Source organism: Nicotiana attenuata, chromosome 12 (genome assembly GCF_001879085.1).
Source record: "Nicotiana attenuata strain UT chromosome 12, NIATTr2, whole genome shotgun sequence".
NCBI lineage: Eukaryota > Viridiplantae > Streptophyta > Magnoliopsida > Solanales > Solanaceae > Nicotiana > Nicotiana attenuata.
Genome location: NC_032000.1, coordinates 35,720,891 through 35,792,979, shown reverse-complemented (window position 1 = coordinate 35,792,979; position 72,089 = coordinate 35,720,891). Strand labels below are relative to the sequence as shown.

The 72,089-nt window shown below is 40.6% G+C and overlaps 1 protein-coding gene across 1 annotated transcript; it reads right to left on the bottom strand.

Annotated features, from left to right (window-relative positions):
- LOC109235563 (V-type proton ATPase subunit E-like) lies at positions 47,364-51,049 on the bottom strand. The gene is made up of 6 exons (XM_019401725.1): positions 50,825-51,049; positions 50,629-50,729; positions 49,575-49,737; positions 48,691-48,884; positions 48,517-48,616; positions 47,364-47,750 (listed from the first exon to the last, which is right to left on the bottom strand). Exons 1-6 carry the CDS (start codon positions 50,924-50,926, stop codon positions 47,715-47,717), a joined length of 696 nt encoding a protein of 231 aa, XP_019257270.1. The 5' UTR covers positions 50,927-51,049; the 3' UTR covers positions 47,364-47,714.

Here is a 72,089-nt window from a genome sequence, read left to right as displayed (position 1 = left end):
ACAACTTAACCAAAGCACCACACAAAAGGCATCTTTGTATATGTGGAAGCGGAACATAAAGCAAATCTCAAAATATTACTGACGTCTCCTGATGACATCAATGAAATGACCATGAATAGCATAGAACCCTTTTTTTTGTTACTATTGGAAGGTTCCACATATCGGGTTGTTATTGCAATTCTACTCGTGACTTCTCGCCAACAACTTAGAAGTTGCGTATTCAAAAAATTGTCCAAAGATTTTATTATGTCATTCTGATTGTATTTCTGGAAACCATCTAAACATAGGGTTGAAGACTGCAGCAACAAAAGTCCCTAAATCCCACATGATCAATCTTATAGAGAGTGATTCACTCATGTAAAATAATGGCAGTGCATGTTTTTTACGTGAGACCATCTTGATCTAAAATAACCACCCCCGGTAATCGCCCGTCATTTCTTGTCATCTCTTGGTCCTATTAGGAACTTAAGTCACGTGATCTAACGATAGATTTTGTCCCACAATTCCTTACATTTTTTTATACCGGCGATCACAATAGTTACAAGCACCATATGGAACACCCTTACCTTCACGCTCGAAAATGATCCATGCTCAGGGAATATCTCCTTCCTTTTTCCAGTTCAACTTCATCAGAGTTGTGAAGGCCTTTGACTCCTCATCGTCTAAGGAAATCAAGCATTAGTAGATGAAGCTGGTAGAATTCATCTTCAATTTGAGATGCCATGATTATGCTAGTAAAACAAAGACAAGAAATATTCACTAAAAACTGATTATTTAGAAAACGCAAATTGTAGGGCAGAATTTAATTGTATATACAAGTTCAGGTTTTTTTTTCATACTTCAACTGTGCCTAATTTTCTTGGCATATTGGGTATTATCATCAGGATCTCAATGGACCAAAGTAAAAGAAGATGGCTATTAATCATCATTAAGAGAAACTTGATATATTTACACATATTTTACATCTCACTTGGATTAATTCAATCCTGTTGGATCCTCTTACTTACAGCTTGGTTAATTCGAATGAGCAAGGAAGGTAAACTCCTTCATGTAAAACATTGTTTGTTCATGAAATATGATTAGTTTTTAAAAAAAAATTGAAAAAAAAATTTTTAGGGTAGTTTTTGGGTGAACTTTTTTCTTCCGCTCATAAAACACAAAACTTCAACTTTTCTTCAAATAAAATGCATGTCAAAATACAACTTCAACTTCCAAAAAAATTTTCCAATATAACTTCAAAAACTCTATTTTCAAGTTTCAACTAAATATATATCCAACACTAGCTAAGTACATTTTCGTAAACACTTAAATATTTTGCATAGTACTTCATGTATCTAGGAGAAATAAAGAATGTATGCGTAATACACGTACATTACAAAACAACAAAAATAGGAAAACCTCATAATAATATTCCATATATAGCTAGCACAATAGTACTTCTGAATTTGTTACAATAGCCACAACGCAAAAAATGAAAACCTCGTAAAATCCACTTAATTTTATGAAAGATCCTAGTCTGGAGGTGAAAAAATCTGAATACAGATCTAGAAGAATTCACAATTGCACGTAACTAAGAATGAACATAGCTGAGAGAAGCAGATGAACGAAGGAGAAGGTCATTTTCTATTATAGAGCAACTGCCTCTGTTAATTCAGAGTGCTTGTCTTTATACAATCCACTCACACGAGTCAAGTGTGTAAGAATGGGTAAAAAGACTAAAATACCCCTCACTAACTAACATAACTACCAATAGGCTAATATATTCAATACCCTACTTTAATACCCCCTCTCAAGCTGGAGGTCGGAAGATATCCAACACTCCAAGCTTGGAAACAAGTGAGTGATGTTGAGCTGCTGACAAACCCTTTGTGAGCAAGTCTGCAAGTTGTAGAGCAGACGTGACATGGTGTGGTGTAAGGTGCCGAGATTTGATTTTCTGTCGTACAAAATGACAATCTATTTCAATGTATTTGGTGCGTTCATGAAATATGGAATTCTTAGCAATTTGAATAGTTGCCTTGTTGTCACAGAATAATTGGACAGGTTTGGAAATTGGTATCCCCAGTTCTTCAAGAAGGCCGGATAACCAAGTGACTTCTGTTGTTACAACTGCCATACTTCTATATTCTGCTTTTGCTGAGCTCCTGCTAACTGTTTGTTGCTTCTTAGATTTTCATGAAATTAGAGAGCTCCCTAATTTGACAACATATCATGTCACAGACCTCCTAGTATTAGGGCAGACTGCCCAGTCTGCATCACAATAGGCAGTCAATTAGTCAACTGGCTTTGCATGTAGAAATACTCCTATACCTGGTGCTTCTTTGATATACTTGACCACTCTTAAGACTGCATCCATATGAGATTGTTTTGGACTCTGCATGAACTGGCTCAGTGTCTCTACTGCAAAACTAGTGTCAGGTCGTGTGATTGTTAAGTACAAGAGCTTCCCAATCAGCTTCTGATATGCAGTAATGTCTCCTAAATATGGATCTCCCAGCTTTCCCACATGAGCATTATATTCTGCTGTGGTAAGCTTTTGATTCATATCTAGAAGTGTTGAAACTTGTCACGACCCAGTTTCTCCCTTCGTGAATTGTCGTGACGGCACCTAGTCTCTACCACTAGGTAAGCTAATATTGCGGAAATGAAATAAAAACACAAAGATAACAGCTAACAGATATAATTAACAAGCGTAAACGGTGCAACTCATCATATACAATAATCATCTTTCCCAAATCCCGGAATGTCGCAATGTCACAAGCTTCTAACAGTTTCTAACTGCTCTATACATTCATAACTGAAGAAAACAAGGAGGTAGAATGGGACTTCGAGGTCTGCAGATGCGGGTAGATGTACGTTGAAGTCTCCTGAGGCAGCAACCACACAACTAGACTCGAGGCTGATAGCTAGTACCTGGATCTCCACATGAAAAACATGTGCAAGAAAGGGCATGAGTACACCACAACAGCACCCGGTAAGTGCCAAGCCTAACTTTGGTCAAGTAGTGACGAGATCACGTCAGGGCCCTGCTAGTATATATATAATCAAAATAAGATAGAAGAAATATTACAGTAAAATAAATACGGAAATCCAACAGGAATAGAATTCAATGAAAATCAACAGCTCAGAACACAGTAATAGCAATAGGGGATCTTCCGAGATACCGTCCCGTAGTCCCAAACGTAAATGTGCAGGGGTATTTCTGTAGTCCCAACGTAAATATTAGTGCTGGGGGATCTCCCGGAATACCGTTTGGTAGTCCCAAAGTAAATATGTAGTACATGGGGATCTCCCGGAATACCGTTTCGTAGTCCCAAAGTAAATATGCAGTACATGGGGATCTCCCGGAATACCGTTCCGTAGTCCCAAAATAAATATGCAGCTCAACCAATATAAACAACAGTTACAGCAAGGAAACCTACAGTTTAGACTAAGTTCACATCAAAGAAAACAGGAAATTTCACTAAACATGCTGCACAGAGTTCAATTAGGTAGTTAAAAACACGTAGGCATGCTTTTCTAATCTAAACAAGGTAGTTACATATTCTAGTGTAGTTCAAACAAGGAGAAACATGTTATGACTTAGTGAAAAATGGAGTTTTACAACAAATAGCCGGATTACGTACTCATCACCTCATGTACACGACGCTCATATATCAAACAGTACCAAATCCTAAGGGGAGTTCCCCCACACAAGGTTAGGCAAGCCACTTACCTCGAATCAAGCTCAATCAATCAGTCACAATGCCTTTCCCACGAATATCCGGCTCCTAGTGGACCAAATCTAGCCAAAATTAATTACATAAACATAAATGTAATGGCATGGAACTAATCTAGCTAATGAAATCAAAGCTAAAGCAAAAAATTGAAAAATCGCCCTAAAAAGCCTCCCCGGGACCACGCCTAGGAATCAGGTAAAAGTCACAAAATACGAACACCAAATCATTCACGAGTCTAACCATACAAGAATTACTCGAATCCGACCTCAAATCGCCTTCTAAAACTCGAAATATTAGTCTATGAAGTTTCTACCATTTTCCCTAAATTTCCAACTCAAATCGTTAATTAAATGATGAAATTAACCATAGATTAGTGTAATATAACCATAAAGGAGTTAGGAATCATTACCCAATAGCTTCCTCTGAAAATTCTTCAAATTATCGCCTAAATCCGAGCTCTCCAAGTCAAATGGTGAAAGACATAAACCCTCGATTTGGCCTCTTTTTCTGCCAGTGATCTCGCACCTGCGAACCCTCAGTCGCACTTGCGATGCCGCATCTGCGTTGAATCCTCCGCTTCTGCGGAAATCACTTACTTAGCTTACCTCCGCTTCTGCGACCAGTCACCGCATCTACGCATGTCGCAGGTGCGGAAATTACATTGCACCTGCGGACCCAAATCACACCTGCGCCCAACTCTCTGCTTCTGCGACTACCGCAGGTGCGGAAAAATATTTGCACCTACGGACTCTGCTCCACTCCCTTCAAGTCGCTTCTGCAATCCAAGCCCCGCTTCTGCGGGCTCGCACCTGCGGTGACCACTCCGTAGGTGCGATTACACCAGCACCAGAAAATCTTCACCAACAATACAACTTCAACCTTTGATCCGTCAAATACCCGAAACACACCCGAGGCCCCTGGGACATAAAACAAACATACCACCAATCCTAAAACACCATACGAAGTTAGTCGAACCCTCAAATCACATCAAACAACGCTAAAAACACAAATCACCTTCCAATCAAAACCTAATGAACTTGAAGCTTCCAATTTCGACAACCGATGTCGAAACCAACCAAACAACGTTCGATTGACCCCAAATTTTGCACACAAGTCATAATCAACATTACAGAGCTACTACAACTTCCGAAATTGGATTCTGACCCCGATATCAAAAATTTCATTACCGGTCCAAAACTCCAAAAATTTTACTTTCGCCATTTCAAGCCTAAATAAGCTATGGACCCCCAAAACACAATCTGGATACGCCCCTAAGCCCAAAATCACCCAACGAAGCTAATGGAATTGACGGAACTCCATATCGGAGTTGTCTTCACATAGTTCCGACTACAGTCCAAATCCTAAGACTTAAGCTTCCGTTTAGGGACTAAGTGTCCCAAACACTCCAAAAACCAAAACGAAATCTCCCGGCAAGTCACACTAGCAGAAAAAGATACGGGGGAAGCAGTTAATGAGGGATCGGGGTTATAACTCTCAAAACGACCGGCCGGGTCATTACAAAACTGGTTTAGAGCCACTCAGATCAACACTTGAAATCAACTCAAGTGCATATTTTCTTTGGTTTAGTAAAATGCCCTTTTATGATCTGACGACCTTAATACCAAGAAAGTATCTTAGTTCACCCAAATCCTTCACTTTGAACTGGCTTTGCAATGTCTTCTTAGCCTCAATAACTAACTGAGGACTGCTTCCAGTGATCAGTAGATCATCTACATAAACAAGTATGATGACCAAATGTGAGCCTTGCTTTTTGCTGAACAATGAGTGATCAAAATTACTCTGCAGATAACCATGTGTAACCAATGTATCTGTCAAATTTATGTTCCATTGCTTTGATGCATGTTCCAACCCATAGAGTGACTTTAGTAATCTGCAAACTTTCCTTTCCCCCTGTCTATGAAAGCCTTGTGGTAATCCCATATACACCTCTTCATATAAGTCACCTTGTAAAAAGGCATTGTTTACATCCATTTGGTGCAAATTCCATCCTTTTGCTGCAGCAATGCTGATAATGGTCCTAACAGTTATTATTTTTGCCACTGGGGAGAAAGTGTCATGGTAGTCTAAGCCCTCCTTTTGGTTGCAACCTTTAGCCGCTAATCTGGCCTTAAACCTTTCTACTTCTCCATTTGCTTTATTTTTTATCTTATAAACCCATTTTGATCCAATGGCCTTCTTCCCTGGTGGTAGATCAACCAGCTCCCATGTGTTATTTTCCTCTAGTGTACTTATCTCCTGCTGCTTTCCCTCAGCCCATCTGCTATCTTGGGAAGCTTCTTTAAATGATCCAGGTTCAATGTGTGCAGAGAAGGCCTTCAAATAGGACTGATATCCTGCCGTGAGATTTGCATATGAGAGTCCTTGCGAAATTGGATATAGGTTGTTCCCTGTGAACTTCCCTGTTGTCACATAATCTTTTTGCCATATAGGTGGTCTAGAGGGTCTTGCTGACTTCCTAATATCATTCACTGCATCTCCTTCTGGTGAAATGCCCTCAGCTTCTTCAACTGCATCTGTAACTAAAGGTTCTGAATTCATGTTGGCATCTGCCTCTTCATGATTCTGTGATGGTAATTGATCATCATTGTCTGTAGGCAATTCTTCATGTAACTGACCTTCTTGTTCTATGTATGTGATGTTTGGAGATGTACCTTCAGCTGGTGTAGGGACACTATGAGAAGTAGGTTGAGAGGTGTTAGGATTAGAGGATATTTCAATAGGTGTTAGCTCAGGAAGATCTTATGGGAATATGTCATCTAGGTCTGAAGTCATTCCTTTGAAAGGGAATACCTGTTCTCTGAATGTAACATCTCTGCTCACTATAAAGGTCATGATTTCCAAATTATACAGACTGTAACCTTTTTGAGTTTCTGAATATCCTATTAGTACAACTCTCCTAGTTCTTGGAGCAAATTTGTCTCCTCTAGGCAGAATGCTTGCAAAACAGAGACATCCAAAAACTTTCAGATGCTCAAATCTTAGTTGGTTTCTTATAAAGAACTTCATAAGATGATTTCCCTGATAGAACAGAAGTTGGCCATTTGTTTATCAAGTAGACTGCTGTTTTAACACAGTCACCCCAGAATCTGTTTGGTAAGGAGCTTTGAAACTTTAATGCTCTAGCTACTTTCAGTATATGCCTGTGTTTTCTTTCCACCACCCCATTTTGTTGGGGTGTGTATGCTCTGATACCATGAGAAAATCTGAGTACAGATCTAGAAGAATTCACAATTGCGTGTAACTAAGAATGAGCATAGCTGAGAGAAGCAGATGAACGAATGAGAAGATCATTTTCTGTTCTAGAGCAACTGCCTCTGTTAATACAGAGTGCTTGTCTTTATACAACTCACTCACACGAGTCACGTGTGTAAGAATGGGTAAAAAGACTAAAATACCCCTCACTAACTAACATAACTACCAATAGGCTAATATATCTAATACCCTACTTTAATAGGAGGAATAAAGACCATGCTTAACCTACGTACCAACATAAAATATAATAATAAACTGAATCTTAAAAAATACAAAAAAAAATTCAAACACCAACAAAAGCCTTCAGAACATCAGGAACTCCTCGATTTTCTCTAATTGTAATATGATGAACATAAGCAAGAAAATCATAGGGCATGAATAGTATTGGGTGTTGTTCATCCACAAGTTCTTTTGGGGCCTCTATAGGGTAACCTATTTTTGGTACTGAAAATAATTGAAGGGAATGCCTTCCTCTGTTGCCGCCCATATTTAGTCTATGGTAAAGAGAACGCAGGCGGCCATACGTGCGTCACACGTGGATTTTGAGTTATTAATAAAAGTGCATAGAATATTATATAAAAACTATTTTTGAATATAACTTTGAACTCATAATAAGTAATTTTTTTCATCGTAATAAGAATTGAACATTTACGAAAATTTATTAGTTTATGCATCCACGTTACAATATACTGTAATTAGTTGACATGAGTTGGCTAATATACCCCATTATTCATTAGAGTTTGACCAATATTTAAGTACAGTTTATTTACAAATTTTCATATTAAAATCAAATTTAGATTCAAAAGAAATATTTGAACTACAATAAAGATTGAGCATATAATAAAATTTATTTCCTTATAGCACGGTATACGCAACTTTTTTTATAACTAGTTTATCTACAACAGTCTAAATTCAATAAATGAGATATAACTTTCAAATACGTAAATTATTTTCGTGCGCAAGGTAATTATATTAATTAGGAAATTTTTATATTATAAGTGAGGTAGAAAAATATTGCACCACATCTTAAAATTAATATTCCGTGAAATATTTATGATGACGAATGAGAAAATAGTACAAACGGGGGAAATCATTTTTCATGAGATAATAAAAATTATTTGCCTAAACAGATGAAATTATCAAAATCTAGCTACATGGAAGGACTTCTATTGTCAATTTCTTGTCACGACCCCAGTTCGCCCTCCGTGAACTGTCGTGACGGCACCTAGTCTTTACGACAAATGTGGAAAAAGAAACAATTGCAGAAGAAAGTAATTAAAAACCGAGATAACAAGGTTAAACAGTGTTTAAGATGCCGCCTGGCATATGACAGTACAAGAATCACAATCTAACACTCCCAAAATCCGGAACCCCATGAATCACAAGCTAAAAAATTACATAATAAGCTCTAACTCCAGAATGTCTACCAACAAGGGAAAATACAGAAAGGGCTATACTAGTCATGAGAATAGAAACGGACTCTTCGGTCTGCGAACGTGACAGATATACCTTGGAGTCTCTACAAAATGCCTCGCCTCAAGCGTGATAAGTCTGAGTGGGAGTACATGGATCCGCACATGAAAAACACGCGCGGGAAGGGCATGAGTACACCACTGCGGTACTCAGGAAGTGCTAAGCCTAACCTCGATCGGGTAGTGACGAGGAAGGTCAGGGCCCTACTGAGGTTAAAAGAAATACAAGATATAATAGTGTAGAATAAGACAGTATACTTAAGTGCAACAGTAAAAAGTAACACAGGATAGAAGAAAAACTGCAACTTCAACAGAAACAAAGTAATCAAGGAAATAAATACAGCTCAACGCAAAGATAACAACCGGGGGATCTCCCAGGGTACCGTCCTGTAGTCCCCAAATATAAATATCCAGTGGATCTCCTGGGTGCAGTCCCGTAGTCCAACTCAAAATGCGCGGGGATCTACCGAAATACCACATCTGTAGTCCCAAATATAAATACTCAATGCTGGGGGAATCTACCGGGTGCAGTCCNAAGTCAATACCACTGAACAAACTTATACAAATCCTCGAAACACCTCAAACAACATCAATCAACCAATTAGCATCGAATTCAAGCCTAAGAACTTCAAAACTCTCAAAATACACTTTTGATCAAAAAGTCTATCAAACCTCGTCCGAATAACCTGAAATTTTGCACACACATCACATTCGACACTACGGAGCTACTCCAACTTCCGGAATTCCATTCCTACTCCGATACTAAAATTTCACTATCGAACCGGGAACTTCAAAATTTCAACTTTCGGCATTTCAAGCCTAATTAGGCTACGGACCTCCAAAACACAATCTGAACATGCTCCGAACCCAAAATCACCCAACGGAGCTAACGGAACCAACAAAATTTTGTTTTGAGGCCATCTTCATAGTGCTCCGACTACGGTCCAAATTCTAAAACTTAAACTCTCATTTAGGGACTTAGTGTCCCAAAACTCTCCGAATTTCCAAATAAATCTTGCCGGCAACTCACAATAGCAGAAACAAACACGGGGAATGCAGTTAATAGGGAATTGGGGCATTAATTCTTAAAACGAATGGCCGGGTCGTTACATCCTCCCACACTTAAACATTCGTTCGTCCTCGAACGAGCATAGAGACATACCTGAAGTAGTGAAAAGATGAGGCTAACGGCTGCGCATATTCTGCTCGGTCTCCCAAGTTGCCTCCTCGAGTGGCTGACCCCGCCACTGAACCTTCATAGATGCAATGTTCTTTGACCTCAGCTTTCGAATCTGCCAGTCCAATATCGCCACTGGCTCCTCAACATAAGATTGATCCTTGTACAACTGCACTCAACTGAAATCCAACATGTGCGACGGATCATCGTGATACCTCCAGAATATCGAAACATGAAATACCGAATGAACTCCTGCCAAGCTGGGAGGTAAGGCAAGCTCATAAGCAACCTCCCCGACGCGCCTCAATTTCTCAAAAGGGCCAATAAATCTCAGACTGAACTTCCCTTTCTTCCCAAACCTCATAACGCCCTTCATAGGCGAAACCCGAAGAAGGACCCGCTCTCCAACCATATAGGAAACATCACGAACCTTCCGGTCCGCATTAATCTTCTGTCTGGACTTGGCTATACGGAGTCTATCCTGTATTACCTTGACTATCTCCAAAGCATCATGTACCAAATCTGTGCCCAATAATCTAGCCTCACCCGGCTCAAATCAACCCACCGAGGATCTACACCGCCTACCATATAAAGCCTCATACGGTGCCATCTGAATGCTGGACTGATAACTGTTGTTGTAGGCAAACTCCGCCAATGTCAAGAACTGATCCCAAGACCCTCCAAACTTAATAACACACACACGGAGCATATCCTCAAGAATCTGAATAGTGCACTCGGACTGTCCGTCCATCTGAGGGTGAAATGTTGTACTCAACTCCACCCGAGTACCCTACTCATGCTGAACGGCCCTCCAGAACCAAGATGTGAATTGAGTACCTCTATCTGAGATGATGGAAATTGGAATACCATGCAGACGAACAACCTCCCGGATATAAATCTCCGCCAACCGCTTCGAAGAATAGGTGGTACACAGGAATGAAATGAGCGGACTTGGTAAGCCGATCCACAATAACCCAAATGGCATCGAACTTCCTCAAAGTCCGTGGGAGCCCAATTACGAAGTCCATGGTGATACGCTCCCACTTCCACTCCGGAATCTCTATCTGCTGAAGCAATCCACCCGATCTCTGGTGCTCATACTTCACCTGCTGACAATTAAGGCACTGAGCTACAAACCCAACTATATCTCTCTTCATCCGCCTCTACCAATATAGCTGTCTCAAATCCTGGTACATCTTCGTGGCACCCGGATGAATGGAATACCGCGAACTATAGGCCTCCACTAGAATCAACTCTCGAAGCCCATCCACATTGGGTACACAAACTCGACCCTGCATCCTCAATACCCCGTCATCACCAATAGTCACATCTCTGGCATCGCCATGCAAAACCTTGTCCTTGAGGACAAGCAGATGAGGGTCATCAAATTGATGCTCCCGGATACGATCAAACAAGGAAGACCGAGAGACCACGCAAGCTAGAACCCCACTGGGATCCGAAAGATCCAATCTCACAAATTGGCTGGCTAAGGCCTAAACATCCATCGCCAAGGGCCTCTCTGCTGCTGGTAAATAAGCCAAACTTCCCAAACTCTCTGCCCGGCTGCTCAAAGCATCGGCCACCACATTGGCCTTGCCCAGGTGATACAAAATAGTGATATCATAGTCCTTCAGTAGCTCTAGCCATCTCCTCTTACGCTAATTAAGGTCCTTCTGCTTGAACAGATGCTGCAAACTCTGGTGATCAGTATAAATCTCACAAGGCACACCGTACAAATAATGACGCTAGATCTTCAGGGCGTGAACAATGGCAGCTAACTCGAGATCATGGATATGATAATTCTTCTCATGTACCTTCAATTGTCTGGACGCATAGGCAATCACCCTACCGTCCTACATCAATACCGCTCCAAGGCCAACCCTTGAGGCATCACAATAGACAGTATAAGACCCCGAACCGGTAGGCAATATCAAAACTAGGGCTGTAGTCAAAGCTGTCTTGAGCTTCTGGAAGCTCTCCTCACATTCTTCCGTCCACTGGAATGGAGCACCCTTCTGGGTCAGCTTGGTCATAGGTGCTGCAATAGATGAAAATCCCTGAACAAATCGACGGTAATAACCTGCCAAGCCAAGAAAACTGCGGATCTCTGTAGCTGAGGATGGTCTGGGCCAACTCTGCACTGCCTCCACTTTCTTCGGATCCACCTGAATACCCTCACTCGAAACCACGTGACCCACGAATGCCACGGAATCCAACCAAAACTCACATTTCGAGAACTTAGCGTATAATTTCTTCTCCCTCAAAGTCTGAAGCACTGTCCTCAGGTGCTGCTCATGATCTTCCCGACTCCAGGAATATACCAGAATGTCATCAATAAAGACAATGACGAATGAGTCAAGATATGGCCGGAATACACTGTGCATCAAATGCATGAAGGCTGCTGGGGCATTGGTCAGCCCAAATGACATAACGAGGAACTCGTAATGACCATACCGAGTCCTAAAGGTAGTCTTTAGGATATCTGGCTCTCGAATCTTCAACTGATGATAGCCTGAACGCAAGTCAATCTTAGAAAACACACAAGCACCCTGTAACTGGTCAAACAGGTCATCAATACGGGGCAAAGGATAACGGTTCTTCACTGTAACCTTGTTCAAACTGGTGATAATCAATACACATACGCATAGAACCAACCTTCTTCTTTACAAATAAGACAGGAGCACCCCAAGGTGATACACTGGGCCGAATGAAACCCTTATCAAGCAATTCCTGTAATTGCTCCTTCAACTCCTTCAACTTAGGAGGAGCCATACGGTATGGAGGAATAGAAATGGGCTGAGTGCCCGACAACAGATCAATGCCAAAATCAATATATCTCTAGCGGGTGGCATGCCCGGAAGGTCAGCTGGAAACACATCAGAGAAATCCAGTACTACTGGGACTGAATCAACATTAGGGGTATCAATACTGACATCTCTCACATAAGCTAGATACGCATCACACCCCTTCTCAACCATACGCTGAGCCTTAAGGAATGAAATAACTCTATTGGAAGTATGATCTAAGGTACCACTCCACTCTACTCGTGGTACACCTGGCATAGCCAGCATCACGGTTTTTGCGTGACAATCAAGAATAGCATAATGGTGCGACAACCAGTCCATGCCCAAAATAACATCAAAGTCTACCATGTTGAGCAATAACAAATCGGCTCTGGTCCCAAAACCACTAATAGCAATCAAACACGACTGATAAACGCGGTCCACAATAAGAGAATCTCCAATAGGAGTTGAAACATAAACAGGAGAACTCAAAGAATCCCGAGATACGCCCAAATACGGGGCAAAATAAGAGGACACATAAGAATAAGTGGAGCTTGGATCGAATAGAACCGACGCATCTCTGTGACAGACCAAGATAGTACCTGTGATGACAGAATCAGAGGCGACAACCTCAGTACGGGCAGGAAGGGCATAGTATCTGGCCTAGCCTCCCCCTCGAGGGCGACCTCTACCTCCTCGACCTCCACCTTTAGCTGGCTGGGCAGGTGGGGTAGCAACTGGTGCTGTGATCATAGTCTGAGAACTCTACGGGGCATGCTGTGGCTGAGAAGTCTGCGGAGGTGCACCCCTCCTAAGTCTAGGGCAATCCATCACCATATGGAATGTGTCACCACACTCAAAGAAAGCTCTAGGAGGACGTGGCGGCTGTGACTGGCTCGGGCCAGGTCTGTTGGACTGGCCACTGGAAGCACCCCGTGTAGGAGGCATACTAGATACTGGTGGCGCATAATAAGGCTCCTGATGTCTGGGAGGAGCTAGAATACCACTGGCTGCTGGAAGAGCTGAATGAACAGGGCGACTCATATAAGCCCTACCATGACGGCCTGCAGCTGGGGCACGGGCACCAGAATAATGGCCCGACTCTCGAGACCTCTTGGCCTCCCTCTCCTCTCTATCCCTAGCATGCATACCCTCAATCCTCCTAGCAATGTTCACCACCTGCTGATAAGAAATATCCATCTCCAACTCACGAGCCATGCTAGACCTGATGCTGGGAATAAGCCCCTCAATAAATCGGCAAACCTTCTCGCGAACAGTAGAAACCAAGGCTGGTGCATGTCTAGCCAAGTCGGTGAAACGGACAGCATACTTTGAGACAATCATAGTACCCTGGCGCAAACGCTCAAACTCTGCGCGCCAAGCGTCCCTGAGACTCTGGGTAACATACTCTCTCGTGAACATATCTGAAAACTGAGCCCAAGTCAGGGAAGCTGCCTCATCTGGACTGTCTAACTCATAAGCACGCCACCACTGATAGGCGGCACCTCGAAGCTGGAAGGTAGTGAAGGAAACCCCACTCGATCCTGATATACCTATGGTACGGAGGATACGGTAGCACTCCTCAAGCAATCCAAGAGCATCATCTGAGGCTAGCCTCCTGAATGTAGGAGGCTGATACTTCTTGAATCTCTCAAGCCTCTTCTGCTCCTCCTCTGAAGTTACTGCCCTCTCCTCAGGCTGAGCTGGGGCTACCGGCTGTACAGGAATAATCTCTGGAACCTGATGAACATGCACTCGCCGCTTAGGAGTGCGGGCGGCGGGAGTCTATGCTCCTCTCCCGGCCTGGGATGTAGCTGCAGCAAGGGGAAGCAGCCCTGCCTGAGCTAGAGTAGCGTACATACTCATAAACTGCGCCAGAGTCTTCTGGAGTGCTGGAGTAGTAGTAGTAGATGTATCAGGTGTTTGGACTCCGGCTGGAACTACTGGTGGCACCTCGACGGCAACTCGCGTGGGTTCTCTGGCTGTACCACGAGCGCGTCCTCGGCCTCTACCCCAGCCCCGGCCTTTGACGGCTCCAGTAGGGGGCGCGAGTGCCTGATCATCTCGGGTAGCACATGTCCTCACCATCTGTGAGAGAATAGAAGACAGAGGCTTAGAATTGTGATATCAAAAATCTCACACGAAAAGGAAATCAAATGAAGTGGAACTTTCCTAACTGTTACATAGCCTATCATAGATAAGTACAGACGTCTCCGTACCGATCCGCGAGACTCTAATAAACCGGCTTGTGATTCATGACTCCTATGAACCTAGAGCTCTGATACCAACTTGTCACGACCCTAGTTCGTCCTCCGTGAACTGTCGTGACGGCACCTATTCTCTACGACTAGGTAAGCCTAACAAAAGCGGAAAAAGAAACAATTGCAGAAGAAAGTTATTAAAAACCGAGATAACAAGGTTAAACAGTGTTTAAGATGCCGCCTGGCATATGACAATACAAGAATCTCAATCTAACACTCCCAAAATCCGGAACCCCATGAATCACAAGATAAAAGATTACATAACAAGCTCTAACTCCAGAATGTCTACCAACAAGGGAAAATACAGAAAGGGCTATACTAGTCATGAGAATAGAAACGGACTCTTCGGTCTGCGAACCCTCGGAGTCTTTACAAAATGCCTCGCCTCAAGCGTTATAAGTCTGAGTGGGAGTACCTGGATCTGCACATGAAAAACATGCGCAGGAAGGGCATGAGTACACCACAACGGTACTTAGTAAGTGCCAAGCCTAACCTCGGTCGGGTAGTGACGAGGAAGGTCAGGGCCCTACTGAGGTTAAAAGAAATACAAGATATAAAAGTGTATAATAAGACAGTATACATAAGTGCATTAGTAAAAAGTAACACAGTGTCGAAGAACAACAGCAACTTCAACAGAAACAAAGTAATCATGAAAATAAATACAGCTCAACGCAGAGATAACAACCGGGTGATCTCCCAGGATACCATCCTGTAGTCTCCAAATATAAGTATCTAGTGGATCTCCCGGGTGCAGTCCCGTAGTCCAACTCATAATGCGCGGGGATCTACCGGAATACCACATCCGTAGTCCCAAATATAAATACTCAATGCTGGGGGAATCTACCGGGTGCAGTCCCGTAGTTCCAATATAAAAGTGCAGGGGGATCTCCCGGAATACAATTCCGTAGTCCCAAAGTAAACATACATGGGGGAGGGGGGGATCTCCCGGGATATAGTCCCGTAGTCCCAAAGTAAACACACAATAGCAACACATAAGAATACTTAATTCAATTCCATTTTCATACCAAGTAAAATAGGAAATTCTAGCCTAGCATGCTGCACATAGTCCAACTGAGGCAATTAGAGCAAGTAAAGCAATTAAGTCAACTAACATGCTTTCCTACGCTAATAGCAAGCTTAAATTACACACGGTATGAACAGGAAAAAGGAGATCACATTTATAGTTATTTAAAGAAAACGGATTTTCAACAATTAGCACAAGTACACACTCGTCACCCCACGTACAAGGCATTTCAATTATCAACAAACCAAATCCTAAGGGGAGTTTCCCCCACACAAGGTTAGACAAGCCACTTACCTCGAACCGGCTCAAAATCAACCTGAAATCACGTTCTTGCCACGAGTATTCGACTCCAAATGGCCCAAATCTATTCAATTAAATTGCATAATGTAAATAACACTTCAAGTAACTGATTCTACAAATACATTCTAAGCTAATACGCGAAATTAGGTAAAAAGATCAAAACACCCTTCGGGCCCACGTCTCGGAATTGGGTAAAATTTATATTTTCAGAATCCTCATACTCTCATGAGTCTAACCATATCAAAGTTATCCAAATCCAATGTAAAATTCCCAATCAAAACTCGAAATTTAGGTCTAAGAACTTTCTCCAAATTTTCCCCCAATTTTCATCTCAAATCCGAAATTAAATGATAAAACTAACAATAGATTAATGGAATACAAATAGAAAGGGATAAGGAATTGTTACCCACTGATTTCCTCTTCAAAAATCTCCCAAAATCTCCCTCTCCCGAGCTCCCAATCAATTTTTCTAACTTTTGAATTTAACCCTCGATTCTGCCCCTTTTCTGACCAGGTATTTTGCACCTGCGGTCAAATTTACGCACCTGCGAGACCTCTTCTGCGGTCAAAGGACCGCTTATGTGATTTCCACTTAAATTCCCTTGGGCCGCACCTGCGCTTCTTCTACCACACCTGCACTCACGCAGGTGCGCTCAAACTACCGCACCTGCGGAAACTGACCTTCCCTCACGTGGCCGCATCTGCGGCTTGATTCCGCACCTGCGAGAGTCGCACCTGCGGCCTCTCTACCGCAGATGCGGTTATGACAACAGTCCTATACTTCAGCTGCAACTCAAATTTTCCAATCTTTTCGTCAACCATCCGAAATCACCCCGAGGCCCCCGGGACCTCAACCAAAAGTACAAACAAGTCTAATACCACTAAACAAACTTATACAAATCCTCAAAACACCTCAAAAAACATCAATTCAACCAATTAGCATCGAATTCAAGCCTAAGAACTTCAAAACTCTCAAAATACGCTTTCGATCAAAGAGTCTATCAAACCTCGTCCGAATAACCTAAAATTTTGCACACACGTCACATTCAACACTACAGAGCTAGTCCAACTTCCAGAATTCCATTTCGACCCCGATATTAAAATTTCACTATCAAACCGGAAACTTCAAAATTTTGACTTTCGGCATTTCAAGGCTAATTAAGCTACGGACCTCCAAAACACAATCCGAACACGCTCCTAAACCCGAAATCAGCCAACGGAGCTAACGAAACCAACGAAATTCCATTCCGAGGCCGTCTTCACATTGCTCCGACTAAAACTTAAACTCTCATTTAGGGACTAAGTGTCCCAAAACTCTCTTAATTTTCTAATAAGTCTTCCCGGCAACTCACAATAGCAGAAACAAACACGAAAAATACAATTGATAGGGGATTGGAGCGTTAATCCTTAAAACGACCGGCCGGGTCGTTACATTTCTGTTCTTTAATTAACACAATTATTAATAAGAGATTTAATTGAGAGTTAGAATGCATTATCAATTTTCTTATACAAAATGCAATTACTCTAACAATCTTTGTAAAATCTATAAATACGTCAACCTTTAAACTGATAATAGTATATGAGATATGATAAACAAAAATCACAATTGTTTATCAAGAATAAACATATGTATGTTATTATATAACTTGAAGAAAAAAATTAAAGGTTAGAAAACTTGTCTCAAATCACAAGCAAGTTCACCTCCACAAATAATGACATTCTTAAGAATATGCTTGTCACGCCCGACCTTAGGGAGCACGACCGGCGCTCGACCGAGACATCCCAGTCAAGCAAGACTACTTGGTGCCTTTTACCCAACATTATCCATGATCAATTTAAGAATCAGTAACATGACTTAGACATGAGAAGAGTAAAGAATACCACGTCCTCTTTCCATTACTTATAGAAGCTTCATTTACGATTCCCAAAAATATTACAAATTCATAGTTACGAGGGAAAACATATTTGACAACTACTACAATTCTAATTTATTATCCCAAATTTAACACCGCCCCAACATGTCTACTGAGCCTCTAAGTGTAAAAGGAGAATAGTATGAAAGTATTGGCGACAATAAATGCTCACTCTTTTATAAAAGTATTCAATCGTAATTCTAAATTATTTTTGTTTTAAAGTTCTAGATTAATTGTTGAATCCTAAGCCTATAGAATCTAATTCTTCTACGTTTTTTTATCCAACGACATTGTTACATTATTATTAATTATAAATAAACAAATGATAACTTGAGTTCAAAGCGGTTGAAAGTTTTAACTTATATATTTATAAATAATTAATTGGTTAAAATTTAATAGCAAACAAAAAATTTCTAAACCTAAAAGGAGCTTAGAGTGCTCCAAAGTTTCCTAACAGAAAAATTAATGCGACCTTAGGCCTCATTTGTTTGCACTTAATAGAGGTTTGAATCTTAATCATTCAGATTTCAGTAATTAAGTGCGTTTGTTTTTAAAATCTGAATCTTAATTATTCAGATCTTAATCATTAACTGTGTTTGTTTTTTGTACTTCACAATCACTTAATGGGTTTGAATAAGTTTGTTGATTAAGATCTACAACAGAGACTTAATTTCATTAAGATGCTATCACATATTCATTAATAACTGCCGCCACCGCCTACCATTATCAACTACCACCATGCCGCCGCCACCACCATACTCAACCACCACCATACTCAACACCAGCACCACCACGCCACCATCATCCTCAATCATAGCCGACACCATTATCGACCATCACCACCCACCATCCCCACCACCCCGAATACCATCATTCTCACCCACAATCAACACTTATCCACCCAACTACCACAACTAACCACCCCATCACCATCAACAACCACAACCGGCACCACCCAACATTATAACCTACCACCACCTTGCTCAATCATAAACCACCACCCCCCATTATTAACTATCACCACCCACCACCACCATCATCAACCAAAACTACCACCAACCACTGCCTCTAGTCGGCATTTACCCGTTAGCCATCACCACCAACAACTATCATATTTTAAAAAATTATATATTTTATTGATAGAATATTAGATTAGTTAGTATTTTATTTGAATTTTATTGTTTATTATTTATCAAATAAAGATAAATTGTATACCTCAGATGTTAAAAATCAAACAGTCTTAATTTTTAGTATTCAGATCTTAATACACATCGTAATATATCCAGATGTGTATTCAGATGCAAATGTCTTAATCTTAATACACATTTTGATATTCAGATGTATATTCAGATTCAGACGTCTTAATCTAAAAAAAATGAAGCCTTACTGTAATTAGGAACACTAACGTGTTATTTTATTCCTTTTACAAATCTGTTATATTACCAAGTTCCAATAAGGAAAACTTTAATAACTCAAATTTTAGTTAATTTTATAATCTTAAATATTAAGAATAATTAAATGACTATTTTATCTAGTCTTATGATTCGTGCGTTGCGCGTGTACTCTATCTCGATAACCATAAATTTCTTTTAAAAAAACATAAATATTATATTAAAAATTATACTTGAGTTAAATAATAAAAGTTAAAGGAAAAAGTATAAGTTCTTGAAAATGATGATATTCTTATCATATTTTGTCAACTGTCCGCCCATGGAAGTCCTTAATCATCTTAGTTGATATATTAACTTAAATTTTACTCTAATTTTATTATTGTTGTTTTAAAGTTATCAGGCTTCTTTTATACTCTTTGGACATGCACGTTAGGCGTGTTCCCCATAGCAATGAATACACATTTTTTAAAAATCATAGAATATTATTATTAAATAATATGTTGGAGTAATAAAATAAAAATTAAAAAGAAAGTGAAAGTTTTAAAAAAATAGGATTTTCAATCACATGGAGTGTCACGATCCAACTTTCCCTCCGTTTGGGTATCGTGATTGCACCTAGTCTTAGGGACTAGGTAAGCCTAACTCATGCTGAAATACCACAATAATAAATGAAATTTAACAGTCTTGAAGCAGAAATCTCTACAAAATTTAAAATTTTCAAAACCCGGTAGTACAAGTCATAAGCTCTACAGAGTTTCGCTACAACTTCTAAACACAACCGTATGGAAATAAGTACAACAATGTGAATATAAAATAGGAAGGTGACTCCGAAGCCCGCGAACGCAGTAGCAGGGCTACCTTGAGTCTCCTCGGCAAGAATCCGCACAGCTACTAACGAACAATACCTAGATCTGCACAAAAAAAATGTGCAGAAGTGTAGTATGAGCATACCACAACGGTGCCCAGTAAGTATCAAGACTAACCTCGGTGGAGTAGTGACGAGAAGCAGTCAAGACACCTACTGATCTAATATACAAAACATGATATTTATATAGAGACTACGCGATACGGCTAACAATACAGTAATTAAAATAAGGAGAGAAAACAACAATTACTTAGCGAAACACCATAAGGAAAACACGGAAAGGTAAGCGAGAATACAACCCAAATCCGAAATCACAAATACAGTAAAGACAAGTCATAACTCAACAACTCCGATAGTTTTCACCTTGAGTTTTAACCAACAAGCGTCAATCAAATAGTCAAATCTTTAAGCGATAAAAATGTTTCGAAATATACTTCATTCAAATAAATATTCTTTTCAAAAAGAGTTCCTTCAAACTAAATGCTTTTCAAATATAATCTTTTCAAATAGATAACCTTCGCATATCAGTCACTCTGTGACACCTCATCTCATGATCATACAATACAGGTCTCAATACCTGAATCCTAACACTTGGCATCCTGTGCCCTCATCACACCTCCTAATCATACTAACAACTCACGTGCCCAAAAGAGTCATTCTCACATGGAAGGCAAACAGCAAGGTTGTTCGTCTATACTCAGAAATCTTAAGGAGCCTCCTATCCGATAAGGGTGATTAACCATGTGTATGCTTGTGCAAGTGTCCTAACATAGTTTATACCAACTAGTAAGTACAAGGAATAGAACGTACAACACCTATAATGTTTACACAGGGATAAGATCAATGAATCATCAACTCAGAAGGCAATAATTTTTAACAGGGATCTCCCAGGATATCGTCCCGTAGTCCCAAATGTAAATGTGCAAAGGATCTCCCGGGATGTCGTCCCGTAGTTCCAAATATAAATATCCAGTGGATCTCCTGGGTGTCATCCCGTAGTCCATCTCATAATGCGTAGGGAATCTCCCGGGTGTAGTCCCGTAGTCCCAAAAGTAAACATGCAGGGGGATCTCCTGGAATACCGATCCGTAGTCCCAAAGTAAACATGCAGGGGGATCTCCCGGAATATCGTTTTGTAGTCCCAAAGTAAATACACAGCGCAATCAACAGAAACAACAGTTACAGCACAATAGAAAGCTCGTACATCACCACAACATGACAATAATACAAGGTAAGACAAGTAAATCAACCCAAGGACTGTAAATCACAAGGAAACGGTAGAACCAGCTCACAAAGAATAACCACAGACAAGAATGCTGGCATAAAGGGAACAGTTCAACAACGGGAAAACTAACGTGTAGCAACGATCCCACAATATACAAGTCAATAACAAGGAAATCAAAATGAGTCAAGTAGTCCCAAATAAAGGCAAGTCAACAAAATATAAATTATCTAAGCTCCTTTTAAGGTTGGACAATTTTGAGGATATTCGAAAATTCAATTAAGGGAAGATGATCTTAGCTTCACTTAAGACTAAACAATTTCAGGAGGGATAATAATAATTCTCAAATAAGATAAGCAACTATGAAAAGATAGCATGACAATAGGAGATGCGAAATTCTTTAGTTAAATCAATTAGGCAATAAGAGTGAATCATGAAGCAATTAATTCCAATTAAGCATGTAGAGGCGAAACAAATAAATAGGAAACTCAGTCATGTCAAGAACACATTCCTATACAGTGAATATAAAGACCTAAGAACCCAAAAAGGCCAATTTTTCCACAAATAAGTCCGAGAATGCACTCGTCACCTCGCGTACATGAACTACAATCAACATAGAAGACTCAAATCCTAAGGGGAAGTCCCCCACACAAGGTTAGGCAAGATACTTACCTCAAAGACGACACACCGATACTCTAAAATGCACTTCTCGGATGAAAAGATCTCCGGGCGGCTCAAATCTAACCAAATTAACTTCAAAGCACAAATAAAACACATAAGAAACTATTCCGGATCTTAAAGTTTCAATCTTTAACCAAATCTAAAAATCGGTCCAAAAGTTGACCCCCAGGCCCGCACCTCGAAACCTGACAAATTTTACAAAATCCGAATACCCATTCCAATATGAGTTCAACCATACAAAAATTACCAAATTCCGATACCATTTCGTCCCTCAAATCATGAAATTTCGTTTTGAAAATTTTCTTCAAAAACCAACATTTTCCCTAACTAAAAATACAATTTAAATGATAAACAAAGACTAGTTCATGCAATATATTTAAGTCTAAGTGAAGAACACTTACCCAATCGAATTATCTGAAAAACCCACCAAGAATCGCTCGAAACCGAGGTCTACAAGTCAAAATATGATAAAAATGGTGAAACCCTCGATTTTGCAATATATTCTGTCTGCCTAGATTTTTAAGCACCGCGATCGCGAGAGAGTAGATGCGATTGGCCCAAAGTGTGCTATGCGATCGCGTAGAAGGAAAAATGGCTACTGTCCAATTTTATGTTACGCAATCGCGTACTGAACAATGCGATCGCAAAAAGGGGAAAATGTTGAGGCCTAGGGCTACACTATGCGATCGCGAGAAACAATGTGCGATCACGAGAAATAATGTGGGATCACAGAAGAAAGAGGGGAAATCATAAAGTTGTTGTAGCTAATATGTTCGCGATCGGGAACCTATCTATGCGAACGCGATGAAGGAAAATATGGCAGGTCGACATTACACTACGCGATCGTGGCTATGCCTTTGCGATCGTATAGAAGGAAACACCAGATAGCAGAACATCAGTTCAAATATAGGGAAAAATGCCCCGAAGCCCATCCGAAACGCACCCGAGGCCCTCGGGACCCCGTCCAAACTCACAGACAAGACATATAACCTAACACGGACTCACTCGAGGTTTTGAATCACATTAAACAACGCCGAAACAATGAATCAAACCATAAATCGAACTTATGAACTTTCAAATCTTCAAATTTCTACACTCGTGCCGAAACCTATCAATTCAACCCGGAATGATGCCAAATTTTGCAGACAAGTACCGATCGACATCGCGGAGCTGCTCCAACTCTCGGAATTGCATTCCGACCCCGATATCCCAAAAGTCAACTGTGGTCAAACTTCTCCATTTTCCAACTTTCGCAGAATTACCTCAAATTACTCTACGGACCTCGAAATCTGAATCCGGACGCGCGCCTAAGTCCAAAATCACCATACAAAGCTATTGGAATCGTCAAAAATTCATTCCGGGGCCGTTTACTCAAAAGTCTAGTTCCGGTCAAATTCTTATCGTTTAAACTTCCGAAACTAGATTCTTTCTTCCAATTTGACTCTGAATCATCTGTTAGCTCAATTCAACCATGCACGCAAGTCAATACACATAATATGAATTTGTTCAAGACCTTACACCTCAGAACAAAGCTTATATTATCAAAACGACCGGCCGGGTCGTTACATGGAGTTAGTTCACTAATGAAAGAAATCATGCCCCACAGAAGTCCTCGTATGTTTTATTGTGATTTTCGAGGATTTTATGTGGGAGTATCTTATGAATATTATTGTTATACATGTAAACTAATACATAAGATAAACAAATAACACAAAAAATACTTTTATTATTGTCACGACCCGAATCCACTAAGGGTCGTGATGGTGCCGGACACCATTGTCAGGCAAACCAACACCAATTTACTCGTAACTTCTTGTTTTACTATTTTCGAAATCGTTTCTTTTAAACATTAAACAATAAGTAATGAATTTCACTGAATATATATTGATGTCTTTAACAAACTCAATATTAAATAATCCTATAATCACCCGAGAATCCGGTGTCACAAGTGCATGAGCAATTACAAAGAAAATCGAATAGAGTACAATAACTGTCCGGAGTACAAATTGGACAGAGAGTAAATACAATACGCTGAAAGAGACTATACTGGCTGCGGGTCGCCTCAGGGAAATGCAGCTCACCTAGTCTCCGTATCATCCATGCTGCTACGCCTAGTAGGCCACTAGAAATACATGCGCCTGTGCAACAAAAATGCACAACAAGTGTAGCATGAGTACGAAAATAACGTGTACTCAGTAAGTATCCCGTATAATCTCGAAGAAGTAGAGACGAGAGGTCGACTTCGACACTTACTAGTGGTCCAATAATGATATATCAATAATATAATAAATCGAGGATTTTTATAAACATGGTTGTAATTCAGTAGAACGAAGAAAGTAAACAATTCTTTCTTTTATAGGAAGTTCCCAAATTCCTTTTCATCATTTATAAATTTATTCTCAAGCCGGGAAGAAACAATATCAACTTCACTAATTTCAAGGCAAGCAATACAAGCATACGCAAATCATACCAATATCGTACGACCCGATCCAACAATATTTAAATTGTGCACTGCTAGAGGGTCGAATGGCGCGAACCATAGATGCATCTATTTAATCTATCGAGGCGTTCGACCCGTTCCACAATAGATAAACACATTCAAACATTCAAATCAATAATTCATCAAGGAGTAATTATTCAGGAAAAGGCAAGTTTCTCTTTTAAAAGTCAAGAAATGATATCTAGCCTTTTAGAAATTCATTTACACGTTCGATATGTTTTAAGCATTTTTAAAATTGTCAACAAGGTTGCAAATATTACAAGTAAAGCATACTTTTGGGCCCTAAACTACCCGGACTTAAGCATAATAGTAGCTACACACGGACTCTCGTCACCTCGTGCGTACGTAGCCCCCACAAATAGGAGCACATAACCAATTAACTCACCTATGTGGACAATTCCCTCTTACAAGGTTTGAAAGGAGACTCACCTTGCTCCGAAGTTCCAAAACCGGCATTCCACGCCCTTTCGAAGACTCAAACAGATGCACAACGTTCCAAAACTAGCCAATAATTATGTAAACCCATTAATACATGCTCAATTACTCATACTAATCTAATTTATAGCAATCCCTAACCCCGATCGAAAAGTTGACAAAAATGCCCTCGGGCCCACGTGCCCGGATTCCGAAATTTTTTGAAGATAAAGTTTACCCACAACCTCACTAACTCAAATATATAATTTAGACTCAATTTCATGTCGAAAATCATGGTCAAAATCCAAGAATACTAATTTTTTAGGTTTTCCCTCAAACCCCAAGTTTTCCACAAATTTCCATGCTCAAATCCATATACAATCGTGTATTTATTCAAAACTAACATAAACCACTTACCGCATTCTTGGTGGTGAAAATGGCACCTCAAAGTTGCTCCAAAATCAGCTCCAATGGAAGAAATGGGGTTGAAATGAACCCAACCCCCGATTTAAAAGAACCTCACTGCCTCCAGCATTTCCGCACCTGCGATCACTTGACCGCTTCTGTGGTTGCGCAGTTGATAACTAGGGATTCTAGTTTATTTTATACTCCTTTTTACTTGAGTTTTGGATTAAAAATGCATACAAATAGTCCCAATAGCTTACATATTGTACTTGTTTGCAGGGTTTGGTAAAAAAAAGTGACAAGAAGTCAAAACCAGCTCAAAAAGGAGTGAAACTTGCACAAGTACCAAGAGCAAGTCAAAGGACTGCTGCAGCATAAAATCCATTGCAGCTGCAGTAGACCCACCGCGGCTGCGGTCCATTTAGTGCGGTCCGCGGTGGGTATGCTCAGAGAGGTGCATTACTGGGGTTCTAAGCAGTGCGATCCGCGGAAGAATCTTTGCGGTTGCGCTAGCCTCATCGCGGTCGCAGTCCATTTGTTGAGATCCGCAGGGAGAGGATTCAGAGAGCTCAGGATTTCGAAAGTTTCAAGACACCGCGGCCGCAGTCCAATTGTTGCGGTCTGCGGTGAAGCCACCGCGGCCGCGATGCATTTTATGCGGTTCGCGGTGGCCAGATTCAGAGAATGAGAAGTGAAGCCAAAAATCCGGTGCATTTTCCGCGGTACGCGGTACCTCCGTCAGGGGTATTTTTGTCCAGAAAATTCGTCCTTGTATAAATACTTCTTTTTTAGATTTTTAGGGTATCTTTATATTAGCTGAGCACGTGAACGGCAGTTTAAGTCTATTTTGAGTAATTTTATAGCTAGTTTAACATTGAATCTTAAAATCTTAGCTTGTAATCATATTTTATGGGTTACTCTTCATCTAAATATGTGATTTCTTCTATTATTATGAGTTGCTAGACCCCTTAGCTAGGGTTGTGGCTCAACCCTAGTGTGGGCATTTGATGGGTCTTTTGTTTTAAGGCTTAGATGTTTATGGGTGGTTGATATTTGGATTGATTTGGGTTTTCCATGTTGAATTAGTGGTTGCAAACACTAATTTGTGCCTACTTGACTTGGGCTCTTCTTGAGAAAGAGAGCTTGAGTCTAGAAAAATCAGTTCAACAAGGAATTTGGGCGTATTCAAGAGATTGATAGCCCCAATTAAAGGGTTAAATCTAGAGATAGTAATACCCGACTTGAGCCTATATTGCTTGCATAATTTTGACACCCAATTGGTATTCAGAAAGTCAATTAGGGCAAAGTCACTCAAGCTACCGAGAGGTATAGAGTGAGTAGTGTCGTGCATTGGCTATATCGCGATACCAAACATAACAACTTTGCCTTAGGATTTAGAACCCGTCAAGTATTCACCTAGGAGAAAGTCACTTCCCTAGTGCCTCGTTAACCATTTAGAAAACCTTTCAAGCATTCATACTTAGCTTAATTTCGCATATCATTCGCATAAAATTAGAAGTAACAAACAAACAAATACGATTGGAAGTGTAATCAAGAGCACTACGCACTGTTAGATTAGATAGAAATCCAACTCCAAACATTGTTGTAGCTCCCTGTGGATTCGATCCCGACCTTCTCGGTAAAAGCTGCATCGAACGCTCTTGCCACTTTGTATTGGTGTAGGGTTGGATCCGATCACTTTTGGCGCCGTTGCCGGGGATCTAACGGTTTTGGCTATCTATCTAAATAGATTTGTGTATTGTTTTTCTTTCCTTCTGTGATACTAATTTGTGTGTGACGCCAATTCAGGTACAAAATAGCGGCAAACAACAACAATGATCCTCTTGGAAACGTGGTCCCGGGGGAGGAGGTTGATGATAACAGTGAAGATGAGGTGCCTCTGTACCTCAAGGACAAAGAAGAGGCCGATAGGCTAATAATAATAATATTCCAGACCCTCCCCCGCCACCTCCCAGAGCTGTACCTCGAGTGCTTCCCAACCAAGGATATGCTAGTGCAATTGTCCCACCCCGGATCCGGGCGGGCAATTTTCAAATTACCAACGTGATGTTAACACTGTTGGAGCAGCAAGGGTATTTTACGGGTGCTCCCCATCTAAATACTTACAAGCACCTTAAAGGATTTGTTGATACATGTTGGGGGAGCAAGCAAACGAATGTGTCCGAGGATGCCTTGCGGTTGAGATTATTCCCTTTCTCTCTTCGAGGGAAGGCGTTGGATTGGCTGGAGAGACTCCCCAACCACTCCATCCATACATGGGATGAGTTGGCGGATAAATTCATTGCAAAGTTTTTCTCACCGGGTCACATGACAACCTTGAGGGATGAAATCTTAGCTTTCAAACAGGAGCCCAACGAACCACTACATGAGATATGGGAGCGATACCGGACTATGGTGAAGGAATGCCATAATGATATGACTGAGGCAATGATACAACAGACATTCTACCGAGGCATTAACACAACAAATCAGTGCATAGTAAACTAACTAGCTGGGGGCAATTTCATGAACACACCGTATGATCAAGCTTGTGAGATATTGGATGAGATGGCGGACACTTCTTCCGATTGGAAAAGTCGAGCAAATGTGCCACAGGGTGACTCCACGGTCATTCACTTTCACAAAGAGCTCCATGATCATGGGCAGGCAATAGCAGAACTTACAACAACAATGAACCAGCTAGCAAAGGAACAATTACAATAGGTTCAAACTCAACGACATGTAAATGCTATGGAGGGTGTCAACATGTTAGTAAACAAAAGAAGACAAAGAGGGCAACAGAACCAAGGGAATTCGGATCAATATGACCAAGATAGTGGTGGGTTCCAAGATGATGGGTATGATGAGCAGAATGAAGAAGTGCAATACGTGAACAACTATCAAGGCCAAAGGGGAAATTCTTCCAACCAACAACATCAATGGAGATCCCAAGGCAATTGGGGAAATTAACAACAACAAGGAAACAATAATTGGGGGAACAACAACCAAAATCCAAATTGGGGCAACCAGAACAATAATCAGAACAATCAGGGTAATTGGGGCAACAACAACAACAACTGAGGTGGAAACAATAACAGGGTGGTTGGAACAATAGCAATCAGGGAAATCGGGGGCAAGGCTTTCAAAGGCCCTCGATGTATCAACAACCGAACAATCCACCCCCATTTCCATCCCAAGATCCTAGTTCATCCAACAATGACATGGGGAGAATCGAAATGATGTTTAAACAGATGATGAAAAAGAATGCTGACTCCGATGCTCAGTTGGCATCCCACAATACTTCAATTAGAAACTTGGAGGTTCAACTAGGCCAAATCTCACAATCCTTGAATACTCGCCCTAAGAGGGCTCTACCTAGTGATACGGTAGCCAACCTGAAGGGAGGGAACAATACCGGGCATGCAATGGCGGTAACTACAAGAAGTGGACGAGGCGGTGATGTGAATGCCTCCAAACAAAAGAAACTTTTGAGTGATGAAGTTGAGTTGCAAGAGGATGAGATCCCTTTGGTGGTTGAGAATGTGATTGATGAGAACTTGAATGATGAAGTGAGGATTGATATCAAAGATACCGAGGTNGGCAGCAAATCTTCGGTTGGAGCGGCTTAATGAACTTGATGAATTCCGATTTCATGCCTACTCCAGTTCGTCCTTGTACAAGGACAAGATGAAGTACCTTCATGACAAGTTTGCTCGTGGCAAGGAGTTCAAAGTGGGTGATTTGGTTTCTCTTATTCAATTCTCGGTTACGTCTGTTTCCGGGAAAGCTTAAGTCGAAATGGAGTGGACCTTTTGAAGTGGTACTTGTGACTCCGTTTGGTGCACTTGACTTGAAAAACAAAAATGGAGAGATCTTCAGAGTTAATGGGAACAGAGTCAAGCACTATCTTGACAAGATTGATGACAGCCACGTGGTGGCAATGATCCATCTAAAGTGATTTGATGGTAACCTGCGTCGTGCCACGATGTTAAATCAGGCGCTTCTTGGGAGGCAACCCATATGTCTTTCTTTTTGTTTTTCCTTTGATTTTCTTTGTAGTGTAGGATTTGCTCTTGGACTAACTGGTTGTGAGATGTATGTAGGGTTGTTTTGATGCAGTGCAGGACCAAATTGGAAAAATATTGCACTCTCTGAAGTTTGGACCGCTGCCGCATTGCATTTTTCGCGGCCGCAGTGGTCTTATTGCGGGGGAAAAATTTCATTGCGGTCCGCAGTGTTGAATGGTCAAAAGTGGAGGTTCTCTGAAGTTCTCACCGCGGCCGCAATGCATTTTTTGCGGTCCACGGTGCCCTATCGCGGCCACGGAGCATTTTCTGCGGTCCGCGGTGAACTCCTTGCCAGTGTTTCTTGTAGTTAAGTACCGCGGTCCGCGGTGCATTTTATGCGGACCGCGGTGGGTAAGTAGCGTGGGTCCCAGGTCCTTTTTCTATAAATAGGGCCTCAGGCCCCCATTTACACTTTTCGCTCATTTGCTCTCTAAATAGAAAAAGTACTATTCATCACGCCCTAAGTGCATAAATTGAAACACTGATTATCAATCATCTGTATTGCATCTCCTCTATAGTACTTCAAATCTTTCCCCGGTCTTTAATTTTGTTTTATTCTCCTTTAATTCATTAGTTCGTACTTCTTTTTCTTCCCTTTTCTTTCAATTTTTAGCTTAGGGTTGCATAATATTGTTTAGATTAGGATTAATAGTTAAATATAATGATTGACTACCTAATGGGTTGATAATATGTGGATTAAGGCTAAAAATGAGAAAAATTTGGAACCCTAGGTTGGTGTTGCTGAGTATGGCTTACCACGACCGTAGCGGATCCCTGTAACATGTGCCTGCACAGGTTCCCGAGCAGTCAGAGGACCCAGGGACCCAGGCTCATGATCCCATGCAGACGGAGGACCAATAGGGAGTTTTCTTTACTCTCTATCTTTTGTTTTGTTGAGCTTATTTTTGGCTACTTAGCATTGAGGACAATGCTAGCTTTCATTTGAGGGGGTAGCCCTATTTTGATGATGTTGGATTGTAAATATGATACTATTTTCATTTTTATTATGCTTTTTTCACTTTTGGTATGTATATAATTTTACCAGTTTATTTCACTTTTCATATTTTGCAACCTTGGTCTGTATATAAAGTTACTTTTTGATGTAAATATTCATTCCCTCCTATGTATATTTGTTTAAATCCCCTATTGTACATATTCAGTTTACTTTTCGCAGTTTCTTTCATAGCGTCTTACTTCATTTTCATAGCTTCTTATTTTGAGTTTTGCGTTCAATAAGCCTTTGGTTTTCTTAATGCAATGGTTCTTTCCAAAAGTGGAATTTGTGTGAACCGGGTGGCTCTTCCCGATGATGGATGGCATGACAACCTTCTTAAGGGTTTGAGTCTGTTTTCTTTTTGTTTTTTGTGTAAATAGTAGCTAGTGAGTAATAGTGCCTCATGCAAAGCTTCACTTGGGCCTAACACATTTGCCTTTGATCTTATAGTCAAAAACAAATTGGTGTGTATAGTATGGTGATAGTTGTGACCTTGAGACTCTTGTGTTGGCCGATAATCATCAAGTGGTTTTTCGGGACCATATGTGTTGCTCAAACCTTAGCTATGGTTGTTGTGGGCCCCCGACTCTGTCTCTTTAGCAATCCTATAGCTTGTGTAGTGAGAATTTGAATTGCAAGTCCAAGTCCCGTGCCATTGAGTCTAGAACTTGCCCTGAATGTTTGTCTAGGCGAAATCCTAAGTGTAGTTTGACTTAAGAAGTGATTATAGGATCTCCTTGATTCCGAATGATATCTTGAAAACATCCATAGCCTACCAATGATAATATCCCTAGTCAACCCCTTAGCCATAGCACTTTTTCTTTCAAAGACCATGATACAAGCCTTTACCCGTTCTAAAAAGTCCCTCTCTTGGCACCTGATCTTCCCTTAGCACATGCCAAAAGCATAAGTTTGGGGGGAGAGACGAGGAATGAAACAAAATGGTAAAAGGTACAAAAATGAAGAAAAGGAAAGTCTTCTAAAAAAATGAATGAACAATGTAGAAGAAATTAAGGGATTCAATAAAAGTAAGAGATGAAAGGTGAGGAAAGTTTAGAAAGGAGAAAGAGGTTTGAGATGAACAAGAAAAAGTGACAGTGTGTCTCTCTAACCCCTAAGAAAGAAGTAAATGACTCAAAAAGAAGTCAAGAGATGTGTGCCAAAATGAAGCAAATGAAGTGCTTAAGGGAAGATAAAACCTACTTAGACCAAATATTTCATACCATGAACCAAAAGCCTTTATTGTATCCCCACAAAAGCCCTATATGATCTTGAGTTGAATGAAGCTTGCATTAGTGGTGACTCACATAAGGGGCAAGCTCATGGTACTTAGAGCCGGACTTGTGACCTTTCTTTGAGAGAGATGAGTGTGTTTTCCACAATCCTCGTTCTAAGTGCTACAATCTAAAAGTGAGGTCTTGCTTAAGGAAGAGTGAGGAGTATAAGTTTGGGTTCCACAATGACCAAAGTGGTAGAAAGAGTTTCCTTGATGAGTTGAGTTAATTCTCAATGTTTTTGTGTCGCACTAAAACCATGGTGTTTAAAAGGTTGAATGTTGTTAATGATTCATCTGAATTGAGGGCAATTGTTAGTCCAAATTGATGCTAGATAAGGTCAATTTAGGTCAGCTGAATTCTCTTGGTTTTATTCTTAAGGAGGTGGGAATTATTTTATTTGCTTGAGGACAAGCAAAAGCTTGAGTTTGGGGGAGTTGATAACTAGGGATTTTAGTTTATTTTATACTCCTTTTTACTTGAGTTTTGGATTAAAAATGTATACAAATAGTCCCAATAGCTTACATATTGTACTTGTTTGCAGGATTTGGTCAAAAAAAGTGACAAGAAGTCAAAACCAGCTCAAAAAGGAATGAAACCTGCACAAGTACCAAGAGCAAGTCAAAGGTCTGATGCAGCATAAATTCCATTGCAGCTGCACAGACCCACCGCGGCCGCGGTCCATTTAGTGCGGTCCGCAGTGGGTAAGTTCAGAGAGGTGCATTCCCCTGCGGTTCTAAGCAGTGCGGTCCGCGGAAGAATCTTTGCGGCCGAGGTAGCCTCATCGTGGCCGCGGTCCATTTGTTGCGGTCCGCAGGGAGGGGATTCAGAGAGCTCGGGATTTTGGAAGTTTCAAGGCACCGCGGCCGCAGTCCATTTGTTGCGGTCCGCGGTGAAGCCACCGCGGCCGCGATGCATTTTATGCGGTCCGCGATGGCTAGATTTAGAGAATGAGAAATGAAAGCCAAAAAGCCTTACCGCGGCCGCGGTGCATTTTCCGCGGTCCACGGTACCTCCGTCAGGGGTATTTTTGTCCAGAAAATTTGGCCTTGTATAAATACTTCTTTTTCAGATTTTTAGGGTATCTTTATATTAGCTGAGCACGTGAACGGCATTTTAAGTCTATTTTGAGTAATTTTATAGCTAGTTTAACATTGAATCTTAAAATCTTAGCTTGTAATCATATTTTATGGGTTATTCTTCATCTAAATATCCGATTTCTTCTATTAGACCCATTAGCTAGGGTTGTGGCTCAACCCTAGTGTGGGTATTTGATGGATCTTTTGTTTTAAGGCTTAGATGTTTATGGGTGGTTGATATTTGGACTGCTTTGTGTTTTCCAGTTGAATTAGTGGTTGCAAACACTAATTTGTGCCTATTTGACTTGGGCTCTTCTTGGGAAAGAGATCTTGAGTCAAGGGAAATCAGTTCAACAAGGAATTGGGGCGTATTCTAGAGATTGATAACCCCAATTAAAGGGTTAAATCTAGATATAGTAATACCCAACTTGAGCCTATATTGCTTGCATAATTTTGACACCCAATTGGTCTTGAATAAGTCAATTAGGGCAAGTCACTCAAGCTACCGAAAGGTATAGAGTGAGTAGTGTCGTGCATTGGCTATATCGCGATCCCAAACATAACAACTTTGCCTTAGGATTTGGAACCCGTCAAGTATTCACCTAGGAGAAAGTCACTTCCCTAGTGCCTCGTTAACCATTTAGAAAACCTTTCAAGCATTCATACTTAGCTTAATTTCGCATATCATTAGCATAAAATTAGAAGTAACAAAAAAAGAAATATGATTGGAAATGTAATCAAGAGCACTACGCACTGTTAGATTAGATAGAAATCCAACTCCAAACATTGTTGTAGCTCCCTGTGGATTCGATCCCGACCTTCTCAGGTAAAAGATACATCGATCTCTCTTGCCACTTTGTAGTGGTGTAGGGTTGGATCCGATCAAGGTGCGACCCACTGTCCGCTTCTGCGGTCCTCCTCCAGGCCCTCAACTTCCGCATCTGCGTCCTTCCTTCCGCAGGTGTAGTCCCGCTTCTGCGGCAAGATGACCGCATCTCCGGTCCCAGCCTAGCCCAGCCACTTCCGTTTCTACGGCGCCTAGGCCGCTTCTGCGGCTCCGCACCTGCGGCCAAGACCTCGCAGGTGCGGTTACACCAGATGACAGCAGGCTTCAGCTCATCCTCCCAACTCCAATTCGATTCGTTAACCACCTGAAATCCACCCGAGGCCCCCAGGACCCCGTCCAATCACACCAACCAGCCCAAAACACATTACGGACTTGCTCGAGTCCTCAAATCATATCAAACAATGCTAAAATCATGAATCGACCTCCAATCTAAGCTTAATGAACTTTAGAATTTCAAACTTCTACATTCGATTCCGAAACCTATCAAATCTCGTCCGATTGACCTTAAATTTTGTACACAAGTCATATTTGACAATACGGACCTACTCCAACTTCCAGAATCGGAATCCGACCCCGATATCAAAAAGTCCACTTCCGATCAAACTTCTCAAAACCATAAAATTTCTATCTTTAGCCAAATGACTCCAAAATGGCCTACCGACCTCCGAATTCACTTCCGATCGCGCTCCCAATACGAGAATCACCATACGGAGCTATTCCCAAACTCGGAATCCCAAACAGACATTGATAAAACTGAAATGCACTTCAACCCAAACTTATGAAATTCCTCCAAAAATGCTATCTTCCACAATAGGTGCCGAAACGTTCCCGGGTCTTCTAAAACTCGATCTGGACATGCGCCCAAGTCTAAAATCATCATACGAGCCTGCTGGAACCTTCGAATCCCAATTCCGAGGTCGTTTACTTAAAAATCCAATCTTAGTCAATTCTTTCAAATTAAAGCTTCCGAAATGAGAATTCTCTTTCCAAATCAACTTCGAACTTCCCGAAATTCAATTCCGACCATGTGTTCAAGTCATAATACCTGAAGTGAAGCTGCTCATGACCTCAAACTACTGAACGACGCGCTAGAGCTCAAAACGACCAGTCAGGTCGTTACATTCTCTCTCACTTAAACATACGTTCGTCCTCGAACGTGCTAAGAACTGCGCTGGAGTTATCCAAAATCACTGCTTAATACTTCGTGCATCTAATCATGCTACTACAACCCAGTTGAGCGCGTTAGCTCGATAAATTCTGAAGATATTCCCTTTTATTCAAGCAAATAAGCTTAGAGCCCAATTCAAACATCTGGAATTCTCAGGCAGGCCTGCTTCCAATATATGAACATCGTATCAATCACTACACGAGGTACCAGAACATGACTGCATACCTTTACCGAATTCTCACCATGCAACACATCATCCACAGGACCATAGTAACATTCTCTGATCATAACAACCGACATTCCACGAATCTGATGCTCACAATACACCTCATGACGTGTATAAGACTTGTCCCAATTCTTACAATGCTGCCACGACGAAAGAGATTTGTAGAAATTCGTAACCAACTGCCAAATCAACAAATCATTGAGTCTATACTTCTGACAAGAACCATTACCTCATTCTGAACCAAATAATGATCTTTGCTCTTTAATATACTTCATATAAGCCGACTGCATCCAATAATCTCGTCTCACCCGGTACGAATTGCTCAGGCAATAAGCCTCCCCGGTCATGATCAAAAGTCCAATATGATGCCACAACGTGCTAATAGGCCACAAGCTCGAACTTGATACATAAGGAAAACAAACTCTGGAAGGGACTACTCAACTCACGCAACTAATATGAACTTTCCTCAGAAAATGGAAAACAAAACATACAAAAATTAGAATATAGAGAACTGTACTCAACATCATACTATCGCGGAGTGCAACCCGATCCAAACAACATACCCGTGGTGACGTGCCACCCGATCCACATATAAAATTCACATAAGAAGATACACACCGAGCAAAATCGCTCATTACTACAAAATATCGAATATCGGCCACAAGCACGCTGAGTGCATAATACCATCCTTGGGGAGACAGATAGCACCATAAGCAACAAAACTCAAGCACAACTGAAGTTGCGATATATGATCTGAATCTCAAGAGCCATCCTGCTCACATAACACCATCGCTATGCGGAACTTCAACACATAAGAAATTTATCAAGCCCTTTCGCAACTCACATGGCACAATATAGCATTATATAAAATAGCCGACGACGAAATAACATCCAACGTCCGAATACTCCTCCATAAGGAGCGCTATGCTGAAATGAACACATCCGGCCTAATATAGAGCCCATATTCATATTCAAATCCATTCACAGGCCTCAAGCCGATTCTGATCGTACCGAACTAGGCCAATAATCTTTCCTGGGTCCATAATAACCCCCTTTTCCCATAACACACAAGAACAACCGTCCAATCCGGAACAACCTTCCACATTCCACAACCAAATGAACCGAGCGACCTTCAGATATAAGTTCTCAATAAGCGATAGTACCACAATCTCTATACATGATCTAAATCCTCAATCAATTAAGTGGCTACACGTCACACTTATACAATCTTTTCGTGGGATATGCCCCCATGGCTTTCTGCACGAGGTAACAAGTCTGCACATCCATACCACCGGCCATACAAATGCTGCAAAGGGAATAAAGAATCCGCAAGTCAATACAGAAAACCTCTTACTCATGACACTGATCTCAGGTGACGTTGAAGATAATACCAGCTTACTCTAAACATCTAAATTATTTTCCTGCTCATCCGAGCCCGTGACCTCCTTGTCAACACCGAACTGCAACCTTGATTCTCAACTTCCAAATCCCATGCTACTCACGGCACTTAATCATGACAATGCGCAAGAGTACAAGAATTTCATCATGACTCTTGAACCACTAATAGGGTAAACACTTCATCATATAGAAGCCTTTTACTTAACTCATTTCAAGGGAACCATTACAACCCGTGACTAAATTCTCATAACCGCAGAAATTACCAACCTCAAGTAGTGGTCTAACCCACCATAACTCTTCCGGGATCCATCTGCACATAATAAGCCATAATACTCGAAAGCCTCCAAATAAAATCAATTACGGCGACCGTCAAACCTCGCACGCATTACTGTAATCATGAGTATGACATAACACGCTGAAGGAACTAATCGTTGCCACCATTATACCAATTCAACCATTGCTGACTGATTTTACTTCTTCCAATTTACTTTGGGCTTGACTTAGGAATAATAGTAGCCCTCATTCAAAACATCACGAACCCAAATCCGCACTCATCCTGAGTGACCTTATTTCACGAGACCACGTTGTCTCAATTCACACGAACCATCTCATACCCTCCTTATGCGCATATTCGCATCCTCGACTGGTACGCCCATTCTGATCATTCCTCTATGAATCTGAAGTCATTTTCTCCCATTCCTCTCAATTTATACCGCAGACCAAAGATAACACAGAACACTCCAAGCTCCTTATCATAATCTGCTGCAAAAGCTTGATACTCAACCATACTACGGACTCCAAACCCTTAGGCACCACACCTTAACCTTTGAACCCACTAGGACCGTTATTGAGAGTCACCCACTCTGACTTGGTCCCGAATATAATCAACTGCAAGGCTCCTCTAGTACATGACCACCCTCTCAAAAAAGCACCCGGCCGAATCACCTTCCTTGTAACTCACTTCTACGCGAAGCATACTTCCTGAGTCTTCCCAAAGCCTGAACATGAATCGATGATGCCAATTATAGAACACATTCTTCAATTCCTTTGCTCAAATTACCGCTTATGTTCTTTTCCTTTAGCCGAAACACTTACCAATACGCCGATAATCTGAAACCTTACAAGAAGTTAACTATACAACCCAATCGTAGGCGGTGGGACTCTCCCACTTAGCTTGAAACCACCATTACACAACTCTGGAACCTACCAAGATTCCTTATCTCTTATTGACGTAACCTTGCACAATCAAACTGCCAAATTCTTCAAAATCCTTCAATAAAACCCTTTATGAATACTCTGAATCATTAACCACATTCATATGACCGATCTCCTTACCGTATAGCTAGTAGAATTCTTCGCAGAAGCATCGCCAACCACGCGACCGCTGATCTGCTCACAGGAGATAACCCACCTGTGGAAATTACATGCCGACATCTCCCAACGATGTTGCACGGGGTACAATCACTATGACATCTGTAACCCATCTTGAGGCCGTGCTCATTCGCCAGCTGCACTAGTCCGTTCACTTCTTATGGACGTCAACTAAATGTGCGATAATATCTTCCAATTTGAAGTCAGGTTGTATCCTTCTTCATATCAAGCAACTCCTTCCTGTCGTAAAATCTCCCGCTGTATAATAGCCGATATTTGAAATCAATTTCCTAAACCCAGTCACTGTTCATCCTGAATCACAATTCACTCTAGACTTTTTCTCCGAGCTTGTAGTCATCCTACCACAGGACCCATACGCTACTCTGCCACTCTCCCACTTTGGGAAAACTCACTTCCTTAAGAAACTACTCGACCTCCACTTCTTACACCTGGTCTTCTAGAAGTTTAACCACCGCATGACACTTCCTACACGTCCTTCCTCATCCTTTGCTGCTCAGCTGATGCCTTAGATCAAAATCTAACTCGGTAGCACTTGAACCAATAGACCGCTACTAACTTTTAAACCTTTCCGAAGATCATCTTTCTCGAGCCGTCAGCATTAGAAATACACATTTAATCCCGAACCACCGCACCGTGTGATCTCTGACAGCCGCTTCTCCAATACTATCTTACAATATCCTGTCCCAAGGGCGAATTGTAGAAGGTCACAACACTGGCGAACTTAATACATTCAACAAGGACAACTGCATCTCGTCACAGATGAAAATTCCACCACGCTCGCAAATACCAAGCCTCGTTACTCCATCAATCCAAACCTGATCATTTTTAGTCCGATTGCCTTTCCTCCGCCGGAAATAAAATATCGAATTCTCTGAATCATGCACTGAGTAAACCTCCCTTCAAGTCATTCACTGCCCCGAGGCGTAGGCAGGCATCCTACCATCACATCAATACTGCGCGACCACCATTCAAAAGCATCATGGCAACTTGTGCCTAGGCTTAGAGCTCCCAGAAGTACGGCTACTAAGCTGAAACGACAGAATATCCTTCCACAAGGCAACGACAATAGCTCAAACAACCACGTAGGTAGAAACATCCCGCACCATATTCGGTACCATTACAATTGCTCACTCACCGATTCATGACCAGCACTTTACGTCGCATAAGATTGAATGGAAAGGAAATGAAGGCATGAGCCTCAAAGGGAATCAAATCGCACGATGAGGAATCATGAAGGGAAGTGCTCCTAACAACCTTGTAGCCTCTCGAAAATAGGTACAGACGTCTCTGTACCGATCCACGAGACTCTGCTAGACTTGCTCATGACTTGTGAGACCTAAGGGAACCTAATGCTCTGATACCATGTTGTCACGATCCAAAATCCACTAAGGGTCGTGATGGCACCGCACACCATTGTCAGGCAAGCCAACACCAATTTACTCGTAAATTCTTGTTTTACTATTTTCGAAATTGTTTCTTTAAAACATTAAACAATAAGTATTGAATTTCACTGAGTAGATATTGATGTCTTTGACAAACTCGATATTAATAATCCTATAACCATCCCAGAACCCGGTGTCACAAGTGCATGAGAAATTACAAAGAAAATCGAATAGACTACAATAACTGTTCGGAATAGAAATTGGACAAAAAGTAAATACAATATGCTGAAAGAGACTATACTGGTTGCGGGTCGCCTCGGGAAATGCAGCTCACCTAGTCTCCTCTCCGTATCATCCATGCTGCTACGCCCAGTAGGCCATTAGAAATACATGCTCCTGTGCAACAAAAATGCACAGCAAGTGTAGCATGAGTACGAAAACAACGTGTACTCAGTAAGTATCCCGTCTAATCTCGAAGAAGTAGAGATGAGAGGTCGACTTCGACACTTACTAGTTGTCCAATAATGATACATCAATAATATAATAAATCGAGGATTTTAATAAACATGGTTGTAATTCATTAGAACGAAGCAAGTAAACAATTCTTTCTTTTATAGGAAGTTCCCAAATTCCTTTTCATCATTTATACATTTATTCTCAAGCCAGGAAGAAACAATATCAACTTCACTAATTTCAAGGCAAGCAATACAAGCATGCGCAAATCATGCCGAGGTCGTACGACCCGATCCAACAATATTTTAATCGTGCACTGCCAGAGGGTCGAATGGCGCGAACCATAGATGCATCTATTTAATCTACGGAGGCGTTCGGCCCGTTCCACAATAGATAAACACATTCAAACAGTCAAATCAATAATTCATCAAGGAGAAATTATTCAGGAAAAGGCAAGTTTCTCTTTTAAAAGTCAAGAGATGATATCTAGCCTTTTAGAAATTCAATTACACGTTCGATATGTTTTAAGCATTTTTAAATTTGTCAACAAGGTTGTAAATATTACAAGTAAAGCATGCTTTTGGGCCCTAACTACCCGGACTTAAGCATAATAGTAGCTACGCACTGACTCTCGTCACCTCGTGCGTACGTAGACCCGACAAATAGGAGCACATAACCAATTAACTCACCTATGGGGACAATTCCCTCTTAGAATGTTAGAAAGGAGACTCACCTTGCTCCGAAGTTCCATAACCGGCATTCGACGCCCTTCCGAAGACTCAAATTGATGCACAACGTTCCAAAACTAGCCAATAATTACGTAAACCCATTAATACATGCTCAATTACTCATACTAATCTAATTTATAGCAATCCCTAACCCCGATCAAAAAGTTGACAAAAACGCCCTCGGGCCCACGTTCCCGGATTCCGAAATTTTTCGAAGATAAAGTTTACCCACAACCTCACGAACTCAAATATATAATTTACTCTCAATTTCATGTCCAAAATCATGGTCAAAATCCAAGAATACTAATTTTCTAGGTTTTCCCTCAAACCCCAAGTTTTCCACAAATTTCCATGCTCAAATCCATATACAATCATGTATTTACTCAAAACTAACATAAACCACTTACCTTATGCTTGGTGGTAAAAATGGCACCTCAAAGTTGCTCCAAAATCGGCTCCAATGAAATAATGGGGTTGAAATGAGCCCAACCCCCGATTTAAAAGAACCTCACTGCCTTCAGCATTTCCGCACCTGTGGTCACTTGACCGCTTCTGTGGTTGTGCAGGTGCGACCCACTGTCCGCTTCTGCGGTCCTCCTCCAGGCCCTCAACTTCCGCATCTGCGTCCTTCCTTCCGCAGGTGCGGTCCCACTTCTACGGCAAGATGATCGCATCTGCGGTCCCAGCTGATAACAGCCACTTCCGCTTCTGCAGCGCCTAGGTCGCTTCTGTGGCCAAGACCTCGCAGGTGCAGTTACACCAGATGACAGCAGGCTTCAGCTCTTCCTCCCAACTCCAATTCGATTCGTTAACCACCCGAAATACACCCGAGGCCCCCAGGACCCCGTCCAATCACACCAACCAGTCCCAAAACACATTACGGACTTGCTCAAGGCCTCAAATCATATCAAACAACGCTAAAATCATGAATCGACCTCCAATCCAAGCTTAATGAACTTTAGAATTTCAAACTTCTACATTCGATGCCGGAACCTCTCAAATCTCGTCCGGTTGACCTCAAATTTTGCACACAAGTCATATTTGACATTACGGACCTACTTCAACTTCCAAAATCGAAATCTGACCCCGATATCAAAAAGTCCACTTCCGGTCAAACTTCTCAAAACCTTCAAATTTCTATCTTTAGCCAAATGACTCCAAAACGACCTACGGACCTCCGAATTCACTTCCGATCGCGCTCCCAGTACCAGAATCACCATACGGAGCTATTCCCAGACTCAGAATCCCAAACGGACATTGATAACACTGAAATGCACTTCAACCCAAACTTATGAAATTCCTCCAAAAATGCTATCTTCCACAATAGGTGCCGAAACGTTCCCGGGTCTTCTAAAACTCGATCCGGACATACGCCTATGTCTAAAATCATTATACGAACCTGCTGGAACCTTCGAATCCCAATTCCGAGGTCGTTTACTCAAAAATCCAATCTTAGTCAATTCTTTCAACTTAAAGCTTCCGAAATGAGAATTCTCTTTCCAAATCAACTTCGAACTTCCGAAATTCAATTCCGACCATGCGTACAAGTCATAATATCTGAAGTGAAGTTGCTCATGACCTCAAACTGCTGAACGACGCGCTAGAGCTCAAAACGACCGATCGGGTCGTTACAATTATGATTCTTTAAAGATTTGTGAAAATAACACAAATTAAAACTTTTAATACTTTGATCTTCTTAGAGATTTCCGAATAAAGAGATTAGCCCTATAACTCCTATAATAAATTAAGCGACAATGTAAACAACAAAATTTGATATGATATTGTATAAAAGCATAACTACTAAAATCCTGAAAATGATGAACATGAGAGATTTGGAGATGAAAAATTATATATAATTACGGTGCGAAATAGTCATGCATACATGCTTAACCAACCGGAAAGCACTAAAAATAATCTAACAATTGATTTGGGCAAACTACACACCTTATTTGCTAAACTATAATGCTAAAACATGATAACTTGAATTGGCTGATATTAATGTCACATCGAAAAATTTGCAGCAATGAAACATGAAAATATAAAGAGACAATTTGAGTCAAGTAAGCCTAAATATACATTTAAAAAAAGGAAATTAAACTTGTAAATAAGTAAGCTATACTTTTTGAGATATTTACCCAGTTTATTACAACTTAAGACATTTGATATTGATTTTTTTCGCCGACAACAATACAAACTACAAAAGAAAAGGGAAAAACTAATATCAATCGAACCCTATAAGGGTGAACATGGAAAGTATTATACTATGTTATGTAGCTTAAATTAAGGAATGATTTATATAAGGTAGTCCTAAAGATTATGACCTCATACATCGTTTAAATGAAGGAAAAATTAAATAAGTATAAACTAATTTAATTTTAAACTTCTAAATATTAGCTAAGAGAATAATCAAATGACTATTTTGTCTTAAATGTGTTTAATTTTACATAAGATAAACCTATATAACTTTTACTTGTAATTTTATACTTGGTCTACTTAAAAAACTTTGAGAAAAGAGCTTTAGAAAAGAACAAATGTGATATTATTATTTTATCTCGGAATTAGTAATCTCATGATTGTTATTTTAAAGTAACTAGATATATTTCCATTCCTTTTGAAAATTCTTATATCATTGGTCGTTCTGAGCTCTAGCGCGTAACTCGACGGTTTGAGGCTATGAGTAGCTTCACTTCATGTATTATGACTTGTATGTATGGTCGGAATCGAAATTTGGAAAGTTCGGATTGGATTTGGAAAGAAAATTCTCATTTCAAAAGCTTGAAGTTGCAAGAATTGGCTAAGATTGGATTTTTGAGTAAACGACCTCGGAATCAGGATTTGAAGGCTCCAGCAGGTTCGTATGATGATTTTGGACTTGGGCGTATGTTCGGACCGGATTTTGGATGACCCGGGAGCGTTTCGGCGCCTATTGTGGAAGTTAGCATTTTTGGGTGAATTTTATAAATTTGGGATGAAGTGCGTTTCAGTGTTAACGATGTCTGTTTGGGCTTCCGAGCCTGGGAATAGCTCTGTATGGTGATTCTGGTATTGGGAACGCAATCGAAAGTGGATTTGGAAGCCCGTAGGTCATTTTGGAGTCATTTGGCTGAAGTTAGAAATTTGAAGGTTTTTGAGAAGTTTAACCGGAAGTGGACTTTTTGATATCGGGGTCGGATTCCGATTCTGGAAGTTAGAGTAGGTCCGTAATGTCGAATATGACTTGTATGCAAAATTTGAGGTCAATCGGACGTAATTTGATAGGTTTCGGCATCGAATGTAGAAGTTTGAAATTCTAAAGTTTTTTAGCTTGAATTGGAGTGCGGTTCATGGTTTTAGCATTGTTTGATGTGATTTGAGGCTTGGAGCAGGTCCGTGTTATATTATGGGACTGGTTGGTGTGATTGGATGGGGTCCCGGGGTCCTCGGGTGTGTTTCGGGGTGGTTTCAGATCATTTCGGGCTGTTTTGCTATAGCTGTGCTGGTGTCTTGTGTTGGTCTTCGCGTTCCCAAGGATCCTCTCGCGTTCGCGAAGAAGGATTTGGCTTCAGGGATTTTGTTCTTCGCGTTCGCGAAGAAGAAAATCTCTGTTACGCAGGTCTGACTTCGGAGGCTCATATCTCACAATCTGTAAAGAATTTAGAGATGATCCAAACATAAAAGTTGTATTCCTTTGTGTCTAGTTTACAGAAAAGTAAACCATTTATCATTTGGATTTGTGTACAAAAAGTTATGGCTGGTACACTAGAGGCTGTCCGGGAAGATGAAGAAGAAATTTGCGTTGCACAGGGCTGACTTTGGCATCTTATATCTCAAAATGTATAAGGAATTGAAGATGGTCAAAACCATAAAAGTTGTAGATCTTGGTGTCTAGTTTTCAAAACACTAAACCATTTGTCATTTGAAATTTTGTACAAAAAGTTATGGCCATTATACTAGAGGCTGTCTGAGAAGAATTTGGAAATGACTTTTGCGAATTTTGTTCATCACGAACGCGTGGGGGGTTCGCGAACGCGAAGACGGATCGCCTGGGCAATGTATAAGTTTGCAAAAATGGGTTTGGCTCATTTCATCTCATTTCCTCCATGGGAGCCGACCTAGGAGCAATTTTGGAGCTCCATCTTCATCATCCATGTCAAGTAAGTGATTCCCACATATTGCAAGTTAAATACTTGGAGATATATATATATATATATATATATATATATATATATATATATATATATATACATATATATTTAACATGGAAATTCATGGGAAATTAGGGTAGACCACGAATTTGGGCATGAAATTAAGAGTAACATATATATTTGAGTTCGTGAGGTTATGGGTAAAGTTTATCTTCGAAAATTTTGAAATCCGGGCACATGGGCCCGAGGGCGATTTAGTCAACTTTTCGACCAGGGTTAAGAATTTTTATAAATTGGATTATCATGAGTAATTGAACATATACTAATGGGTTCGCATAATTATTGGCTAGTTTTGGAGTGTTATGCATCGATTTGAGTCTTCGGAAGGGCGTGGAATGCCGGTTATGGAACTTCGGAGCGAGGTGAGTCTCCTTTCTAACCTTGTAAGAGGGAATTGTCCCCATACGTGAATTAATTGGATATGTGTTCCTATTTGTGGGGGCTACGTACGCACGAGGTGACGAGAGTCCGTGCGTAGCTACTATTATGCTTAAGTCCGGGTGTTCTAGGGCCCAAAAGCATGCTTTACTTGTAATATTTGCAACCTTGTTGTCAACTTAAAAATGCTTAAAACATATCGAACGTATAAATAAATTTCTAAAAGGCTAGACATCATTTCATGACTTTTAAAAAGGGAATCTTGCTTTTTCCTGAATAATTGCTCCTTGATGAATTCTTGATTTGACTATTTGAATGTGTTTATCTATTGTGGAACGGGACGAACGCCTCGGTAGATTAAATAGATGCATCTATGGTTCGCGCATTCGACCATATGGCAGTGCACAGTTTAAATATTTGTTGGATCGGACCGTACGACCTCAGCAAGATTTGCGCATGCTTGTATTGCTTGCCTTGAAATTCATAGATGTTGATATTTGTTTCTCCCTGGCCTGCGATAAATGTATAAATGATGAAAATGAATTTGAGAGTTTCCTATAAACGAAAGAATTGTTTACTTGCCTCATGCTATTTGAGTTACAGTCATTTTTATGAAAATCCTCGATTTACTAAATTATTGGTATATTATCATTGGACCACTAGTAAGTGTCGAAGTCGACCTCTCGTCTCTAATTCTTCGAGATTAGACGGGATACTTACTGAGTACACGTTGTTTTTGTACTCATGCTACACTTGTTGTGCATTTTTGTTGCACAAGCACATGTACCTCTAACGGCCTAGTGGGCGTAGCAGCATGGATGATACGGAGATTTAGGCGAGCTGCATCTCTCGAGGCGACCGCAGCTAGCATAGTCTCTTTCAGTATATTGTATTCACTTTCTGTCCAAATCTGTATTCCGGACAATTATTCTACTTCATTTGATTTCCTAGTGATTGCTCATGCACTTGTGACACCGGGATGATTATGGGATATTCAATATTAAAAGTTGTAAACATTTTTATTTATTTAGTGATGATTACCTTTTTAATAGTTAAATTAAAAGGAAATTATGGTTCCTAAAATATTAAACTGAGAGTTTAATTATTTACTCAATGTTGGCTTGCCTGACTGAGTTGTCCGGCGTCATCACGGCCTTTGATGGATTTTGGGTCGTGACAGCTATGCAGATTACTTGAAGAGCTTACTGTGCCCTTTGCTAAACCTGTAGAAGTCTTTTGTGATAGCCAATCAGCTTTACACATGCAAGAAACCTTGTATTTCATGAGCAGACTAAACACATAGAAGTGGACTGTCATTTTGTAAGAAGCAAGCTGCAGGAAGAACTGATTTCACTCCACCATGTAACAACAGACAATCAGTTGGCTGATGCTCTCACAAAGGCCCTAATAGGAGTAAAGCATTCAGCGATATTGGGCAAGTTGGCAGTGTTTACAACAACCTTCAACTTGTCGAGGGGGGGGGGGGAGTGTTGAGACTTGTATAATTATACTTTTATATGTAATGTTAGTCAGCTGTACAGTTAGTAGAGTTAGTTAGTGGGCTAGCTTAGCTAGCTCAGCATAGTTGTACTCTTTGACATTACACATGTATATACTTTGTATTACAATGAGAAATGAAGGTGAGCTTTCACTTTCCTAATTTCTATTTCTCTTTATGATTTCTCTCTCATAGAACTCTCTAGAAGGACTCCATTGAAGCTCTAGACCGAGCTTCAAGCTCATCTTCAATCCCAGTTCTAACAGATTCTTTCTTCGACTGCAGTCTAAAATCAATTACAATCGATATTTGAAATTTAAAAAAACAAAACGTTGATAAACTGATCAACATACCACCACACTTCCATAAGTGCGGATCAACAATTTAAAAGATATTTTATGAGTATAGGGGTGATAAAAATGTAATTAAAATGACATTAATTAGTATAATTTTATTGGTTTGATGGTATGCTCGTAACAAATTATCAATGGAATGAAAGAGCTCTCTGGAAATTTTCAACGGATTTTTCAGCTAAATTTGGTGTAAGACTGAGCTTCTGAGTTTCGGATTATTTTACTCATCAGTGAATATCTTCATAGTTTCTTGAGAACTTTATCAATATAATTGCAGTTTTCCAACAAAAATTATTCTGAATAGAAACTTATTTAGATTTCCGATGGCATGTTTGTCGAAAAGTTCATCGGAAATATCATTTTTTGAATCTTTTTTGTCATTTGAGACGATTGCTTGTCGGAATGCCTTTGTATAAAGTCACAACTCATAGTAACTAGAGAAGAGCCTGACACCATTGGTATCTGACAACCTCTCGAGTTAGCAACTAAAGCCATGAAAAATTACGGATCATCTTTGTGCAGGGCAACACCCTCTCACAATATGAATGTGAATTCTAAAATCTTATACTAAAACATGAACGAAGTACAGAGAGCCGCCACTCATATCATTTTATTGTCTCGACCAAACAAACTCAGGGTTCAGGCAACTTCCATTTATTGCAGCACATTAGAGTAGGAAAAAAAATGCTTATAGCTTAATGCTAGAATATTAAGTATCGCTTAAGGGAGTCTGCCGCTATGCCCCAGTGAATGTAACACCATAAAAACTAACCAGTATGTCTTTTACGGAAAAGAATTGGACACAAGCAAAAATCCTTGATGATGATTTATCGGTCCATATCCAGTTTCAGGATCCTGAGACAAGCGTGATACATACAGACACTTACAACCCATCACGCAGCAACCTGACCAAATAGACACTTGCGAATCTGCAAGATTTAGGAGACAAATTAAGCAAAGAGAAAATTCTTGGAAACCATGGAAGCAATGATAAAATCTGCAAAAGCAATGGAAGAAGCAGCACTTATCTGACGGACACAAACAAAAGGATAGAGCTTTAAGTAACCTTTCCCCACCCAGCCAAAGAGGGGAAACAACAACAGAAAGTTCGCTCACCCTTACAACAAGGACTAATCATTCGACTCATCTTACTGGTGAGTGGTATGTCATGTCATTTAGTCATTTCTTTTTATCACCCATCCTCACTTTCATCTACCACTAAACTCATCTTTATGTATGGATGCTACTTCTGAATTATATTAACCAATTGGGTATGAAAAGTGAAGTTTCGAGAGTCTAGTCTGTAACAAAAGACAAGCCCCACTACTCAAAATTCCTAAATGTATGTACCAAAAACAATAGCAAAGGAGCTTATCGGAGATGCTCAAGCCACAAGGTTAGAAGTACAAAATGACATTGAATTGGCATGCAAAAACTATTTTACGGAGATCAGCATCACTGGAACTATGAATATCAAAATGCCTATCCCAAAAACAGAAAAAAGAATAAAAAGAACATGTAAGATGTTTTTTATAGGTAATGAACATGTAAGACGCTTAGCAACTCATCCACATGACATCTGAAAAATAACATGGGATGCATTTGGAGCAGACAGATATAACTCGGCAAATAGACCACAAATTGGCAAGACAAGAACAGAATTATGAGTACAGAGATAAGGACAAGAGCAAGGACCTCGGGTAGTTTTTTACGGAACACAACTTCCAATCTGGCATCAAGTGTGTTCTCACACACAATTTTCCCATCTCGAGAAGCCAATACTACTCCTCCAGAGCTGTCGGGATAAAGAAAGATAAATTACTAAGAGGAGCTACTTAGCATTTCAGATAGATAATTGAAGCAACTTACCAAGAAGGACCATGTGCATTATGATGAGATGGGGCGGGTGGAAGGTGGATGTGGTCAACTATGATCTCAGGTGAGTGGACCATTGCCTTCTCTGCATACTCCTCCTTTGCAGCATCCAATACATCTTCTACCAGGTGTACATCATCTTTTCGACAACGCAGCAGGACAGAGGGCTCTTTAAGTCTGAGTAAACTCTGCAATCAAAGAGTAGCTCCCATCTTATTCCCAAAGAAAGAAGCAATATCAGTTCAAAAGGCCACCTAGACCTATTGACAAGTCAAGCCCCATTATGGTCATAGACAACACAAACTGCAAATAGTGTAGTTTTAATCATTGTATCTCCTTTTGGCGATAGCACAAGAAACTAGGAACTTGCAAAGGGAAAGAAAGATCACATTACAATGAACATTTTTGGATAGATATCACATTAATGAACATATGTGGCGAACTCAAGATTCTGCAAAGTAAAACTTTGGTTCTTGAAGGATCTAACTTGAAGAGAACAGAAGAAACACAAATTCTTTGTAAGGCTAACCAAATGATTACTTGGTATCCGAAACAGCAACCTTGCCTCCTGTAATCTTAGCAATTTAACCACTAGTGTGGACTAAATATGAGATTTCTTTTCACAATTTATTTTATCAACATATTGTCAAATACAAAATATATGATCGGAACTAAATAAGAATTCATAATCTGGTATGCAACGGTGCAGATAATACGAATACATCAACATATCAACTGAAGATACTGATGATCATCTGATGAATAGCTTGTCTTTTCGTAAAATAAGCTGGCTAATTTTCTGAGTTTTGATAATTTGTTTCAGAAAATCTAGAAGCAAAGAACAAAATCTCATGGTAATGGTTATTACTCAAAAGTACCTGAACAATAAGATCATGAAGAAGCTTCTTATAGATATGATGGTTGTGGTGATGGCTAACATGTAAGAGCTCCTTTGCTGCTGCTTCCTTCATGGAGCTAACCAAGTCATCCTGAGCTTGGAGAACTTTGATCCGAGAGGCATTGAGTTGCATGGAATACTCACTGCAAGAAATGCATAACAAAAGAAAGTAAAAGATTATGTTGGACAATAAAGTTGAAATTAGATAATTTATTAAAAAGAAAAAGTTCAATGTTCAGCTTTTGGAGCCAAATCCAAACATCAATCAATGAAATTAAATCTCATTTAATCATGTGGCTTATTTGAAAAAGAAAAACGGAAGGCCACAAACACAGCATTATGTTCAAATAAGGTTTGCAATCACTTTTTCCACCATGAATTGCTGTTAAACAGAAAGGTTTTAATGATGAAAGTAGAAACAGAATCAGTGTCAAACGTGGAAGCCTAAACATACAGTAAATACTAATTAGTAAGTGTTGTAAACAATTTTTTTATCTAATAGATACCCAATACTGTGACCATGGAGAATGTAAATCCATGATGTCTAAAAATGAAAGTTTCAAGTGCGAGTAAAGATCATACAATTACAAATGAATACAAAAATTGGCATGCCAAATCAAGATGTATTTATTATAAGTTAAAGACAACATCTTTTCAAAATCTTCTATTAACCTCATTTTCTTAGCATTTGGTAAGCTATATTGGGATCCCAAACACAATTACGTACACTGAGAGTATAAAGATTTCATTGCACTATGAATGACTTTTAACTATGATAGTAGGTTAGTTACCATTTTATCAGATTACTAGTTAATGCTTATGAAAAGATCTAATTTTATAAAAAAATATTTACACCATGACTCCATGAGTGCATAGAACTTAAACTCACTAAAAATAAAATACTCAACAACGATTGCAAATTCAGACAGAGTTTTGAACTTAACTCTTCCACAAAAAACAACATTTATAAGCAAAAGCATCGGAAAATCTCAAAAATTAATCACAATCAAATTAAGAGAAAGTTAGAGAATCACATTTTCTTGCGAACGTCAACTTGTTTCTCCTTGCGTTCGAAGTCTTGTCTGATCTTCTTCTTCTCCGCTTCCACTAGCTGCAACTTCTCAATGTTGAATTCCTAACGAAAAAATCACAGCCAATGTACATTACATGAGATTAATTAAACTCGACTTACTTCGAAATTAAAGAGATTTGTATCATTAAGGAACTTACTTCTTCAGCGGAAACGGAAATCTCATTGGCTTTTTCCTCCGCTTCTTGGCGGATGAATCTGACCATCTGCTGGATCTGCTTGGATACATCTGTGTCGTTCATTTTCGGATCTGGATGAATCGAATGTGGTGATTTGAGTGAATGGCTCTTTTTTGGGCTGTTCTTTTTTCCTCTCAGAAGATATTGGAGCCTTCTAATAGTGCAAAGTCAGAAGGTGCAGGTAATTGCTTTTGTTGTATTAAAGCCACCCTCTACAGTTAGATCACTATCTTTCCCCTCGTGTTTTGACAAAATTACTATAGCGACCCGTCATGTTTATTTAACTTGCATTCAAGTATCTACATTTTTTCGACTACTATACAAAATATTTAATTCTACTTTCCTTTATATTTTGGAGTCATTCGTACCTTTATTACTAGCAAAATATATCATACTTACCCTTGATTTTAGAAGAGCTTTCATTGTATAATGTGTAGATCTCACGTGTTAAAATACTTCGTGAAAAGGTTCGAATTTACATAATTACTTTTGGCTAAGATGTAAAATTACCTTTTATTATACTTCAGGTTGTATCTCTATTAGGGTCAAGAAAAATATGATTCAATTTACTAACACTAAGGATATGAATGATCCCAAAATACTACGAATGACAAAATTAAAAATATATTTACTAACACCAAAATTAATGTATAGATGGGTGACAAAATTAAATGCTATTGTGTGCGCAGTCCGGCGTGTTTCCGGAAAGCTTTTATGTTATTGAGAAAATATGAAATTTTTTCCTTAAAATCCATTTGAGTTGACTTCGATCAACGTTTTGAGCAAACAGATCCGGATTCGTGTTATGACGGTCCTGGTGGGTCCGTATCGTGATTTGGGACTTGGGCGTATGCTCGGAATCGAATTCGGAAGTCCCTAGCCCGAGTTATCACACTTTGTTAAAATTTGAAAGTTAAAGGCTTAATGACTTTGAAATGTTTGACTTTTTGGTTATCGGGTCCATATTTTCGTACCGAAATTCGGTATAGGTCCAATACTGTATTTATGACTTGTCTGTCAAATTCGGTGAGGATCGGAATTGGTTTGACGTGATTCGGACGTCTAGATGTGAAATTAGAAGTTCATGAGTTTTCTTGAAATTTTCCTTTGATTTGATGCTAAATTCGTAGTTTTAGGTGTTATTTTGGCGATTTGATCGCACGAGCAAGTTAGTATGATATTTTTAGACTTGTGTGCATAGTTGATTTAGAGCCCCGAGGGCTCGGGTGAGTTTCGGATAGGCTACAGAGTGAAATTTGACTTAGAACATTGTTGTTGTGCTTCAGTGTTTGGTGCAGGCCTCAGACCTCGCAATTGCGAGGTCAGGCGTCGCATTTGCTACCTCTGATGGGTTCGCATTTGCGAGCAACTCATCGCATTTGCGAAGAGTAGCTAGGGCACCTCATGTTCGTATTTGCGAACAATACTTCGTATTTGCGAAGTGGGACAAGGGGTACAGTGATTGATAACTAGGGATTATGGTTCATTTTACATTCCTTCTTACTTGAGTTTTGTTTAAAAATGTGTACAAAATAGTCCCAAGGCTTACATGTTCTACTTGTTTGCAGGGTTTGGTCAAAAAGGTGACAATTAGTCAAAACCATCTCAAAAAGGAGTGAAACATGCACAAGTACCAAGAACAAGTCTGAGCACAATGCAACAGATCCACTGCGGCCGCATTCCATTTAGTGCGGACCGCAGTGAAGAGATTCAGAGAGGTGTTTATCCCGGAAACTCAAGCACTGCGGCCCCAAAGCAGTTTGTGCGGACCGCAATGGCCTCACCGCGGCCACAATCGATATTGTGCGGTCCGCAAAGAAGGAGTTCAGAGAGTTGGGACTTGGGAGAATCAATGCCAATGCAGTCCGCGGTCGTTTTTGTGCGTACCGCAGTAGAAGCTACCGCGGCCGCGGTGCATTTTATGCGGCCCGCGGTGGCCAAGTTCAGAGACTGTAGAGCCAAGCCAAAAGCCTCAGTGCGGTCCGCGATGCATTTTGTGCGGACCGCACTACCTCATCGGGGGTATTTTTGTCCAGAAAATTCGGCCTAGTATAAATACTTTCTTTTCACATTTTTAGGTCATCTTTTATAATCTGACTTGGGGCTGAGCACGTGAACGACTCTTTTATTCCTTTTTGAGTAATTTTGGGCTACTATTACGCTGAATCTTCATTATCTTAGTTTGTAATTAATTATTATAGTTATTTCTTCATCTAATTTCTTGTTTTCTTCCCTAATTATGAGTAGCTAGACCCATTAGCTAGGGTTGTGGCTCAACCCTAGTGTGGGTATTTGATGGGTCTTATGTTCTAATGCTTAGATGTTTATGGGTGGTTGATATTTAGACTGATTTGAGTTTTGTATGTTGGATTAGTGGTTGCAAACACTAATTTGTGCCTAAGTGACTTGGGCTCTTCTTGAGAAAGAGAGCTTAAGTCTAGGAAATCAGTCCAACAAGAAATTGGAGCGTACTCAAGAGATTGATAGCCCCAATTAAAGGGTTAAATCTAGAGATAGTAATACCCGACTTGAGCCTATGTTGCTTGCTTAATTTCGACACCCAATTGGTCTTGAGAAAGTCAATTCGGGCAAAGTCACTCAAGCTACCGAGAGGTATAGAGTGAGTAGTGTCGTGCAACGGCTATATCGCGATCCCAAACATAACATCTTTGCTTTAGACTTAGGAACCCGTCAAGTATTCACCTAGGGGGAAGTCACTTCCCTAGTGCCTCTTTACCTATTAGACAACCCTTTAGCAAGTAATCTTAGCTTAATTTAGCATCTTGTTAGCATAATAGTAGAAGTAATCAAAACATCAACTATGATTGGAAGTGCAATTAAGAGCATTATGCACAATTTTGGCTAGCATGTATTAAGAGCATTATACATTGCTAGTTTAGATAGGAAACCAACTCCAATTTCTAGCTCCCTGTGGATTCGATCCCGACCTATTCGAGTAAAAGCTGCATCGACCGCTCTCGCCGCTCTATAGTGGTGCAGGGTTGGCACCGATCACCTTTTTGGCGCCGTTGCCGGGGAGCTAACGGTTTTGGCTATCTGTCCAAATAGTTTTGTGTATTGTTTTTCTTTCCTTCTGTGATACTAATCTTTTTTGTGACGCCGATCCAGGTACAAAATGGCGGCAAACAACAACAATGACCCTCTTGGAAATGTAATTCCGGGGGAGGAGGTTGATGATATCGGTGAGGATGAGGTGCCTCTTGTACCTCAAAGACAACGGAGAGGCCGTCAGGCCAATGCTAATGCCAATGATAATATTCCAGAACCTTCCCCACCACCTCCAAGAGTGGCCCCTCGGGTGCTTCCCAATCAAGGATATGCCAGTGCAATTGTCCCACCCCGTATTCGGGCGGGCAATTTCCAAATTACCAATGTGATGCTGACCTTGCTGGAGCAACGAGGATATTTCACGAGTGCTCCCGATCAAAATGCCTACAAGCACCTCAAGGGTTTTGTTGATACATGCTGGGGGAGCAAGCAAACCAACGTGTCCGAGGATGCTTTGCGGTTGAGACTATTCCCTTTCTCTCTTCGAGGGAAGGCACTAGATTGGCTGGAGAGACTCCCCAACCATTCCATTCATACCTGGGATGAGTTGGCGGGTAAATTTATTGCAAAGTTCTTCTCACCGGGGCACATGGCAACTTTTAGGGATGAAATCTTAGCTTTCAAACAAGAGCCTAACAAACCACTACATGAAATTTGGGAGCGATACCGGACCATGGTTAAGGAATGCCCTAACAATGATATGACTGAGGCAATGATACAACAGACCTTCTACCGAGGCATTAACACAACAAACCAGTGCATAGTGAACCAATTAGCTGGGGGCAACTTCATGAACACGCCGTATGATCAAGCTTGTAAAATTTTGGATGAGATGGCGGACACTTCTTCTGCTTGGCAAAGTAGAGACAAGGTGCCACAGGGTGACCCCACGGTCATTCATTTGCACAAGGAGCTCCATGATCATGGGCAGGCAATAGCAGAACTGACAACAACCATGAACCAGCTAGCAAAGGCACAATTACAACAGGTTCAAGCTCCACGATAGGTTAATGCTATGGAGGGTGTCAACATGCTAGTGAACAAAAGAAGACAAAGAGGGCAACAGAACCAAGGGAATTCGGATCAATACAACCAAGATAGCGGTAGGTTCCAAGATGATGGGCATGAAGAGCAGAATGAAGAAGTGCAGTACGTGAACAATTATCAAGGCCAAAGGGGCAATTCTTCCAACCAACAGCAACAATGGAGATCCCAAGGCAATTGGGTAATCAACAACAAGGCAACAATAATTGGAGTAATCAACAACAAAGCAACAATAATTGGGGCAACAACAATCAAAATCCTAATTGGGGTAACCAGAACAACTATCAGAACAATCAAGGAAACTGGGGTAACAACAACAACTGGGGTAAAAACAACAATCAGGGTCGTTGGAACAATAACAATCAGGGAAATCGGGGGCAAGGCTTTCAAAGGCCCCCAATGTATCAGCAACCGAGCAATCCACCCCCATTTCCATCCCAAAGGCCTAGTTCATACAACAATGACATGGGGAGAATTGAAATGATGTTTGAACATATGATGAAAAGCATGCTGATTCAGATGCTCAGTTAGCATCCCACAATACTTCAATCAGAAATTTGGAGGTTCGGCCAGGCCAAATCTCCCAGTCCTTGAATACTCGTCCTAAGAGGGCTCTACCTGGTGATACGGTAGTGAACCTGAAGGGTGGAAACCATACCGGGCAAGCAATGGCAGTGATTACAATAAGTGGATGAGGCGGTGATGTGAATGCCTCCAAAAAAAATTGAGTGATGAAGTTGAGTTGCAAGAGGATGAGATCCCTTTGGTGGTAGAGAATGTGATTGATGAGAACGTGAATGAAGAAGTGAGGATTGATATCAAAGATACCGAGGTGGAAACTCAGAATGACGTGAACCCGTCTAGGGAACACGTAATAGACATGCCGGAAGCGGTTGTGCCTAAAGCCAAGGCTCCTTTGCCAAGGCCACCTCCACCCTATCCTCAAAGGCTAGCAAAGCAGAAAAATGAGAACCAGTTTAAAAAATTCATTGACATGATGAAGAGCTTATCCATTAATGTGCCTTTGGTGGAGGCTTTGGAGCAAATGCCTGGCTACGCTAAATTCATAAAAGATTTGGTGACGAAGAAAAGATCCATGGACCGTGAAACTATCAAGATGACCCACCAAGTTAGTGCTATAGTGCATTCAATAGCTCCGAAGTTGGAGGATCCCGGTGCTTTCACCAGTCCTTGCACTATTGGAAGTGCAGACTTTGCTAAAGCTTTATGTGATTTGGGGGCGAGTATCAACTTGATGCCCTACTCAGTTTTCAAGACTTTGGGGATTGGACAGCCGAGGCCGACTTCCAAGAGGTTGCAAATGGCAGATAGATCGATAAAGAGGCCCTTGGGTATAATAGATGATGTTCTCGTCCGGGTGGACAAATTCATCTTGCCAGCTGATTTTGTGATTCTCGATTGTGAGGTTGATTTCGAGGTACCTATAATTTTGGGAAGACCTTTCCTTGCTACTAGGAAGGCCTTAGTTGATGTGGAAGCAGGGGAACTCACTTTCCGAGTGGGTGATGAAAAAGTGGTCTTTCATGTGTGCAAGTTAATGAAGCATCCCAACTGCACAGAAGTGTGCTCATATGTGGATCTTGTCACGGCAGTGATAATTGATGATACTAGTGCAATGATCAATGTGGAGGACCCTCTAAAGGCGGTTTTGTTGAATCTTGATGTCAATGAGGATGAAGGCCGTGTGGAGTGTGTCAATGCTTGGATCTTGAAAATAGAAAGACTCCACCAACCAAGCCTTCAATTGAGGAACCTCCGGTGTTGGAGTTGAAGCTGTTGCCTCCACACCTCAGGTATGAATTCTTAGGCCCTAGTTCAACTTTGCCAGTTATTCTTTCCTCTTGTCTTACTAACATGCAGGTAGATGCCACATTGGCGGTGCTCCAAAAGCGGAAGAAGGAAATTGGATAGACTCTAGCTGATATTCGGGGAATAAGACCCGCATTCTGTATGCATAAGATTATTCTAGAAGATGATGCAAAACCCTCGGAACATCAAAGGAGGTTGAACGGGGCAATGCAAGAAGTTGTGAAAAAGGAGGTGATCAAGTGGTTAGATGCCGGGGTTGTGTACCCCATCTCTGACAGCTCTTGGACTTCGCCGGTGCAATGTGTGCCGAAGAAGGGTGGGATGACCGTGGTGACCAATGCTCAAAATGAACTAATTCCTACCCGGACAATCACTGGATGGAGGGTGTGCATGGACTACTGCAAGCTGAACAAAGTGACCCGCAAGGATCATTTTCCATTGCCTTTCCTTGACCAGATGCTTGATCGACTTGCTGGGCGTGCCTTCTACTATTTCTTGGATGGATATTCTGGGTACACCGAATCTTGATTGCTCCGGAATATCATTAGAAGACCACTTTCAGCTGTCCATATGGCACCTTTGCCTTATCTAGGATGCCTTTTGGGTTGTGTAATACACCGGCGACATTCCAACGGTGTATGATGGACATTTTTACCGTATATGTTGGAAAATATTTTGGAGGTGTTCATGGACAACTTTAGTGTGGTGGGTGACTCATTTGATGAATGCTTGAAGAATCTTGATAGGGTGTTGGGCCGGTGTGAGGAAACCAATCTTGTGCTCAATTGGGAAAAATGCCACTTCATGGTTGAGGAGGGCATAGTTCTTGGTCACAAAGTTTCAAAACATGGCATAGGGGTGGACAAAGATAAAATAGAGGTAATTTCAAGGCTTCCTCCCCCCATTTCTGTCATGGGGGTTAGAAGTTTTCTTGGGCATGCGGGGTTCTACCGGAGATTTATCAAGGATTTTTCGAAGGTAGTGAATCCTTTGTGCAAGCTATTAGAAAAGGATGCCAAGTTCATGTTCGATGAGGGATGTATGCAAGCATTTGAACTTCTCAAGCATAAGTTGACACACCCCTATTATTACCGCACCCAATTGGAGCTTGCCTTTCGAGCTCATGTGCGACGCGAGTGATGTTGCGGTTGGGGCAGTTTTCGGTCAAAGAGTGAGCAAAATATTTCATCCGGTGTACTATGCGAGCAAGACAATGAATGATGCCCAAAGGAACTACACGGTGACTGAGAAAGAGTTTTTGGCTACTGTGTTCGCAATGGAGAAATTTCTGCCGTATCTCATGGGCGCCAAAGTCACAGTGCATACCGATCATGCTGTTCTTAGGTATTTGATGACGAAGAAAGATTCCAAAGCTAGGTTGATGCGATGGGTCTTGTTACTTCAAGAGTTTGATTTGGAAATTGTGGACCGGAAAGGTAGTGAAAACCAAGTGGCAGACCACTTGTCCCGCTTGGAGGAGGAAGGGAGGCCGTGTGATGGCCTAGAGATCAATGATACATTTCCCGATGAGCAACTACTTTCTGTGTCGATGAATGATATGCCATGGTTTGCGGATGTTGCTAATTTCCTTGTGACTGGTATAATCCCGTGTGAGCTCTCTTCTAACCAAAGGAAGAAGCTCAAACGGGATAGTTTGGATTTCTATTGGGATGAGCCGTACTTGTTCAAGATATGCACCGACGGAGTGATCCGAAGGTGTGTCCCAGAGGAGGAGCAGTTGAGTATTTTGGAGGCTTGTCATTCCTCTCCCTATAGTGGCCATCATGGCGGGGNCAACTTTTAAGATTTCCAAATAATCCAAATACATCCCCAGAACCCGGTGTCACAAGTACATGAGCAACTACTGATAAGAGAAATAAAATACAACATCCCTATGGAATACAGTGGACGGAAAGTAAATACAGTACACTGGAAGGGACTACCCTAGCTGCGGTCGCCTCGAATGATGCAGCTCACCTAATCCCAGAAACGTCCGTGCTGCTACGCCCCGTAGGCTGCTAGAGGTATATATACCTGTGCAACAAAAATGCACAGAAGTGTAGTATGAGTACGTAATCAACGTGTACTCAGTGAGTGTCCCGCCTAATCCCGAAGGGGTAGAGACGAGATGGTCAACTTGACACTCTCTAATAGTCAAATGATTATTTATCCTTAATATACATATTAAACAGTGGATTTATTTTATAAACATGATTTTAATCCAGATAGAGGAAACAAGTAAACACGTAGTTCTTTCATAGGAAAATTTCCAGAGTTTCTCTTTAAATATAATCCAAATATTTTTAAGCCACAAAAGGCAATAAAACTTAATTAAGTCCAGGCAGCAACACAAGCATGCGCAAATCATACCGAGGCGACGGCCCAATCCAACAGAAATAAATGTGCACTTGCCGAGGGTTGACGGCGCGCCTATAGATGCATCTATTAATCTGCCGAGGCGTTTGGCCCGTTCCAAAATAAACACACACACAGTCAGACAATCAGTCAAGAAGTCAACATGGAGCAATTATCCAAGAAAGGCCAATTCTCTTTAATAATTTGAGAAAACGAAGCTTAAGTCTTTTTATAAATCCATTTATTAATTTAATGTGATCTAAGCAATTCAAACCATCAATGGGTTCACAACTAATTCAAATATAACATGCTTTTGGGTCCTAGACTACCCGGACAATAGCATAATAGTAGCTACGCAGGACTCTCGTCACCTCGTGCGTACGTAGCCCCCACAAATAGGAGCACTTAACCAGTTTAACTCATCTATGGGGTAAATTCCCCCTCACAAGATTAGAAAGGAGACTCACCTCGCTCCGAAGATCCACAACCGGCATTCTACATTCTTCCGAAGACTTGCATCAACGCACAATGCTCCAAAACTAGCCAACGATCATATAAATCCATTAATACATGCTCAATTATACTTTACAACCCAGTTTATAACAATTCCTAACCCCGAACGAAAAGTTGACAAAAATGACCTCGGGCCCACGTGCCCGGAATCCGAAATTTCTCGAAGATAAAGTTTACCCATGAACTCACGAACTCAAATATATGATTTTCTCTTAATTCCATACTCAAAATCGTGGTCAAAATCCAAGAACACTAATTTTCTAGATCTTCCTCTAACCCTCAATTTTCTACCCATTTACATGCTAAAAATCCACACATAATCAATGTATTTAACTAAAAAGTGATGGGGATAACTTACCTTAACCATGACGACAAAAATCCTCTCTTGAAGCTCCCCAAAAATCGCCCAAGCCATGAAGAAATGGGAGAAATGAACTCAACCCACGATTTAAATCAACCTTTCTGCCTCTAGGTCTTTTCGCTTCTGCGGAAGCTATACCGCATCAGCGGTTCCGCTTATGTGGTCCCCCCTTTCTCGCTTCTGCGATGCTTCGACCGCAGGTGCGGTACCGCTTCTGCGGCTGCTCGACCGCATCTGCGGTCCTCTCCATTTTGGTCCCAACCGCTTCTGCGGTCAAATTCTCGCCTCTGCAGGGCCGCTTCTGCGGTCCCAAATCCGCAGAAGCGGAAAAACCAGAAGCAGCAGCTCCAGCTCTTCCTCAAACTCCAAATCCGATCCGTTAGCCACCCGGAATCCACCCGAGGCCCCCGGGACCCCAACCAATCAGACCAACCAATCCCAAAACACATTACGGACCTGCTCGAGGCCTCAAATCACATCAAGCAACGCTAAAATCATCAATTGGCCTCCAATCCAAGCTTTATGAACTTTGAACTTTCCAACTTCTATTTTCGATGTTTAAACCTATCAAATCACGTCCGATTGACTTCAAATTTTGCACACAAGTCTCATTTGACACTGCGGACCCACTCAAACTTCCGGAATTGGATTCCGACCCCGATATCAAAAAGTCAACCTCCGGTCAAACTTCTTAAAACCTTCAAATTTCTATCTTTAGCCAAATAGCTTCAAAATGACCTACGGACCTCCGAATTCACTTCCGATTGCGCTCCCAACTCCAGAATCACCATACGGAGCTATTCCCAGACTCAGAATCCCAAACGGACATCGATAACATTGAAATGCACTTCAAGCCAAACTTAAGAAATTCCTTCTAAAATTCTAACTTCCACAATAGGCGCCAAAATGCTCCCGGGTTATCCAAAACCCAATCCGGGCATACGCCCAAGTCCGAAATCATCATACGAACCTGCTGGAACCTTCAGATCCTGATTCCGAGGTTGTTTACTCAAAATTCCAATCCTAGTTCATTCTTTCAACTTTAAGCTTCTCAAATGAGAATTTTCATTTAAATTTAACTCCGATCTTCCTGAATTTAAATTCCGACCATGCGAACAAGTCACAACTCCTGAAATGAAGCTGCTTATGGCCTCAGACTGCTGAACGACGCGCTAGGTCTCGAATCGACCGGTTGGGTCGTTACAGAAATCCAAAGTCAAGTGCCCAAAAAGGCAAAATAAGATGAAAAGGCCAAAGCCCACACGGGTGAACCATCGTATGAAAGTTTGGAAAGTCAAAATCCCTGGTTTTAGAAGAGAGATCGGTCTCCAGAAAGCCAGCGAGCAGTAGAGGTTTTCATCAAAAGAGTTGGGCCAAGATCAAAACAATCAAGGCCACAAAACCAACCACCGTTTCAAACTAACAATTGTTCTTTGTTTGAAATTAGGAAAATGTGTTAATTCAAAGCAACCTTGCAAGAAGCAGGTGCAACCAAAAAGAAACTGCGCAAGGGCTAAAAACAGCTTTGCAGCAACAATCCAAAAAAGGGAAGTCCCTTCCAAAATTCTTTCCCGCATTCACTCATTCCATGAAATAGATAAAAAAAAGAAGCAGAAGAGAAGAAAAATTCAAAATCATGGTAGCCTAGGGTCCCCAATCTCTAGTTACGTTTGTTTCAGACATAGGGTCCCCACCCCTACTCATTTTTTCAACATAGGGTCTCCACTCCCTAGTTGATTTTATTGTAGACATAGGGTCCCCACTCCCTAGTCACTTTTCCAACATAGGTTCTCCACTCCCTAGTTGATCTTGTTTTAGATATAGAGTCTCCACTCCCTAGTCTGCTTTTCCAACATAGAGTCTCCACTCCCTAGTTGAATTTATTTTATACATAGGGTCTCCACTCCCTAGTCTGTTTTGCCAACATAGGGTCTCCACTCCCTAGTTGAAGTTATTTTAGACATAGGGTCTCCACTCCCTAGTCNCGATTGGTCCATAGCTCAATTTCAAGGACTCGAGCCTCATTGGCCAACGTCAAGTCCGCAACCTCTTTCCGAAGGGAAGTCTTCTCCGACTCCAACTGTTGCACCCGGGCTTCCAGTTCGGCTTTGTTCTCATCAAGTTCGGCTCTGCTCTCGTCAAGCTCGGTCTTAACCCGATTAAGCTCGGCTTGCACCCCCCTTAGCTTATAACCAAGCTCTTTCTTCGCTTCCTCCAGCCGGATAGCACAGGACGCGTGCTCTTTGTTCAAAAGGTCCAATCCGGTCCGGCTTTCTAGCAGCTTTTCTTCAAGGACCCGGCGCCCCTCTCGCTCCGTCTCCATTTTGTCCTTGATCCGGAGGAACATCGAGTGATATAGCACCGATGCCTGCAAAGAAAAAGTCTAAAGAGTCAGTACTGAATCACAAGGCAAAAATATTAGAAATAAAGGAAGAAGCAAGTTCAATCCAAAAAAGGGAAGTCCCTTCCAAAATTCTTTCCCGCATTCACTCATTCCATGAAATAGATAAAAAAAAGAAGCAGAAGAGAAGAAAAATTCAAAATCATGGTAGCCTAGGGTCCCCAATCTCTAGTTACGTTTGTTTCAGACATAGGGTCCCCACCCCCTACTCATTTTTTCAACATAGGGTCTCCACTCCCTAGTTGATTTTATTGTAGACATAGGGTCCCCACTCCCTAGTCACTTTTCCAACATAGGTTCTCCACTCCCTAGTTGATCTTGTTTTAGATATAGAGTCTCCACTCCCTAGTCTGCTTTTCCAACATAGAGTCTCCACTCCCTAGTTGAATTTATTTTATACATAGGGTCTCCACTCCCTAGTCTGTTTTGCCAACATAGGGTCTCCACTCCCTAGTTGAAGTTATTTTAGACATAGGGTCTCCACTCCCTAGTCATTTTGCCAACATAGGGTCTCCACTCCCTACTTGAAGTTATTTTAGACATAGGGTCTCCACTCCCTAGTCACTTTTCCAACATAGGGTCTCCACTCCCTAGTGGAATTTATTTTAGACATAGGGTCTCCACTCCCTAGTCACTTTTCCAACAAAGTCTCCACTCCCTAGTCACTTTTTCAACATAGGGTCTCCACTCCCTAGTTGAATTTACTTTAGACATAGGGTCTCCACTACCTAGTCACTTTTTCCAACATAGGGTCTCCACTCCCTAGTTGATTTTAGTTTAGACATAGGGTCTCCACTCCCTAGTCGCTTTTCCAACATAGGGTCTCCACTCCCTAGTTGATTTTTAGTTTAGATATAGGGTCTCCACTCCCTAGTCATTTTTCCAACATAGGGTCTCCACTCCCTAGTTGAAGTTATTTTAGACATAGGGTCTCCACTCCCTAGTCGTTTTGCCAACATAGGGTCTCCACTTCCTAGTTGATTTTAGTATCAGACATAGGGTCTCCACTCCCTAGTCGTTTTGCCAACATAAGGTCTCCACTCCCTAGTTGAATTTGCTTTAGACACAGGGTCTCCACTCCCTAGTTACTTTTCTCCAATATAGGGTCTCCACTCCCTAGTTGAAGTCATTATAGATATAGGGCTCCATTCCCTAATCTCTTTTTCTGAAGGATCAATCCTGATTTTTTGCTTTCAATAAAGAAATAGTATAGATTTTTGTTAACAAATAACTCACGAAATTTTCCTAGTGATAACTGGGGCAAAAATTTTTGTTCATTTGTTTGTTTTGGTGCCTGAACAAGTTTCCACCGTGAGGCACAAGGTTTGAGATGACCAAAGGAAGAAGTCTCAACCCAAATAAGAGAAAGGAAGAACAAGAAAAGAAGTTGAACTCAAAACGCAGAAGCGGAGAAAAGATGTGGACTGCTCAAGACGTGATTGAAGTTACAAGCTTTCGCATGTCCCTCCTTGGTCCAAAGTTTGAAGAAGAATGAACTAGCGATTGCAACTAACGAGCATCGAGATTCAGATCAGAGTCTGCAATCATCCAAGACTCAAGATCAAGCTTTAGAAGGTTTATAGATAGGAATCTTATAACTCGTAGTTGATAGGCTTAGCTACTTTAGCTTTTCATCTTTTATTTCGGTGTAGTAAGGAGCTCAGCAAGCAGAAACAGCAGCAACAGCAGTGAAATCACAGTTTCCCGGTAGTCCCAGCTACTAAAACTTCCAGAACTACACTGACCTGATTCCTTTATAGCCAAGGATATGTAGGCAACCTCTGAAGCAAGGTTCGGTCAGACTCTTTCAAAAGATGCTTCTCATGGAGTTTCAAATGGGCAAAAATCCCTCGTAATTGCTCATTTTATCTTTGCCCGAAAACCCTTTGTGTTTCCGAGCAAAGAGGGACAACTGTGAGTATGTGATTTTTGCCCTATACGAACTACTCCTATAAAATCCAAGAAAATAGATTTTTTCCTAATTATATGTAACGACCTGATCGTTCGTTTTGAGAGTTATAGCCACATTTCCCCCATCTATGCTTATTTATATGTTGTTCAGCTGTGTTGAGTTGTATCGAGTTGGTAGGTTTGGGTTCGGAGTAGTTTTGGAGTTGGTATCAAAGCCTAGGTTACATAGGTCTCACGAGTCATGAGCGGGTTTAGTAGAGTCTTGCGGATCGGTACGGAAACGTCTGTACTTATCTTCGAGAGGCTGCAGAACCTTTAGGAAAACTTCACCTTCTTGAATTCTTATCGTGCGGTATTGATTCAGCTTGAAGTGTAACTCTTTGAATTCCTTCCACGCATTCGTATGCGCACATGAGCGCTCGGTATCAGTTGTGCATCGACGAATTGTGATTCCCTGTATGAGGTGCGAGATGTGATTTCTGTGTGTTGATGTTGGGCCAGTCTGGAGGACTTGGGGCCGGGTTTTGATTGTAGATTGAGCATTGAGGTATTGATTGTGTGGGCACGTGCTTATATGTCCGTTCGTGTCCCTATTAGTCGGATTTGTGATTTGATGGCTATGTGGCGAATATGATTTGACTGCAAGATTGTGTTCGGATTGATCGAATGTGACGAGAAGGGTTTACTTGAGATGTAGCAAGGACTAATGGGTGTTTGATTTGTGACTTGATATAGCTTGTTCAGGCTCTGTCTGATAAGAGGTTTATTACCAGCATTTGGTTGTTTTGGGCAGCTGCTATGATTAGAAATCATCGTTTTGAGTGTTTGAATTATGTGGTATATCATGTGATTTCAGGTATGTTTTAGACTCGTTCGAGGACGAACATTTGTTTAAGAGGGGGAGGATGTAACGACCCGATCGTTCGTTCTGAGAGTTATAGCCACATTTCCCCCATCTATGCTTATTTATATGTTGTTCAGTTGTGTTGAGTTGTATCGAGTTGGTAGGTTTGGGTTCGGAGTAGTTTTGGAGTGAAATGAACACTTAGTCTCTTAGTTAGAAAGCTAAGTTAGAAAAGTCAACCGGAAGTTAACTTATAAGTAAAAGAATTTTGATTTGGATTTTTATGATTCGATTAGCTTTGTCGGGTGATTTTAGACTTAGGGGTGTGTCCGGAATATAATTTGGAGGTCTGTGGCAGAACTAGGCTTGAATTGACGAAAGTTTGAAGTTTAGAAGTTCTTAGGCTTGAATTCGAGGTTGATTTGGTATTTTGGTGTGGTTTTGGGTGTTTCGGAGGTTTGACTAAGTTCGTCTAGTGATATATGACTTTTTGGAATTATTGGTTGAGATCGTGAGGGCCTCGGGTGAGTTTCGGATAGGTTTGGGTTGTGTTGCGCTCGTTTTTCTTATGTTTCGACGCCGTTTCTTCAAGCATAAATGATATCATATTGAACAAAGAGTAATTACGAAATTGCCACTAGCAGCATATTTAAAAATCTGCACTATTTGCAAATATTAAAACCTACATATCTCATTCATTATAAGTTCAAATTGAGTGATTCAAAAGCCTAACTTGACTAGAATTTCACAAGGAATCCATTGGAGGCATAAAATACGAGTTTCCGGATCATTTGGCTTGAGAAACGAGGCAGAATAACTGGTAGAAAAATATACAAAACTAGGGTTTGTTCGTTCGGTCATATTTTGAGTTGGGGAGCTCGGATTTGGGCGATTTTGGAGGCTATTTTCACCATATGGATTGGGGTAAGTGTTCTCTACTCGATTTTGATTATAATTTATGAATCCATCTTCGTTTTTGGGATTTGATTGATGATTTCAAAGTGAAATTGAGGGAGTTAGGGTTTGAGTTTTGGAGAGTTTTAAGTGAGGATTTGAGGGACCAAACGGAGTTCGATTTTGGCAAATTTTATATGGTTAGACTCGGGAGAGGACGAGGATTATTATTCTGCCATTTTTGACTGATTCCGAGACATGGGCCCGGGGGCCGAGTTTTGGCCGATTTCGGATTTTTGGCATGTTTATGTTGTTTTATTGTGTAATTCGATTCTTTAGACTATGTTGATAGTAGTATTCTGATTATGGTTAGATTCGAAGCTTTTGGAGACTGAATCGAGGGACGAGGACATCTCGGAGTAGGATTTTACGTTGTTGAGGTAAGTAACAGTTTTAACTCTGGCTTTGAGGGTATAAAACCGGAGAAATTGATATCATGTGATTGTTTGGTGGTGATATCCACGCTAGGTGACGGGCATGTGGGTGTGCACCGCGAGGGATTGAGACTTGGTCCGTCCCGTGAGGCCAGGCCTAAAAGCTATTATCTGTTGTTATGTGTTTACTTGTTGTTGAACTTGTTTGCCTTCATGTTAGAGATCCTATTTAGGTTTTATTCATGCTCACATTAATTGTACTCAGTCATAGAAATTATTGTACATGTTTACCTCAGTCTCTATTATTTGCTAATATGCTGTGATACTTGATGTGGGTTGTGTTCCCTTATTTGTTGATGATGGTGAGGCTAGTGAGGTACATGACTGAGTGAGGCCGAGGGCCTGGTTGTGATATTAATACCATAGCGCGTGAGTTGTCCGCGTAGCACGTGAGTTGACCGTGCGGGTCCAGGTATTGATACCATAGCGCGTGAGTTGTCCGCGTAGCAAGTGAGTTGACCGTGCGGATCCAGGTATTGATATGGTAGCACGTGAGTTGTCCGTGCTTAGCGCTTGGGCTTTGGGAGCCCCTCCGGAGTCTGTACACACCCCCAGTGAGCGCAAAGTGTTGAGTGTATTGAGTGTTGAGTGTTGAATGCTAAGTGCGAGTGTTGAGTGATGGAGTGAGACATTGCTATGAGGTTGCATTTACTTTTGCATTTTACATTTCAGTTTGAATTTATTTGGGTAACCTACGAGCTTGATTTTTTTTGTTTTGCTTCAGCTTGAATGATGACATTTTATTTTTAAAATTGTGAAAAATAAATAATTGGACTATTTTGCTTAGCTCGTCACTACAGCTCAGTTCCTTAGTTATTTCTATTATTACTGAGGTGGTTGTACTCATACTATACCCTGCACTTTATGTGCAGATCCAGGTTGGAGCTAGCTGTCAGCGTCCGCAGGCCTTGTCTTTTATCATTTCTTCTTTGGACAGTTAGACAGTTTATATATCTCAGTTCATAGTTTTAGATGCTCATGACTTAGTGACACCCCGATGTTTGGGACTCGTTTTCATATTTTATATAATTTATATTTATAGTTGGTTTAGTTTATCAGGAATTAAATTATCGAAAATGTTTTATTAAATTCTTATAATCAAATTAGTAGTAATATTTTGGGAATAGGCTTGCCTTGTAACACGATAGGCGCCATCACGACCACGATTAGATATTGGGTCGTGACATTATATGCCATTTTGTTTTTAGGAATTTTTGTAGGATTTTTATTAATTGTTTGCATTTTTGTGCGTTTTGCCAACATAGGGTCTCCACTCCCTAGTTGCCTTTTGCCAACATAGGGTCNCCCGGAACCTCAACCAAAGTTACCAACACATCTTAAAACATTATTCAAACTTGTTCCAATCCTCAAAACATGTCTAACAACTAAGAATCTTGTATAAAAAGCATCTATGTAAGCACGATTATATGACCAATCATATATGCCATTTATAATTTTGTCCCACAGAATTCTCTTAGGAACCCTTTTTAAAAAAAGAATTAATTAACTCAAAATTTTTTAAGAAGAATAATTTTGTTTTTAGGAATTTTTGTAGGATTTTTATTAATTGTTTGCATTTTTGTGCACGTTTAATTTTTATTAAAAATCATAAAAATGCCAAAAATACCATGCATTGCATTTAGGTTTTGTTTTTACATTTTTTGGATTAAATAGTTAAGTATTTTTTTTATTAAAATGAAAATCATAAAAAATGACCCATTTTACATTTTTACCTTTTAGATTATTGATTTTTCTCTTTTAATTTAGGATTAAGTGATTTTATAATTATTGTTATTAGGTAATTAGTTTAATTTTGCAATTTGGATTAATTTAGGATTTTAAATAAAAAAATGAAAAAAAAGGAAAAGAAAAGCAAATAAGGATTTTAATTAATTGGCATTTTAAATTCGGAACTTGGGCCATTCAAAGCTAAAACCAGCCCAATAATTACCCAAAAACCGTTCCCACACCAAGGCCCAAAATAGCCACACCCGGTCCACCCCTTTATCACACCAAACGACCCTGTTTTTGTGCATATTTATCACAGTCGTTGGATCTTGGTAATCCGACGGCTCGGAACTGAGGATTCCTAAGTATTTTAACTGTCTGAATGAGCCCCCCCCCCCCCATTCAGAACCCCTCATTCATCTCTAACGTCCAAACCCACTAAAACCTTAGCCTCCACCTTACCCTTGCCGTCTCCGCCGTGGTCCGCCGGCCGAAAATCGCCTCACAGCGGCGGACTACCTCCAATCCACTCCAAATTAACACCCCAGAACCCTCGTCACCTCCTCTTTCCGAATCTCTAATCCATTTCCCTCGAATCATCACCAAACGGCTCGAATCTTAAATCTAAGATCGATGCCTCAAAACCCTAAGTGTTCCAAATGGCCCCAAAGTCACAACCCATAATCTTGGCACCCCTCTGAACCCTAAACCACCATTAGCCCCCTCCGTATCGGCTTCATTTTTTTCAAATTTTAAATCTAAGATTCTGGAACCCTAATCCTCCAAATTTCCAGCAATTTTTGGGGTTTTTAAACCCAAGACTTCCATGAGTCCATTGCTCTTGATAAGAGCAATGGATTGATGGTTGTCTAAAAGTTCATTCTACCCCGGAGAACATGGGTCAAAATCCGAAGTCGATCCAGTTTTGTTAAGAAGAATAAGTTTAGGTAAAACTTCCTTTCCTTATTCTGTTGGTTTTATCTTCTTTGCATGTTCATAGCCGCATGATTTAGTTTGGCAATTTTAGGTTCTCTTCCCTTTTGATTCACGGCTCTTTAGTTTCATTTGGTTGTTGTTTTTGTTTGTTAGATTAATCAGAGAATGTTAAGATTTAATTTCAATTTGCATAAGTTTAAGCCTAATTAGGGTTTTTTTTATTATTCTGCTTCTACTTTGTTTTCACGTTTAATTGAGTTAACTAATCTGTTTTGATTCATATACATGATTAGTTAAGCTTCTAGGATTTCTTTATGGTTTCTGATAAATGTTAGTTTGATTGTTGTAGTTAATTAGATAAAACGACCTTTTATTAGTAGTTAGGTTAATTTCAGTTCAAGTTGCATCAGCTCTCTTACTTTTATTTCTGTTAACATCTTTTGCATCTTTCAATTTGTTGTGATTGTGTTTGACATGATTTGTAAACCAATAGAAACCTATAGGGACCTAATTGAATTATCAGAACTTAGGACAAAGTTGAAATAGGCAGTAATTAGAGGGGTAAAAATGGACTTTCACATAGGCTAATATCAGAACCTTCTAGATTTTTCACACCTGTCCCTATCCTTAGCATAAAAATGTTGGTATTGGATAAGGAAAAGGACAGACAGCTGTAAAAGATGTTGTACTATCCTGATATTCAGAAATTTTAGGTTAGAATATTCTTCTTTGATGCCTTTTGGTGAATTCTATAAAAGGAAACATTCCCTCATTCATTCATATGGATTCAACATCATTTTTACTTCAAAAAAGTTCTCTCTTCTTTTTGAAAAAAGACTAGATTTCAGAAATCTTAGAAAATTTCGAAACTTCTTCCTTTTAGTTTTCACAAGCTAAAAATGGTTTGAAATAGAGGATTTTCTTGGGTTCTTTAGCTGGGATTCCGGTTTGAAAGCTGACTGAATTTGGTTCAAATTCTGGGATCTATTTGGTTGCTGTTCACTGCTTTGCTTTTCTTTAAAAGAGCTTGATTGAACTCCAGACCTGTATTTTGACCCCTATTTCTGATCTTCTGCTGTTCCTCTTTTCTTTTCTGCATTTAGGTATGTTTCTCTTGGCCTTTGTAACCATTTATCCGGAATAGTTGAATGTAAAGTTCTTGTTTGTTGAATGCTTCTTCTTATTTCCAACTTGTTTGTTCTTTATGTACATGATTCACTCAAATGTGTTAAGGTATTACTTCACTAGCATGTTTGATCATATTACTTAGCCAAGTTCTTACATGAATGAATTTTGAACATGAATCATTTCTTTGTATGTTTGGCTATAAGCTGCTGCCTGCAGATTTGGTCACTGGTTGGCCAAATCAGCAGGTTCAAAGCTAGAAAGAGGGAATCAGGCTGCCTTAAAAAGACCAAGCTCTAATGGACAAGTAATGTCCAAAAGAAGCAGGGTGTGCTCATGATATTAGCTATAGTAATTTGTAATAGTTTAGCTCTTAATGTAACTTAAGTTATGTAACAAGTCTCAATGTAGTGTATTGATTTTTGAAGGTTTCTTATTCCATTCTGGAAAACTGTAATAAATCAGACATTAGTATTGATGTATTAGGGACTTAATTATGTGTTTTGTCAGGTCTTTACAAAGCAGTAATGATGTTGGGCTTTGAGACTATTTGTCACACCTCCTTTTTTATTACTACACCCCGTGAAGGGTATAATAAAAGGGAGTTTTTTCAATTAAAGGACAATCGAAACAGGATTCGTTCATAAAAAAGTTCAGAGTCGCCACTTGGGAGATTTATGGTGTCCCAAGTCACCGGTTTGAATCCCGAATCGAGGAAAGGGTTTGACTCTGTTTAACAGTCGCGAACTAGAAATCCGAGTAAGGAATTCTGTTAACCCAGGAGAAGGGATTAGGCACTCCCGAGTTCCGTGGTTCTAGCACGGTTGCTCAACTTCTATATTTGGCTAAAGTCTGATTTTAATACATGTCATCCTATGGTGCGATTTTAAAAATTTGTTTAACCGTTTTTAATTAGTTTTTTATGAAAGTGAACGCCGTTTAAGAGCGTATTTTTGGATCACGTCACATGAAATGCACCCGGATCCTCGAGACCTCTTATTCAATGTTTTGGGATTTGGATTTGGGTCACATAAATGTGCACCCGTATTTAAGAAGGTAAAATTATTAAAAGCGCGCCTAAAGTGGCTAGCGTCTTATTAACTTTGCGAGAAGCCATGAAATTCGCTAAATGGCATGTCCCGAATTTTTAAAAATATTTTTTATAGAGCATTTAATGAGGGTCCCACAATTTGTGCATTTTTATTTGGCGAGGCTCGTCCCACTTTTATTTTAAAGGCCAATCCTAAAGTGGCTATGATTTTCTATATTTGTTTGTCTCTAATAATAAAGAAAAAGTCCTAATCGATTAATATTATGAATTTCGGGCTTTGAGTTCAAGTCCGGATTCAAACAAAAGGGCAAGCCTTTTAGTTTGGACCCGCTACCTAACCCAAAGGCCCAAGTTTGTATTTAAACTTGAAAAAAAAAGAAAAGAACTGCAGACTTCTAACAAATTGTGTTTAAAATAAAGCCCAATCCTAAGGTTAATTATTTCAGGTCCAAGTGACATTTTATCTGATTATGTGGGCCCCGTCGTCGAGCCCAGTAACAAATGCAAACTACTGTAGAACTCAATGGTCGATTGATGATCAAGGGTTGAATTTGCCAAATAACGTTGCCACAGACATGCAAAGGGATGGGATTCTTCATTTTTGTTTTATTTCGTTTTTGTGAATGAAATAGTACTGTAACTTGTATTTCACTCTAATATCTAAACTACC

What these genes read in the sequence shown, in the direction of transcription:
- LOC109235563 (XM_019401725.1), bottom strand. Translation starts at nt 50,926, where the DNA reads ATGAACGACACAGATGTATCCAAGCAGATCCAGCAGATGGTCAGATTC. An exon ending in TTTCCGTTTCCGCTGAAGAA is followed by an intron (nt 50,730 to 50,824) that starts GTAAGTTCCTTA and finishes TTTTTTCGTTAG; the next exon opens with GAATTCAACATTGAGAAGTT. An exon ending in TTCATGATCTTATTGTTCAG is followed by an intron (nt 48,885 to 49,574) that starts GTACTTTTGAGT and finishes CTTTGATTGCAG; the next exon opens with AGTTTACTCAGACTTAAAGA.